Source organism: Rhinopithecus roxellana, chromosome 13 (genome assembly GCF_007565055.1).
Source record: "Rhinopithecus roxellana isolate Shanxi Qingling chromosome 13, ASM756505v1, whole genome shotgun sequence".
NCBI lineage: Eukaryota > Metazoa > Chordata > Mammalia > Primates > Cercopithecidae > Rhinopithecus > Rhinopithecus roxellana.
In genome coordinates, this window is record NC_044561.1 from 81,691,036 (window position 1) to 81,763,124 (window position 72,089).

The 72,089-nt window shown below is 45.7% G+C and overlaps 1 protein-coding gene across 1 annotated transcript; it reads left to right on the forward strand.

Moving 5' to 3' along the window:
• The first annotated feature begins 15,015 nt into the window (after positions 1-15,015).
• NKX2-2 (NK2 homeobox 2) lies at positions 15,016-26,174 on the forward strand. The gene is made up of 3 exons (XM_010369100.2): positions 15,016-15,084; positions 23,520-24,219; positions 25,145-26,174. The coding sequence occupies exons 2-3, from the start codon at positions 23,961-23,963 to the stop codon at positions 25,705-25,707; spliced, it is 822 nt and encodes a 273-aa protein (XP_010367402.1). The 5' UTR covers positions 15,016-15,084; positions 23,520-23,960; the 3' UTR covers positions 25,708-26,174.
• Positions 26,175-72,089: the final 45,915 nt, after the last annotated feature.

Consider the following 72,089-nt stretch of genomic DNA (forward strand, 5'->3'; position numbering starts at 1 on the left):
GGTCATAATCCTTGTAATAAAATAAGAATCAATAGACCATACCAGTATTAATTAGTTATTTATCTCTTGAGAAAAGGTGAAGTCAATTAAATAATTTAAAACTGCTAGAGTAACAAAAGTCACTAAGAAAGGCCTTTTAGTTAGCTCACTTAAGTTCTAAGAACTGAGAAGGCAAATTTGGATTATTCTTAGACGGAGAAATCCTCCTGAGGGCAGGACTATGGTGTCCAGAAAGAAAGCTATGGGCGCAGAGCCTTGCGCTCACCCCTCAAGCTGGCTACCCCATTCTCTGTAGGATAAGTGCTAGGGAAGTGTTCACTTCCCCAGGTATGATAGCTGGAGAAAATCCAGAACATGCTGGAAGTACCCTGCCTCTATTTGCTGTCACATTTATTTTCTATTGCTGTGTGATAAATTACCACTAAGTTAGGAATTTCACCAAGGCAAACTCAGCCTCGGTACAGGTTAAAGGGGGTCCTCTGCTCAGGGACTTAAAGATGTCCGTTGGGGCTGTTATCTCGTATGAGGCTCAGTGTTCTCACCCAAGCTCACTAGTTCTTGATGGAATCCATTTCCCTGTGGTTGTAGGACACAGGTCTCTGGACAGGGACTCCTCTCGTCTTCAAGGGGGTGCTCTGGTTCCCGGCCATTAGGCCCTTAGGTAATTCCCTAAGTGGCTGTTTGCTTCCTTCCTGGCAAGCACCAGGTCACCCTGGATGTTTTACTCTCTTCAAAATGGCTCCCATGACTAGGTCAGACCCACCCAGATAATATCCCCTGTGATTAATTCAAAGTTAACTGGTGAGTAACCCAATCACAAAAGTGATATCCTGTCATATTTGCAGAAGGGAGGGGCTCATATCGGTTTGTACACGAGAGGGCTGGAACCTCGGGGACCCCCTTAGAATTCCATCTCCCATGACTGCTTTTTACAGGAGAAATTCAGCCAAGAATTCAGTCTCGCTGCGGATAATAAATCACTTTGTAGATAAGAGGGGCTTTTACCCTAAAACCTAGGTATTTTGCTTAAAAAATTAAGAGAAAAAAAGCTGCAATAGCACTTGTGGTAATTCATCCTAAGAATATAATTGAAAAATATACTCCAAGATATGTACAGAATAATGCCTGCAACATTCATTATAAAAGTGAAAAATTTGAAATCAACTAAATATCTGTCAGTAGGAGACTAGTGAAATAAACTATGGAGCATCTTTTTAAATGTTAGATCTATATTTACTGACATGGAAAGGTGTCCTAGAGATCCAGTCAAATGAAAAAGAAGCTTATGGAGCAATGGATTCCAAATAACCTCAATTATTTTATTTACACATATTTACTTAAACCTACGCATTTAGAAATCAAGAAATACATGTATCAAACTGTTAACAGTTATAATCTCTGTGGGGTGGGATTACAGAGGGACCTTCACCTTTCACTTTATACTTCTGCACTACTCAAATTACTTTAAACGAGAATTTAATTTTCTTATAATTAGCAGCAAAAAGTTAAAGTTACTTCCGCTTTGAGAAAAAAAAGTAAGGAATCTTAGAGGAGGATATTATTTTCTCTTTTGGTCACTAAAGTTACAGTCCAGCCTTTTTTTCTCTCCACCTTCAACTTTTCATACCATCTTGTCAAACAATACTGAATTGAGTGTTTTTTAAGACAAAATTCGAGTTCCTTACTGATGAGCGACAAATATATAAAACGCATTCAACTATAGGGCATGTGGAGTAATTGGAACACAAAGTAAAAGGCCATAATATATATTTCTAGAACAATATAGTGATAATCGCAAACTCAAACAAAATCACTTCTGTACTACAAATGTATTACTTGCTTATCAGCTTCTGATTCATTTACTTTTGAAATTTGCTTATTCTTTCTGTTAAAACATTGCTGAAATCATCAGCCAGTTCATCTTTAAGAAAATGCGCACTGGCTCTCATGTCATATTGATTTCTCAATGTGTCATTATGGTTAAGTTATTCTACAGCAAACAATGCTAATACTCTGAAATAATAATAGATTTCAGCCTTGCTACAGTATTAGCTTCCAACATGTGGCTGTTTTGCATGTTAAGAATTAATACAGCCTGCCAGGATCCTCTCGTCAGTTTGCCTCCCAAGTTCTCACACACAGGCTGTGTGCTTTCCCGTCAGACATATTTTATCCAAATAATTTTGCAAAGCAGTCATAATTTGGAAATGTCAAAATTAAAAATATATGTTCTGTATGTGCACAGATGGCAGCTCTGACTTCTGTAAGCAACAGAAACTCAAGACCCAGACAAGCAGAAGTTCTTTTCCAGGAAGCTGCTAACAGAAAGCTCAAGCAATACGACACTGCAGACAATGCCTGTAAATAATTCATTAAGGGTCATTATATAATCTAAATCACTTCTCCTGGAAAATCTCAGCTGTCCTCACTTCCCCTGTGAAGAGGAGCTATACTTGACTCCACCGAGATGGTGGAATCCCTTCTTGGGAGACACAATCCCCTGTTTAACTGCAATAGTCTACATATTGTCCTTGACAGTTCAGTTTGCCATTCAGCCAGACTGTAAAATAACAATAGCACCAGGGCGCCATCTGTTCCACCCAGGTGTGTGTGTTCTGTGACTCTGCTCAGCTTGCTGAGTATGATGGGGGTGGGGAGGTTGGTCTCTCGGCTTCTGTTTGGTTTTCATCATCTAAAGTGCCTTCTGAGTGGCTTGAGAGCATGGTTTTGTGCCTGGTACTCTTGTGTCATTATGTTCCATCTTAGAACTTGACGAGTCACCTGTATGTATTTGTGCCTGGAACAAACACAGTGTTTTCCCCTGAAATAACATAATCCCAGTGAGTTTCAGTTTGGCAAGGACTGTCTCTGCTCTTGGTGAAAGGACTTCCGTGCCCAAGAAGTAAGAGGTTCATCCAAAGCACAACTTTCCTGCAGGTTTTGGCCTTCTTTGCAGGAGTCATGCCATAGTAACAAGCAGGAATGAGCGTGTATTAGTCCCTTTTGTGCTACTAGAACAGAATACCACAGACTGGGTAATTTATAAACAAGAGAAAATCATTTTCTCAGAGTTCTGGAGGCTGGAAAGTCTAAGATCTAGGTGCTGGTATCCAGCGAGAACCTTCTTGCTGTGTCATAATATGCAGGAAGGCGAGAGGGTGAGAAGAGAGACAGCCTACTATCCAAAGCCTCTTTGTAAGGCAGTAAGCCCACCCAAGAGAGTGGAGCCCTCATGACCTAATCACATTTTAAAACCCCACTTCCTAATACCATTACATTGGCAATTAAATTTCAACATGAATTTTAGAGGGGTGAGCATTCAAACCATGGCAGAGAGTAAACATCTGGTTAACTTCAGAAACCATTTGAAAGCCAACAGTTCTCCAGGGTTCTCAGGCTGGCTGTTCTTCACCTGGTTTTCTTTAAAGTAACCTATCTGGGGCAGCAGATGAACTGCAGTGGGATAGGATGAATTTCATAAAACATGCATAGATCCTCATTTTAAAATGGCAAAGATAGGTCCTTCAATGATTACGTAGACTATTAAAGAAAGATAGTCTGGCTGTCCCCACCTAACAGACCAGATGGAAAAGATGATGAAATCAGAATTCAAAGTACATGAAAATAAATGTTTTGGTTTATTTGACTAGTACAGCCTGAAGCAACCAGCAGCAGGTTTGAAATTTCCTTGGCCACTCATGTTTTATCATACAAATTCAGATAAATTCTGTTTTCTCCTCCACAGCATATCTGTATTGTTCATGTCAAAAAATAGCGTCACCAACATTTCAACACAAGGGGAAAGAGGGGCCATCTCTTAACTGTTTTGCTGCATAACTTGCAAGATGCTATATTTATACCCTTCTTTGGATTCTGGAAAACTGGTCCCTGTTGAAAAGAACTGCCATTGCACCTGAGTTGGCAATGAGCAACTTCTTGTGTCTGTTTTGGCACTGCCATGTTTTGAGAATCCAAACTTATGAATCATGCATTAAAATAGCCCTCAAGGAAAATGCATACATACACACACACACACACACACACACACACACACACTGCACTGCACATGTCAGATAAAGTATTGAAAAGCCTGGCAAGAAATAACACCAGAGAGCAGCATCTGAATGAAGGACAAGTGAACACAAAGCAAACAGACCATATTGATCTCAGATCATACCTAATTACGGAATTGCCATTGTCTTGTCCCCTGGTGTTGTCGCTCACTTTGTCTCTCGGTATTCTTCTTCTGATGCCTTCTATTCAGTCTGCTTATTTCCTCAATATCATTTTCCAAACTCACTGCTTTCAAATGAACACCCTCTCCCTCAGGTTCTTCTCTGTTTCCTGTAGCACACATAAAGCCCGGTACCACCATCTCAGGTCCACTTTATATGCTCCAGCCCTGCTCTTGTCCATTCTCAGTGCTGCTTGCATGCCTTCCCCATGGTCCAGAGGATCCCCACCACTGGAAAATTCTGTTGTCACCTCAGTTTAAGCCTGGTGGGGTCCTTGCCCACCACCACCCACGTTGAGATCCTGTTCTTTTCAGGACAACTCAAAGAAATGACTTTGCAATGGCAGTGAAAGTTACTAGCATAAAAATATGATAAGACTGACTGTTGTAGGACAAATGCCAGGAAGTATGGAAAGTAGACAGCAACTACCTTCCTCGTCTGCAAATAAAAAGACTGACTGGCATGGTTATGGGAAGTAGAGCAGGGAATTATATTTTGGAATGCTATGAAGAGATATTTGAAACACTTGCAGATTTAATTATTCATCTAAGATCCACTTTCTCCAGGAACTACTTTATTGACCAGCAGGTAGACACATAGACTAATGCCTTAGGTTGGCAGTATGTAGAAAAGTGTTAAATTCAGCCTTTTAATCCAGAAATTTTCTAGGAAACAATTCTAAATAAATACTCTCCTATGGGTTCAAAGATTAGTACATTCAAGGATCGTTTTGGTGCAGTATTAATTGGAGTTAAACTTGGAAACAACTTAATGTCCATCATTAGAAGATAAGTTAAAGAAATTGTAATGCACTGATACTGTGGAATATTATTATTCAGCCGTTAAGAAGAATTAGAGACCTGCAGAGATCAAAATACATTGATAAGTGAAAAAAGGCAGACAGAGCGGTACATACTGTAGGATAATATTATATGTATATGTTTGTGTGTGTACATGAATACATGTACATTGCATGTGTGTACACGTAGACCCAGTGCTAGCCACATAAGGTTCTATGCAAATTAGAATTCTCCTGCAAAGCACTTTATTTCTATTTGTTGGGGAAAAAAGTTATAATAAATAATCAAATCTTTAAAAACCTAGGGCCGGGCGCGGTGGCTCAAGCCTGTAATCCCAGCACTTTGGGAGGCCGAGACGGGCGGATCACGAGGTCAGGAGATCGAGACCATCCTGGCTAACACAGTGAAACCCGGTCTCTACTAAAAAAATATAAAAAACGAGCCGGGCGAGGTGGCGGGCGCCTGTAGTCCCAGCTACTTGGGAGGCTGAGGCAGGAGAATGGCGTAAACCCGGGAGGCGGAGCTTGCAGTGAGCTGAGATCCGGCCACTGCAATCCAGCCTGGGCGACAGAGCGAGACTCCAGCTCAAAAAAAAAAAACCTAAACAGAAAAAAATGAACTTCCTTCTAAGACCCTCTGGGAAGTTATATTCTAAATACCAGAGCTTTGGTTGACTAGGAATGAGCTAATCAGAACCCCAACCAATTTTTGGCATGCTACCTCTTAGAGAAAGGTGAAAGTCCATCATTAGAATAAACTTGCTCATGTCAGGGATAAAGCATCTACTTCTCCCACCCCAAAAGGAAAAATGCAGGTCATTCCCTAGCATTAGGACACAGTCTAATCACCCACACTCTTCTTGTCTTAAGAAACTGTGCAATAACTCCAAAAATCACAAGATCCTCTTAAAATGCTCAATTATCTTTAGAATACTATAACCACAGTGGATGAATGTGGACAGATACATTCTAGAAATACTTCCAACAATAGATTAAAACAAAACGATTGTATCAGCTCTAAATTAAATTTTAAGTGTTTTGCACATAAAAATCCCACTCCTCAAGCACTTGTAGTTTAAATTTTTACTCTTAAAATGATGTCAGCTAGAAGGGAATAAAATAGACATTTGACCCAAAATCTCACTAATGATTTGTAGTTTTTGTTAAAAAAAAGAAAACTTCTTTTTTTTTAGCTCAAAGCATTTTAGGAAGTAGTTGATACTAAGGAACTTCATACCATCTTCTCCTCAGGGAAAATAGCAAGTGGGTGTTTGTTTGTTTGTTTGTTTGTTTGTTTGTTTGTTTGTTTTTGAGACAGAGTCTCATTCAGTCAACCAAGCTGGAAGGCTGGAGTACAATGGCGAAATCCTGGCTCACTGCAACCTCCCTCTGCCTCCGTATTCAAGTGATTCTCCCGCCTCGGCCTCCCAAGTAGTTGGAATTGCAGGTACCTGCGATTATGCCTGGCTAATTTTTGTAGAGATAGGGTTTCGCCATGTTGGCCAGGCTGGTCTTGAACTCCTGACTTCAGGCGATCCACCCACCTTGGCCTCCCAAAGTGCTGAGATTATAGGTGTGAGTCACCACGCCCAGCTGCAGGTAGGTTTTAAAGACTCATAATTCAGAAACCATCACACAGGGTCCCCCACCCCACCTCTTCGTCCCACATTTACATCATCTGACATTCTTCAGATACCATTTTCCAATTCAGTATTAACCACCAGAGAGGAAAAGGCCTTGGGCACACTTTTGAAAACTTATCTACCTTGGTGGTTGGAACAGTTTGTTACCTCCACCTCCATATGGCCCCCTCATTTCCTTTCCTTCTGACCTCACCAGAGGCAGAGAGCAGGAGTCCCACTCTCTCCCTGCAGATGGTCTTTCCTATCGTATTCAAAAACCATGGGTAAGTTTCCCTTCAGCCTGAGGAAAGAAACGCCCACCATGTGAAAGGGAACATGGATAATTTTTTTAAGTTTTTGGAGCATCCTCAAAAGCACAAGATGCGAAGAGTAATCCAACACCACCCTCCATAAAACAAGAAAGAAGCATCTGCCGTGTCCTGCTCGAATGAACAGTACGGGAGGTTCACCTGGACAGTCGGTCCCTGCAAATCTCGAGAGATGTCCTGCATATGCATCTTTTGGAGTCTATCAATATTGATGCTGTGTTATGAACTCAGTCGCCATCAACCAAGGTCTCTCTTGTCCCCTCCAGCCTGCCCTATGTAAACACTTCTGTGATTCGATGTGTGCGGTTTCTGGAAAAACAATACATCTAATTTTCTCCTCGTTCACAGAAATCATCTGTTTCTGCCACAAGGGCCTGTGAGAGGGAGAAGATTGTCATCCTACCTTTTAAAGTAAAAACCTTGGCCCTGCATACAGATGACCTTCCAGTTCTGCAGACGTGGACCAAAAGAAAAGGTGTGCTCAACATCTGGCCACAGACAACTCCACTGTTTTTACAATGAAGTGGTATTTCCCCCAGGATGGAAACACGTGCTCAGGAGAATAAACAAACCTCTGAATGCTATCTGTAACAGCTCCATCTGCTGGTTCCCAGATAATGTTACAGATCTGACAGGTGGTCATCGATCATATTGATCCAATAATAAACAGTGCATTATAATAGAAGTTGTGTCGTTTTTCTTCTCAATTCATCCAGAACTGCTCCTGCCCCAGACACCAGCTAGCATATGCAAACAGCAACTAGGGAGGCTAAAATGGAGAACAAGGATGGCTTTGGAAGACAATCCAGCTAAATGGAGAACTCTCCAGAATAAAGGATATAATAAAGGAACAGTAGGGCCCTGTCTGTCCATCTTTGCAGCATCAGACAATAGACCTTGCTATCCTGTTCCTTGGGTTTTCGTCCCCTAAGGTGGAGGGAGCGATACTTGTAACTTGGGTCCAAGTGATGTTAAGAGGATTACAGTAATGAGGCCATGTTTGGTATGCTGTGAGCTCCTAAAAGTCGTGAGTCATATAAAGACAGAGGCATTATAATTACATCTTTATATTCACTGGAAGTTATTATTAAGCCTAAAATCTCCCATTAATTCAGCGAGAATTAGATGTCTATCAGAGACATACAGTTAGGTATTGTAATATCCAAAAAAGGTAGGTTTGGTGAAAAAGATGTGAAAGGGTCGTAGTAGGCAGAGCTCAAATAGGCCAAGTTCATCATTGTTTCACGAGCAGGAAAAACAGGTCCAGGAAACTTTCTTGTCTTTTTTATTTAATATGTATATGCCCACTTTCCTAATGGGATTGCTATCCCAAGTTATTTTCATCTGCTTAAAAGTCATATACCATTAAATCTCAGAGGCCTACCACAGCACTGAATACCCAAACCTAAGACGTTTGTACTCAGAGGCAGGCACTAGGATTGGACTAAATTTTGGCATCATCAGGGTACGATGGCTTGGGGGTTTTGGGCCTTCCATGATCTTCGTCATCCTCATCCTAAACCCATCCAAAGTGTCATGGCTTAAATTGTGCCCCCTCCTGTCCAGAAAGAGGTATGTTGGAGTCCTAATCTGTAGTACCTCAGAATATGACTTAATTTGAAGATAGGGTCTTTACAAACATAATCAAGTTAAATTTAAGTCACTAGGGTGTTGTCTAATTCCAATATGACTGGCATCCTTGTAAAAAGAGGAACTTTAGAAACATGGAATAGATGGGTAGAGACACAGAGAGAAGATGGTCATCTATAAGCTAAGGAGAGAGGACTGGAACCGACCCTTCCTTCACTACCCTCAGAGGGAACTACTGCTACCAACCCCTTGACTTTGGACTTCTGGCCTCCAGAAATGGGAGACTATAAGGTTCTGCTGTTTAAGCCACTCAGTTTGTGGTACTTATTACTGCAGCCCCAGCAAACAAATACATCTAGTAAACACACCGTTTAAGTAAAAACAGTTAGCTTGTTAATGTATCAGTTGAATTATTGTACAGCAAGTCTTGAGTCATTTCATTCCCTCTGTGACAGGCAGAATGGCCATGCCGTTTTCTCTGGAGTGAAATCCTTACAATATAAAAAGTTGATCTGCAAACAATTTTAAATGTTAAACCCAAGAAGATTTATAAATTCTCAGATGATCTCTAAATTGACAAGAGGAAAAAAAAAAAAAGGAAACCTTTTCCTCATTGCCAAGTCCTTTATCAAGTTCACTTCCATGATGCTTCCCATTGAAATTGAAAACTGTCAAAGAATCACTGAGATTGATGACGAGTTGTTTCTATCCACAACAGAACGTCAACACCGGTTACAATTTGACAACCATAATCTCGATGACAATTTTGTGATTGGGTCCAAATGTAATTTTTTCTTCCCCTGCTGCTGTAATTGACCAGGCCTTATCATTTACTTTATTGTGATATCAGCCATGATACCTTTTTTCCCAAAAGATCACCCAAAGCGCGTAAACTCACCAGGGTCAGATAAACATTAACTTCTCAAAGAAAACCCTAGAGGGCTCAAAAGCAAACCTTGTAATTCAGCCAATGGATTGTGCATCACCTATGGAAAGCTGTTCAGGATGGGAAAAGTATAACTAAGTATAATTTCCTGCCTTCGTTCTCCCACTCTTAACACGTTAGACATGTCAGGGAGTCGGCGACCATGAATCCAGAATAATTCCATGAAATGCCAATCCACTCTCTCTGCATATCTTTTTCTAAGTGTTTTACTTCCACTTGCATGATGCCTTCTAGGAAAAACCTAGGCTCTTTATTTATTCTCCATGTTGTACCTGCCAGAGCACTATGCCCCTGCCTTGACATTCCCTTTCTTAATGGGGCACTCAAAACCCCCAAAGGGATGAAGGACAAAGGAAAAGGAGGGGGCATGCATTGTGATGTGATCCTGACTGTGATCCATGCATTGCGAGAGAGAAGGAGCTAACCTATGGTGAACCCACTGTGATAAGACAACTGCCCCACCCTCTAGACTGCCTTGAACCTGGAGCCCTCCTAACCACAGGACTCAGTGCAATCCAGTCCTGTTCCAGTCTAGGGGCTTCGAATCTGTAAGATAAACACATCATGAATACAAACCCTCCAACCAAAAACCAAAGGATCAGATTTACATGTCAAATTTAATACTTCTCTAAACCAATGTTACTGGAAAGTGACATGATTTTCCACTGCAAACCTCTGGTCTTCTGCTGCATCTTTTTACTGGAAAGCAATAACATGATGCCTGAGTCAATCATTTATTTAGTCTTGAATGCCAGCAGCTGAGATAAATAGTGTCCCTCATTGCCACCAATAGAATGGACCAAAGAGAAGGAAAGCACTGCAAGGGAAAACAAAATTAAAAGAAATGGAAATGGAGGAGAAAAACCAAGTACATGTAGAAAAAATAAGCAGGAGAATTCAGACAACAAATGCTACACGACTCTACGTGAAAAGTTGTTGGAGAATAAGGGGATATTTACACGGTGACAAAGAATATTGAAACAATGCCAAAGGTCACTCATCCCTCAGTGACTTCTTAATCACTTACTCATTCACATGAGGTGATTTGGTGGTCACCACCTTAACCAAATGATCAAACTTAGCCTCTCTAATAGAAGAACATGATTTGCCTCCTAATGAGATGCAATGTGACGCACTACAATGTGGCCTTCTTCCCACAAATATGTAGCATATGCCTCATCATGACTCCAGATCTGGCATCCTGTTTCCAGTTATGCAGGGGTGGGGAAACAAGGCAGGTAACATCAGGAGAAAGCAATCTGGCAAATCCAGAATGTAGGGTGTTCTAAAAATGCCTTGGGTTCTCAAAAGTCAGTGTCAGGGAGGGAGGGAGGGAGGGAGGGAGAGAGGGAAGGAGGGAGGGAGTAAGATAAGGAAGACTGTTGTAAATCAAAAGAGAATAAGGACATTAAAATATTTTGTAAACCAAATACAGTATATGAGCCTTGAATAAGTCCTGGATCTGGAAAAAAATAGACTGTCTATAAAAATACATTTTGGTTTTGGTAAAATGTGAGAAATGTAAATAAGGAATTAATATCACACAGTATTATGTAACTATTGTTAATTTTTAAGGTGTGGTAACAGGGTTATGATTATATTGAAGAATTGTATTCTTAGGAGATGCCTGCTGAAATATTCCATGAGGAATTTTCTGCAATCTTCATTCCAAATAGTTGAGCAAAATGAAAGTGCACTTATATAGAATGATAAAGTATATGTGGCAAAGTACTAACAAATGTTGAATCCAGGTGGAAGGTACCCAAATGTTCACTATTCTTTCAACTTTTCTGTGTACTTGAAAATACTCAGAATAAAAATTGGGAAGATAGAAAACAACTTTCAGGATCACCTGTCTTCCCCCCAGTGCCTCCCTCCCCTCCCAGTTTCTATCCCAGCACTTTCTAGCCCAGATAAACAAGAGATGCATTGGCTTTTTAAATAGCTTTATTTTATTGAGATGTAATTCGAACACCATACAATTTACCCATTTAATGTGTACATTAATTTACCCATTTAATGTGTACTGAATGCGGCTTTTACTGTGTTCGCAGATTTGTGAACATCACCAAAAACAATCTCAGAGCATTTCCCTCAGCCCAAAAAGAAACACCACACCCCTCAGCCCTCACTCCCCAGCCCTCCAGCCCCTAAATCCCAAGTCTAGGCCACTGCTAGTCTAGTTTCTGCCTCTAGATGAATTTGATTGTTGCTTCTTGAAGATTTTATACATATTGCCAAATTCTTTGGCTGTGGCCAACTCTTTAACAAAACAATCTGTGTCCTGCAGTGTCTGTTATTCCAGTTCTCTGGTTCTCTGCAGGAGATAAGAAGGAACTGGTATTACTCTTGGCTTCTGAAAGCCCAGGAGCCTCCTAAGACCATGCCTCTTGCCTTCTGGCTCTGCTACTGAAGGAACTGAGGGAAAAGCATCAAGTTTCTGGAGAGCACAGTCAACGTTTCACTTGCTGAGGGCACGGGGAGAGGCATTGCCCATCTTCAGCTCCCCATTGTGCACTGGCATCTTTGCAGATGCACATTGCTTCCTGACAGCCCCTTGTGGTCTGGAGTTGGGGTACTTCCTTCCTTCAGACTTCATCTCAGCTCTCACCTCCATTGTGCCTCTCTGGAGGCCACATGTGAGGCTTAGGTAAGGTATGAGCAAGACACTTAGCTTCCTTAATTGAATCAACTGCGTAGCAGTGCCAACAGCTATAACAAGCAAGAACTCCTCCATGAGAGGACCTTGGAATAACTAGTTTCAAGACAATTCCATTATATCCTAGTTCAAGTCAAAACATGCTAGAGTATGTATTTCAGCTGATTGTGCATTGATTTGTAAGTGAGAACTGATCACTCCCGGAGAGGAACAACTGTAGCTGATGGTGCCTCTGGGGGAGCTTCGTGGAGGAAGGTTTCTCCAGTATGAAAAGTCTGTGAATTTTGAGTCCATGAGTAGGACTGGAATGTTTGTGAAGTAACAATAGCATAAAAGATGGTGGCACTAAGAACAGCATGCAATCTGTTAGAGTTGGAGGGTATAATGTATGAAGTTTAGCCCTGGATTGCTGAATAAGCCCACAGAGAAGACACCGGGTTTGTATCGAAGTAGTTGTAGTTCATTTACGCTTGCTCCCCACTGCATCTTCTTTGTCATGGATTTTTATTATCAGTTACCTTGTAGACGCCCTGCTACATTTGCTGGTTTTAAATGGGTTTTCCTAACTAGGGAATGATGTGAAGCCTGACTTGATGTACTCTTTGCTTCGTGACTCTCAGTTTTCCATCCTGGGAGCACCAGACACTGACTTTCTAAGCTCCTTGTCTGCATCTCAGTCCTCTGCCTAGCACATATCTGTGGAACATGCAGGAAGAAAGCATGAGCCTCTTCACAGGACACTTGTTAGACAAAGACACCCATTCCCACGAAGGCTACAAATGTGAAGGCCTGCCTTCAAATCCCCTTGTCTAATTTTGGTCATGAAGCAATTATTTTTACCCAAAGAAGCAACTGATCTGTGATCTCAGCGCTTCCACTTGGAGGCAATGTAAACCCAAAAGTAAACCCTATAGTTTGGTTTTTAACCATAAATAAAGATGCAAAAATCTGAGAAAAAAAGAGTGAAAAACAGTATAATTTCCCAAGATCAACCACTACTGCAGGCCTGAGGGTAGCCCCAGGTTTTTCCACAGTTAACTAAAGCTTTCTAGGAGCTCATCTAAGGCCCAAGAAAGCAAACCCAGAGAGTCACTGTTCCTGCTCAGCACTTCAGGTTAAGAGGTTCATTTTATAGCTCTTTTTGCCCCTATCAAATGGGTCTTCCTCCCCACTCCCAGTCTATGTTGGTTCTCCCTCCTCTCCCACCCTCTTTCAACAGCATCATTTTTCCACCCTTAACAGCCACCTAAGGACAGTTATCCAGTGAACACAGACCCGGGGTAACTGGTAATAGTAAAGTCAAATGCTTATGTTTTTCCCTGCAGTAGGGCAACATTTTTCATCTCTTATTTTCCTTGGCCAGAAGGAAGATGTCATTCAGGGAACCCCAGGTGTTTTGAAGATGAAAAGGAAGGTAGGGGGCCTGGCTCAGTGCTTATTAACCACAGAGAGAATTTGGTTCACTTCAAGAAATAGTAAAATAATGGCAATGGAGAGACAATGACTCTTAATGAATTCATGTGAGTAAAGTGCGAGGTGACCAGTTTGGGGACATGCAGTCCTGAGGCCGCCTTCTGAAGAAGGAAAGCAAAAAGATTGTTTTCTATTAGGACAGAGTATTTACTTCCCTTTCCTGCAGCACTCAGGGCCACCGGATTCCATATTCCAGGCCAGGGCTGCCTCTCCCAGTGCTCTGGCTACCCTTCAATTTAAATAAGGCAGGTGACATGCGACACTGGAGTCGACCACTGGCCCGAGGCAAGAATAATTTCAGGTGCTCCCTCAGCCAGGTGAACTGCTCCACTTCTCGAAATCCTTCCCTCAGGGCTCAGGAGACCCCACCCTCAAATCCCACCCACCCACAGAGTTGGGCGTCTCTAGCTTTCAAACACTACCCTTGCTGTGTCAGACCTAGGTCCCGTGAAACGTATCAACCTCCTGGAAAATGAAACAGCCTCCCAGGGGCCTGTAATAAAAGGAAGGCAAGAGCAGGGGAAACAGGAAAGCTAAGGAAATAAACCCCAGAGACTGCCTCTAATCCTGGACAGGTGGCATTTTGGCACGAGCGCACTGAAATCACTTTCCTCCTGGGCTGCCGGGGTGAATCCCTTTCCCGGGAAGACCGACACCCGTCAACCTGGAGAGGAGATCGTGCTGTGGGAGGAGCCTGGAGCCTGGACCAGAGGTCTGTGACCTCCCGCAAAGTCGTGCTATCTGCCTTGGATCCGCGTATCTAGTGTAAACGCGGTTTCACACATAAATAACGTGCCACATCTGGCCCTTTGGTTTTATGGCGTCTTAGCGACGGAGCAATTTATAGATGGCGACCTTGTTAACCAGCAGTCCGGGCTTGCCAGGAGCTGCGGAGTCCAAGACACTGTTGGGGACGGAGGAGGGGCGAGGGTCAGGAGAGACCTGGGGTCCCAGATCTCCAGCTCAGAGGGGCGCTGGAGGGAGGGAACCAACCGGCGCGTTTGGGGGCAGGGGGCCAAGGCAGGGGTGGAAGCCCCCTCCCCGCAAAGCCGACCATGTGGCAGCTGAAAGAGCCATCGAAGCCCAAGTGTGTTTGCGCTCATACCCAATTTATTACCGCTGAACATATGGCCAATATTTTGACTCACGTCAGTCGGGCAAGGAAAACAAACAGAGCGCGCGCGACGCGGGGGAGCTGCCCCCTCCGCTGGGGCTGCGCTGTGGCCGCGGGGCCGGAGCTGGGAGGGTGGGGCCGCTGGGCCGGGAGCCTGGAGCCAGGAGCCAGGAGCCGGGAGGGGGAGCGCTCGCCGGCCGCGTCGAGCCGCCGCCCGAGCGACCGCGACTCCGCAGCCGCCCGCGACTCGGAATAAAGAGCGGCCGCGACCTGCGCGCTCGCCTAGCCGAGGCTCCAGCGGCGCAGACGCGCTCCAGGTGAGCCTCCAGCTCGCGCGCGTTTCCGGTGGACGCGGGATGGGGGTGGCGCAGGGCGCCCGGCGGAGCCCGAGACCCGCAGCGGAGCGCGGCGGTGGCGATGGAGGAAGCCCGGCGTCGCCCTGGCTGCCAGGCGCGGACTGTCTGGTCCTCCTGCCGCAGCCGCCCAGCGCGGGAACGCGCTCCGGGCACGGTCCCCGTGGCTTGCCAGCAGAAAGGGGTCTCGGTGCACCGCCGTCGCCGCCGAGCGGCGCCGGGGCTCGGGTTCACGGCGGATCCCGGTTACGCGCCCCTCGCTCTCCCGTGTCCTGACTCGGATCGGTCCCCAAGCTGCGTAGTACGGACGCAGCAGGTAGGCAAGTGCCGGGCCTCCGAAGTTCTCCCCGACTTCGCGGATCACGGCGGGAGTGGGGAGCACTGAAGGACGGGCAGGGCCCCTCTGTAGCGCCTGCAGTCAGGAAAAGTTTTACCTGCCCCCGAGGCCAGGTGCTCCCGCCGCTGCGCACTTTTCGGTGCGGTCAGGGAAAGCAGTACTGTCCCAGGGGCTGGGAAAGTGCGGGGCTGGGGGGCGGAGGAGGAGGGAGGGGCGCGGTACCCGCGGCGGTCCCCGCCTGCGGCGGTCCCCTGAGCCCCGCCTGGTAGGGCGCGCGGTGGGGGAAGGGCGCAGAGAGAGGGAGGTCCGGGTAGGTGGAGGACTAGATAAAGACGTGCCTTGAAATGCGGCGGGGCTGTTGGCGCAGCTCCGGGAGTAGGAGGTGGAGCGGGCGCGGAGCGCCTGGCTAGCTCCCTCCCCATTGCCCGGGGCCGGTTGCGCCTCAGCTGGCGGGGCTGCGGTGAGGAAGGGGCGGCCGCTGCACACAAGTCCACCGGGTAAGTCGACCCTGTGCGTCGCGGCGGGCTCGGGATCGGGGATTGAGACAGAGGCAGAAGTCCTGAAGGTAATTGGAGATGGCGCCCAGTGGAGACACGGGCTTCTCCTCAGCCGAAACTGGGACGTGAGGGGACAGTGGTGATGAGCAGGAGGGCAAGTGGCGGGAATCGCAAACAGGAGGAGCCGGGGCTGAGGGCCCGCGCAGTGACTGAGGTCTATGGAGAGAGCGACTGAAGCCTGGAGTTTGGGAGGCGAGTGTCGCCCGGGCCACGCCCGGCGCCGGACAGTTCTCATTTGTGTCAGTAGAGATCGCCAGAGGATCAGAAATGAACCTCGGTGGGGTCCTTGTCTCCGAGGGGCGCCCCCTTCGCCCCAACCTCCTCCCACAACACACACGCACACATTACCAGGAGGCCCTTTGGAGCTCCTCTGGCGCCTCCTTGACTTTGGTGGCTCTTGGGGGTGGAAAGGGGACGTTGCGTCTAGGGGAAGGTTGTGGACCTCTGGTGCTCACATTGGAGAGAGAGAGTCCGAGGAACCCCCTTTCTGTGCCCGAGGGCCCGAGGGTGCATTCCGTCCTTCCCAGACCCAGCCCTTAGCTCGAGCTAAGAAGCGTGCCTTCCCCGCGCCACCGACAACTTACTTTTCACATCAGTCTGCCCGACCTAGCTTAAAGTGCTGAATGCTAACCCTTTAGGAGAGCCGCTTGTTTTCCAAAGTCTTGTGGTAATGATTTTGTCACGTGTTAAGAAGTAAATTCAGATAAGAGAGTGCTTTCAGCGCGTGTTTCCTGGAGAAACCCAAATCTCCCTTATTGAAATCGCCCTCATCCGGGGAAGGTCGGGCTTGGCTGAAAGAACGTTCCTGAAGGCAACACTGACGATGCGTAATCTCATTGTAACATATTTAATCATTAGAGCAGCGCGAACGAATAAAGCGAAGGGGTTCGCCCGGGGGGACGTGGTGTTTGGTTCCCCAATAAACCAGTGATAATGGATTGGCTGGGACAGGCTCGTTTGGCCCGAGGGGGGCTTAAAGCTACGTTTTTAAAGAAAATATTGGAGGGAGGCCGGTTCCATTTTGTAGCGTGCCCGGAGCCACAGTTCTTGTTCAATTTAACATCCATGAAAGTTAAACGGCTTTCTTCGTCTTTTATTTTATTGGATGCATTTTTAAAGATCTCATTAAAGTGCATTTATCAAAGTCCTAACATATGCCCGCAGGGTCTTATGCCCACACAATGAGACTGATTAATAGAAAGACAAATACTAATTTCTATTACTATTTACATCCTCGGGAGATACTTGCTCCTTTTGTGGTGGGAGGGAGGCAGATAATTGGGAAAGTGTTGTATATTTTGCCTTGAAAAAGAATAGAGAGAAGGGAGCTCACCTGGATGCCTTCTTCCTGCACCCACAATTAATCGAAGGGGTCTCCGGGCTCTAGGTCCCAGGATCAGTTCTTCTCTCAGTGGCATCAATGGGGTTCCCGCCACTCTGGAGGAAGGGGGTGCGGATTTTCCCTCAGACACAGAATCTTAACTCAGTGTCTGGGCCTAGAGAACTCATCTACCCAACTCCTTTTTAGTTGACTTGGGAGGACTGTCCATCTGGGAGGCATCCACTCATTCTTCCCTTCCTGGGGCAATTGAAAGAGTTGATATAATATGGACCAAAGGGAGGGGGGAACTCACCTTAGGCTTGAACCCAAAGCTGGCTGAGATTTCCTTTCTTTTCACACTAATGCCCCCTTTCTCTTCCACCTGTCCCAATGGCTGTGAGTCTCTCCTGCCAGAGATCTGTGGAGCACAGTCTGGCCTCTCCAAAGTTGCAGGCTCACACAGCTTAAGGCCTCCCCAACCCAGAGACTCCACTCTGCCATCCCACAGACAGAAGGGAATTCCTATGACCCTGTTTCCTTCTCCCGGGGCAGAAGGTGAGGACAACTGGAGCTGGGACTGATTTTCATTTTCTGGTTAGGAAAAGTCCCAGCACAGGGTAGTATTCCCCGATTTCTTTCATCCAGGACGTGAGAGCTGACACCTCTGCTTCCTGCAGTCTCTGCTCTCACACTGGAAGGCGAAGCCAAAGTGAGGCTGTTTTGGAGATGCTATCCTTAAGGTGAACGTCTTTATCGCCACACTCGGGGACCAGATTGGGTGACATTTTCCTTCCCCATTGATTTCAAGTGCATGCCATGCTCCGAGTCTCCAAACCAAGATAAAATAAACCTTCCCCCTCCGACAAAACCTTTGTGTCCGCGCCGTTAATCCTTGCTGGAGCAGGAAGGTGCAACGCGCTTTGTTTCCGGAGTGAATGAAGACAAACGCTTGCACCTTGGCGCTAACCAGACAATAAACTAATCCACTTGAAGGTTGTTATCTGAGATGGGATGTGCGAGGGCCTGAGAGCTCAGCCACATACTGTACCAGGAAAGCAGTTTCTTTTCAACCCTTTTTCATTCCAAAAAAAAAAAGACTTAAGAAATGAAATGAAGTCAAACAAATTAGTGTTTCCAAATAAAGGGAAAAGACCTTGTGTGTTTAATGATTGGAAGCGCTTTTGTGGGTGGGCAGTGTGAGGGGTGCTGCCTAGGGCTGCTGAAGCTTTGGGCTCCTCAAGGTCGCCCCTTCTTTAGAGCAGGCCCCAAGACCCCATCCCCCACCTCCGAAGACTTTTTCTGCCCTTAACTCCCCTGGAGAACAGGGGCCAGGTACCTGCACTGCAAGCTTTCACTACCAGCTTGAACAGGGAAGGATGCGAACAGAGCGCCGCCTCCCAAGAGGTGCCTAGAACAGAAATGGGGGGAGGGTCGAATGCCGTCCACGGAGCCCCCTTCTTCCACAGGCACAAGAAAGGCTCCCCTCCGTGGGGTGTGCAGAGGCCTGGCCTGCTCTCTCCTGTATCTTCCTTTTTTGCCTGGTTTCCTGTTGTTTAGAGCGCACCCCCCTTCCCAACAGGGGGCGTAAAGCTGAGGCATGGGAGGGCGGCAGTCGGGAACGCAGGGTGCCTCTGGGCGGCCCCCGTGCCCTGGAGCGCAGAAAAGGCGCTCTTGTTTGAGCTACCTGGGAAAGTAAACAGGTAAACACTGGGCCGACTTAGAGGGCCACTTGTCCTGGAGTGGGGCCACTTAGCCTGTGTACATTCACCTCCCCTCCCGGGCCTCCGGCGATTGTTCAGCCTCCCCGCTCCTGCTCCAGACGCCTGAGCCCGAACTCAATTTGTTGCGGAACCCAGAGCAGCAGAGCGAGAGAGGCTTTCCTCTAGGGCCCAGGGGCACAGGTTCTCTTCCTCCCCTCTCTTCCTTCCCCCGGGCCTAGGACTCCCAATGCATCCGTTCTCAATCTAGGAAGAATGAATAGAGTTAGAGATGTGTAGGGAACCTGGAGCCCCAGTGCAGATAATAAAGATGGAGTTGGAGGATCCAGTTTTTCTGGTGGCCCCCGCAGCGGTGTGCGGTGTTCGGGACGCTAAGGAGACGCCAAGCAAATCTCCTCCGGCCCGGGGCAAGCTGGGTTCAGAACTTCCAGCACCCGCCTCAACTTCCTCCCCAACCACGCAGCAGAACGAGGCATCTTGCAGAGTACCTACCAGGTCTCCAGACCACGGCAGCTGAACCCAAAGCTCAAACCCAAACTTGACGGATTGGAGGACATTGAACTCGATTGGGTGCAAGATGGTACCTGGAAAGAATTTACTAAAGAATGCCGAGTGGGGGAGACGAGAGGTCATCCAAGTGGAACTGAAACTGGTGCAGGCAGACGCTGACAGGGTGGGGGTGGTGGGCCGTTACTGAAGAACTCTCCGGAGGGTGAAGGGAGTGGGGCAGGGCCTCTCAGCCTTCGGGGTGTGCGGGATCGCAGGGAACAGAAGCTCCCGGGCTCTAAAAGGCCGAGCTGTGGTACTCGCGGGGAGGCCTCTTGGGGAGTCCTCAGGATGCAATCACCTGGTTAATTGGGGCAGAAAAGGTGCTTTTGGCGCCTGGCCCCTAGGCTCTTTGGACGCAAGCCGGGCCCAAGAAATTGAGGAGACATTGGACTGTGCTCTGGGTACCGGACTTGCCCTGGCCGCCAGCTGGGCCTGCGCAGGCCTCCCGGCGTCCACAGGCCGCTCCTGGGGGACTTGCATTTTATGATCTTCCACTAACAAGCCCAGTTTCTCCCCTCCAATTACGGGCCTCCCAGCGGTCTCCCTGCGCCTTTTCAATTGCAAATGTTAACGCTCTGGAAACGGACGCGGGAACCATACGGGCGAAGAAGTGATGGGGAAATGGAGTTTCGAGGTCCCGGGAGAGGCTGAGTGCTGTGGACCCGGCAGCACCGATCGCGGAGGAGGCAAGGCCGAAGCTCTCTCCAGTTCTCTCCCTCCCTGCCCAGCTGCCCCAGGCCAGGGGAAAGAAAACCTGGAAGACTCGCTGGGGTGAGAGTGTGGGAGGGGCCGGCGGCCTGCAAGGGCAGGGGAAGAGGGCGTCTCAGGTGCTCCGGCAAGAGGACACCTCAAGCTGAGACCCAGAAGGATTCAGCTGGTCATTGAGGCTAAGGGGCAGGCGCAAGGGCAAACCCGGCCTTTGAGAACTGGGCTGAGGGCCTCCTTCTCTAGGCACCTATGGCAGCACCCCTTCCCCATGATTCATTCCAGGAGCCAGGATTCCCCTAGGAAAGCAATCCTCTCTCAGGTGCTCTGGGGACCTTGCAGGCTCCCACGGGTGAGGGGAGGAGACTTGATCAATAGCAGCGGTGCTGATTTAGATCCTGAGAAGAAAGGCCCACTGTGCTGGGGCAGGGGGAGAGAAGTTGGGAACTACATGGAACTTCAGCGAGGTGGCTCCCAGCTGAAGAAATGAGCAGGCTTTGGGAGGCCTCTGCCGACACTCACACGCCTAAGATGGCTCTGGGGATATGCGAGAAACGACACTTGCTGCCAAAGACCCCTTTGCCACCCGATCCAAGAATTTGCCTGGCCCAACCAGGCCCTATTCTGGGCCCCCATCCTAGTGGCTGCCCTGGTCCCCAAGAGAGCCTCCACCCCCTTAGGACTGAGGAATAAGAGGAGGAACAAAAGGAGGGTCTTTGCTGCAACGCTTGGGTTGAGGAACTTTTTTTCTCGCCAGTTATTTATTTAGCAACTGAGTAACAATAGCAGTGGCAGGCCCACCCCCGCCCCTGGATCCAAACTCGGCGCTTCCAGACTCTTGGAGAACCAGCTTCCCTCCTCCGACGGGGCAGAGCGACGAGCTCCCACGTGAAAGGGGTGGGTGGGGAGGCCTGAGAAAGACAGAGACGGAAAGCGAGGAAAAAAAAAAAAAAGCACGAAAAGTAATAGGTTCCAGAAACACGCATCAGTTTCTAATTCTTCCAGGAGAAAAAAGGGGGTAAGGAGGGGGAGAAAGGAGAAAAGAAAAAGTAGGAGGAGAAAGAGGAATCGGGGAGCGTCGACATGAAGGAGTTTCCTTAATATTGTGGACGGATTCAGAAATGAATGAAGAGATAGTCCATTGAAAAGGGTTGAATGCCATGACAACTAGGAACAACCTTAGATTTATTCCAAACAGTTAGGACACATTGAAAGAGAGCGTCAATCATGTATTATTTCGCCACTGAAATAAATGCAAAAACCGAGCTGGGACAAAGGCTTCCAACGGGAGCGGGACATTTGTCTACATTTCGCTCATTGTCCGCAGCTTAGCAATCGGTTTGTATTTGTGTTTGCCCGGGTCCGACCACCCAGGACGTGCCGACGAGGGACTCGCTCTAACCTGGGCCATTGTCACCCACGTCACATACTGGGGACGAGGCAGCGAGGGCTGCAGAAAGCCACCGAGCGGCTCAGGGAGAGGTGCCCTCACCCGGCGCTGGCAACCCGGGGGCAGTCGGGGCGCGGCGGCGGCCGTGGCAGCTGCGCCCGAGGACCCGGCGCCCGCGCGCTCAGCTCGATCCTAGCCCAGGCAGCCCAGGTTGTGGGAAGACTAGATTTGGACCCCGCAGGGGCAGCCTTCTGTGCCCCTCCCCGCCCCCAGACAAAAAGCTCCTTCCTGACACTCGTCTGGGGCGAACGAGCATCAGGTAGCCATTCTACCCCCCCCCCCCGCACCCCCTCCAAAAAATTTTTAACTATGAGTGCGGCGTGGTCTTTTCCAACCCCAGAGCCGAGGAGGAGGTGCAAGTCCCGGGAAAGTTCAGTTCCCAGAGCGGAGAGTGGTTGGAAACTTCACACTAACCTGACTTAACCTGGAAACGTGGAGCGCGTACTCCGAACGCGCCCAGGGCGTCCCAAAGGAGACCACACTAAAGAACTCGCGTGGGAGAAGAAAACGGGGAGAAAACGCAGCATCGTCGGGCCACCCAGCAACCCCCCCTCCCCCGCAGCTTTCTGGGTCCTCACCCAGGCTAGAGACACAACCCCCACCCCCACCTCCGCAATCCCGCCCAGCCGCCTTCCCGCTGCTCCACCTCTAGCCGGAGGCTGGAGAGGGAGGGGACCGGAGAGGGAGGGATAATAGAGGGCAGGAAAGAGCAGGGCCGTCTGCCCTTTCCTCCACCCCGGGAAAGAGGCCCGCAGAGCCCAGAGGCAGCGGGGCCAGGGTCCGGCCCCAGCCGAAGTTAGAGCTCCTCACTCTTACCCCGCCCTCCCCGGGACCGCCCGCAAAGCAGAAAGTGAACTGCGCGTCCTCCTTGGCCGCAAAGAGGTGGAGGCGGGGGGTTAGGGGTGGGAGGTAGGGGGAGGCGGAGTGAAGGAAATAAATGAGTCTTTAGCAAATAAAGGGCGGCTGGAAGGGGGCGGGTCGCTTGGTGGTGGCTCTGGCCCGCCCGGAGCGGAGCTCTCTCCTGGGTTTCGGGCTCTCTCGCGGTTAACTGGAATCAATTACTTGCCTTGTCATTTCTAGCACTCATCCTTAAGCCTCAACCAAAATATTGACCTAGGAGGCTTACAGAAGTTGGGCTCTTGCCATTTGAACCGGATCTTGTTTAGGGAACCACCAGCGATGGAAAAGAGATTTCCGCAGCTCGGCCTTCGCCCCCTCCCCCTTTTCCAAAGGCGCCACAAATCGCCAATTTTCCGGCTTGCTGGGGGTGGGCGCGCGGGGGCGGGGAGGTAGGAACCGGTGAATGTTAAAGAGGATTTTTTCCCTCCTCCTGGTTTCTGTTTTGTTTTCTCTCCTCCTCCTCCCCACCCCCACCTTTTTAAAGATGCAATTTGTTAAAACGGCCCTTTCAAGTGTGTGGACTCGCGAGCGACGCGGTGGCCCTTTGTATGTAAATACTGGGTTTAAAAAAAAAATGGCTCGCCCCGTCTTTGCAATTAATTGACACGTTACACCTCTCATCTTGCTCTAGAGGGCCGTTGGCTGGGAGCGCGGAGCTCCCCAAAACCCACAATTTCACATCTGCAAATACTGTCTTCATCCACTTGACTCCCAAGACCCGCCCACACGTGGCCAACCTTTGCGTTTTTAATGTCTCTTCCCCCTTTTTTCCACCCTTCTCCCGCTCCCTCTCTCCCTCCCCCTCCCTCCCTCTTTCTTTCCCTCCCTCCCTCTCTTTCTCCCCCTCTCCCCCCCTCCCCAGGTTCGTGAGTGGAGCCCAGCCTTATATGGACTGATCGCTCGGGCAATGGCCCATTTTTTCCTCGCCACCAGCCGCCACCGCGCGCCGAGCGGCCGCCTGAGCCCAAGCTGACGCCGCCTTGGCACCCCTCCTGGAGTTACAAACTAAGGCCGCGGCCCGCGGCGTTCGGCGCGCAGGCCGCCCGGCTCCCTGCGTCCATTTCCGAGTGCTTTCAAAGAAGACAGAGGCACTGGGTTGGGCTTCATTTTTTTCCTCCCCATCCCCAGTTTCTTTCTCTTTTTAAAAATAATAATTATCCCAATAATTAAAGCCAATTCCCCCCTCCCCTCCCCCAGTCCCTCCCCCCAGCTCCCCCCTCCCCCGCCCGCCGGGGCTGGGGAGCGCCACGAATTAACCAAGTGAAGCTACAACTTTGCGACATAAATTTTGGGGTCTGGAACCATGTCGCTGACCAACACAAAGACGGGGTTTTCGGTCAAGGACATCTTAGACCTGCCGGACACCAACGATGAGGAGGGCTCTGTGGCCGAAGGGCCGGAGGAAGAGAACGAGGGGCCCGAACCAGCCAAGAGGGCCGGGCCGCTGGGGCAGGGCGCCCTGGACGCGGTGCAGAGCCTGCCCCTGAAGAACCCCTTCTACGACAGCAGCGACAACCCGTACACGCGCTGGCTGGCCAGCACCGAGGGCCTCCAGTACTCCCGTAAGTAGCAAAAACTTGGCTGCTGAGGCCATGGTCGCCTCCATTCCTGCGGCCGCAGCCTGGGCTGGACGCTGGGAGTGAAAAGGGAAGGGGCCACGTAAGCCTGGACCCCCTCACCCAGATCCCTAGAAAGATTTTTAACACTTGTATAGGATGTCCTCTGCCCTCCTCTTCAAACCCCCTTAGTTACGGGAAAGAACTTGGTCTCCAAAATTTTTTTTCAAAGCGAGAAATTAAGGAGAAAGGGAGAAGGGCTATGCCTCCCAGGGGCTGGTATGTGATGTCAACCGGGACTGATGGCTCCAGCCGCAGCCCCCGGACTCCGGCCGCTGGGAGGGACTGGCCTGGCGCCCTGGAGGTAGTCAGCGAGCCTCGTCCGGGTACGGGTGGAGGGGTGGGGAGGCTTTGGGTGGCCCGGGTATAAATAGCTCACCCTGCCCCCTTCGCGATCATAGAGGACGCTTTGTGCGGTGCAGGGGGTGTCTAGAAGGCCCGAAAGCAGAAACGAAAGCCCCCAAAAACCTACCTTAAATGACCAAGCCGATCAATGCTGGGATTGTGGGGTTTTTCTTTTAAAAATCTGCCCACGTCTCTCCGGAGAAGAAACCGCTTAAGGGGGCCGGAGCCCTTAACCCGCGATGATCTTCAGTGCGCCACTCCCCCCAAAATTCTCACCCACGCTATGTGAGCCCCTTGAAACGCGAGCCCCTAGGCCCCATTCCTGCGGATTTCCCTCTTTACCCTGGGAGGCCCCGACGTCCTGGTGAGGCGTAGAGCAAGGCAGGGGTCACGGCAAAAGCAGCGGGGCTGCGCTGCCAGGCGCGGAGGTCCAGGGTGGCACGGAGGATCCAGGGTGCTCCGAGTCTGGTGCAGGCTGCGCGCGGCCTCCAGACGCCTGACGCGCTTGTCTCTCCCCCTCCCCCAGTGCACGGTCTGGCGGCAGGCGCGCCCCCTCAGGACTCAAGCTCCAAGTCCCCGGAGCCCTCGGCCGACGAGTCACCGGACAATGACAAGGAGACCCCGGGCGGCGGGGGGGACGCTGGCAAGAAGCGGAAGCGGCGGGTGCTTTTCTCCAAGGCGCAGACCTACGAGCTGGAGCGGCGCTTTCGGCAGCAGCGGTACCTGTCGGCGCCCGAGCGCGAGCACCTGGCTAGCCTCATTCGCCTCACGCCCACGCAGGTCAAGATCTGGTTCCAGAACCACCGCTACAAGATGAAGCGCGCCCGGGCCGAGAAAGGTATGGAGGTGACGCCCCTGCCCTCGCCGCGCCGGGTGGCTGTGCCCGTCTTGGTCAGGGACGGCAAACCGTGCCACGCGCTCAAAGCCCAGGACCTGGCAGCCGCCACCTTCCAGGCGGGCATTCCCTTTTCGGCCTACAGCGCGCAGTCGCTGCAGCACATGCAGTACAACGCCCAGTACAGCTCGGCCAGCACCCCCCAGTACCCGACAGCACACCCCCTGGTCCAGGCCCAGCAGTGGACTTGGTGAGCGCCGCCCCAACGAGACTCGCGGCCCCAGGCCCAGGCCCCAACCGGGCGGCGGTGGCGGCGAGGAGGCCTCGGTCCTTATGGTGGTTATTACTATTATTATAATTATTATTATGGAGTCGAGTTGACTCTCGGCTCCATTAGGGAGGCATCGGGAGGTTGCCTGCGTCTCCTTGGAGTGGCAGATTTCATCCACCCAGGTCTGCCCATGCCTCTCCTGAACCTTTGGAGAGGGCTGAACTCTACGCCGTGTTTACAGAATGTTTGCGCAGCTTCGCTTCTTTGCCTCTCCCCGGGGGGACCAAACCGTCCCAGCGTTAATGTCGTCACTTGAAAAAGAAAAAGACCGACTCCCCACCCCTGCTTTCGTGAATTTTGTAAAATATGTTTGTGTGAGTAGCGATATTGTCAGCCGTCTTCTAAAGCAAGTGGAGAACACTTTAAAAATAGAGAATTTCTTCCTTTTTTAAAAAAATAAGAAAATGCTAAATATTTATGGCCATGTAAACGTTCTGACAACTGGTGGCAGATTTCCCTTTTCGTTGTAAATATCGGTGGTGATTGTTGCCAAAATGACCTTCAGGATGGGCCTGTTTCCCTTCTGGGTTCAACTCCTTTCTTTGTGGTTTGTTTGGGTTTGGTTACGTTTGCGTTTTCCCCTGCTTTCTTCCTTTCTCTTTTTATTTTATTGTGCAAACATTTCTCAAATATGGAAAAGAAAACCCTGTAGGCAGGGAGCCCCCTGCCCTGTCCTCTGGGCCTTGAGCCCTGAACTTGGAGCTCAGCTATTCGGCGCGGTTCCCCAAGAGCGCCGGGCGCAGAAAGCTTTCGATTTTTTAAATAAGAATTTTAATAAAAATCCTGTGTTTAAAAAAGAAAAAAGAAAAAAGCCCTGCCCTCCCGTTTGTCTGACTTTGTCGCCCTGCGCCGGGCCGGAGGCCTGGGGCTGGGAACCAGGCCCGGCCGCCCGCGGGGCTCTCACGGGCGGTTCCTCTCCGGCGGGGAGGCCGGGGCACCGGGGTCCTGGGGCGGGCGGGGCTCCCGGTGCAGGCCCCCCCGACCACAGGCTGCACCCCGCGCCTAGGGTTGGGGCGGGGACGGGAACCTTCGGCTTCCGGCCTGCGAGCGGTCGGCCCGAAGCCCAGGGTCGCCCACCGTCTCCCCGGCCTCTCCCCTGGTCTCGCGCGCTGTCTGAACCCTGGGCAGCAGCGTCCGACTGCGGGAGGAAAAGTGACTTCGGGAGCCGCAAAGGCGAGGAGAGCAAACCCCCCCTCGCTGGCCCAAATCTACGAGTGGCTTCTTCAGTCTGAGAAGCTGTTGAAGCCACTACACTCGATGACTTTCACTTTGTTGCGTTTGACTCATCTCACGCTAAGAAAGTGGGTGGGTGGGGGTCTGAGGTTAAGACTGGCTGCCTTCTCCCCAGTCCCCACCCCTTTTCAAAGTCTGCGGGCTGGTGCTGACCTAGGAGACCGCTAAGGCTGGGGGTGGGAGCGGTCAGGGCGAGCTAGGCTTTGGCTTAGGGGGTGTGGGGGACGTACGCGGGGTCCTGGGCTCGCGGGAGGGAGAGGATCCTGCAGCCCTCTCTAGGCTCTTTGGCCCCAGGAAGCCAGGGAGCGAGTCTTTGGCAATCCCAGTAAACCGTGCCTCCCCCTTCCCTTCCGCTCCTATCCTTTCCCGGCTTCCTGGCCTCTCTCCGGCGACTGGATCCCGGGCCTCCTCCCCTCCAGCGTTCGGCGGTGTGCGGTCCCCGCAGGTCAGCCCTGGCCGTGGGACTGGGTGGATTGCTAGGAAGTAGAGGTTTGGGGGTGCGGTGAGCGCCCCGGACGGGAAGCAGGCACACAGCCGCGGGCTCGCCCGGGAAGGGCGCATCTATCTTTCCGGTGGGGAACTGATTCCATCCCACCCTTGTCGCTGGGGGCAGATCTCCTTGGCGGATGCTCGCGCACACTTGGCCACGCGGGGGAGCGTCTTAGAAAGCCTGGCAAACTGGAGGATGAGCCGTTCTCCTCTTATCTCTTGGGTTTCTAAAAATACTTGGGGCTCTGTAGCTCAGAGCCCAGCGGGTGCTGCGAGACGCCGGGGGACTGAAAGTCGGCGCATTTGGAAATTGTATCTCTGTTCTCTCCGAAGCTGCACCATCAAGGCTGGGAGTGGTGTGGCAATGAGGAGGCCGGGCAAAGGGAGCGATCCTAGCTGACTTTCTCGCTCCCTCTAGTTGATGATCAGGTTTAATTCAATATCTAAAGCAAACATGATTATCCGTGCGACCAAATCTGCGCGTCGATAGCACTCAGGGCAGAAGCCCAGGGACGCGATGACACTTTATTCCCGCGTTCCACACCGCCCCTGGATAATTGAGGGCTCGGGAGTCTTTCTAATACCCCAGTAAAGGTCCTTTCCCATCTCCAGGCTCATCCTCGGGGAAATGGCAGGTTTTCTAAATGCTAAAAGGTCTCCCTTTGTTCTCCACACTACCCTGGCAATGTTTGGGGGCCTATGTCTTGCGGTTTTGAAAGGCCAACGAATTTCTCCCAAATAGTTTGTTGTGCAATAATTGAATGCCCAGCATGCCCTGGTACTGACCACTCAACATCCACCTGCAACTTCCCCTAATCCCAAAATCCTCTGGGAGGAAAGGTGGGGGTTTCAAGTCTCTTGGAGCGGAGTTGTCAGAAGGCCTGAAGAAATTTTGACTCTTCTAGGCCCCAGGCCTTCCAGGGTGAGAATGATCACAAGAGACCCCCAGGTTTCCAGAGAGGAAGGGGGAAGCGTGGAAGGTCCTCACCCTGGCAGGCTTCCACCGCTTGCTCATTGAGGACACATTTGGAGCGGTGGCCAGGACCGCGGGCCTGCAATCTGGGTGTGCGCTTCTGCGGCCTGCCGGGAGCCCGGGAGGTGGGCCCGGCGCCCGCCTCTCTCTGTCCTCGGGTCCCCACGGAGTCAATAAAAGCGCCTGCGGAGCCCTGTGTGGCCCTAACCCCAGCGCCCTGGGAGCGCACCCGGCGCGGGGTCCGCTTCAGCAGTCTATCTTCGCCCAATCTACAGCGGGCGGTACAAAACCGCACAATGGGAAAGCTGGGAGCCGGAGATGTTAGAGGCGTGCATATTAAAAAGAGACAGAGAAAGGATCGAGGGGACAGAGAGAGGGGAAGAAGGAGAAAGGGCCCGCCCCCCACCCCCCGCCCCACCCCGCACCATTCAGCGCGCTTATCGCGGGCAGTGAATCCCGGAGTCAGGCAGAAGTCTCCTTGGGGTTTTGTTGGGCCTGTCACTGGGTCCCTTTGTCATCCGCGGGCTCCATGCTGGATTCCATATGGCCAGCTGGGCCGAGGGAGCGCGAGGAGGGACCCGCACAAAACCTAAATTGTGTCCGGCTTTCAAACCCTGTATTGTTGTCTGTGAAAGGAAGACGCATTAAAAATTCGTGCTATATCTATTGGGGAGGAGGTTGGAGGAGGGGAGAAAAAGCCACCCCTGTCTTTGATGGCTTCGGAGGGCGCTTGCCCCGCCTAGGCCCCGTGACACTGAAAGCTGGATCTCTCTTATTCTCTCTCTCAAAATCTCTCTTTTTCTCTCCTCTCATAATCTCTCTCTCTCATAATCTCTTTCTCTACTTTCATAATCTCTTACACTCATAATCTCTCTCTCTCTCTCTTCCTCACTTCTCTCCTTCCTTTCTTCTTCTCTCTCCTTGACTCTAACGCTGGGACGGGCGTCTGCGTACCTGCGCCTTCAGGGTTTGGGCTCACTTGTGCGCACTTTGCTCACTCCTGTGTGTGTATCAGGAAACTAACTTCTGCCTGGGAGCTCTGCACCATCGGGCCGTCCTGGGGCTCGGGAGGCGACTCAGGGTACCCAGGGCCTGGGTGATGCTCGGTCCCCTACGGGCTTAGCGGCTCCTGCGTAGATGAAAATCCACCCCCTGATTTCGCAACCGACCGGCCCCGAAGGGCCCGCGCGAGGAGCTGCCCTTCCACTCACCGCGAGAAAAGTTCTGAGAGGCCAAGGGCGCCGCTCAGTCCCGGGCCCGGCTATACTTGGGCTGCAGCCTGTTTCAAGGCGACTTGCGCCCGGCCGGGCCACTTCGTTACCAACCCCAAAGAGCTAAAGACGCGCGGGTTCATTTGAATTACGCGCGGGGGTCCATCCCACTGGCCTCTTGGTGCGATGGGAAACCACTTCAGAAACTTCTTCCAACAGCCTCTCTCCCCATGTTGGAGGAGGGAGATACTTCCTCTTTAATTTTCAATGTCTCCTGTATCGTGTGCTTGCAAAATTCAGTACCAGGGAGACACAGGAGGGCTTCCAAGGAATTTGCCCATTTTTTGCCTCCTCTAAGCGGTTCAAATTGGCGCGAGGCAGTCGGAAGTAATCTGAGTCATGCCTTCTACCCTGCCATTGCCAGGTCAAAACTCCCATAAGCAGTCCCCAAATAAGCCATATGTACTAAACAAAAATAGTTGATGCTGAGCTCTGTGGAAATTAAAAATGGAACCCAGATATGTTCCCCACAAAGTCACTCAGCCCTTAATGAGCAGAACTGAGCTGGTGGAAATTCCGACTAATGGGAAACTTGGATGCGCCCCCTTTCCTATTTAGTACAAGGGTCATATTTAGTAGAATCAGATAATTTGGTAAGAGTGGAAGCCCCCCTTCTCAACGTTCCCACCTCAGATTGGGAAATAACTTATTTCCTTACCTATTGACTGTTGGGCTTAGTTGAGACCTGGTGTGGATTTCTCGAGCCTTTTCAAGAGCCTGGTCATTGAAAAGCTAATCCAATATTTACCGAGCATAAGGACAGTTCTCAGACGTATTTATTAAGGCCCATCGCTAAGTGATTACTTGGACTGAAGACAAAGGCCAGGGGAGGGGGCGTCTAGGCGCACCAGATCCTTCCCAGTTGGGCTCTCCCCACCCAGAACCAGGAAAGCGGGAGAGCGCTTCTGCGGTGCTGACGTTCCACTCCCGGTGTTAAGTGGCGGGAGGATTAGATACTGTGCCGCGCGGTATTTCAGGAAATATGTACTTGTGGCTTCCTGAGAGGCCAGGCGCAGTGACACTCTAAACCGTGTCGATATATCATCTTTTATCCAGGATCTGCAAATAAACCCCTGATCCCCCGGCGCATTATAGCCGCCGCTATCTCGCCAAGGAAGCGATCTGAGTTTTATTGCTTTCACCAACGCCCCAAGACACACACACACACACACACACACTCTCTCTCTCTCTCTCTCTCTCTCTCTCTAGCCTCTCTCGCACTCTGATTTTTAAAGGTTCTATTTTTTCCCTCCCGCGGCATCGTTATTAATAAAAAGGCGAATAGGCCTCAGCGCCGCCATCCGAGCAAGCGGAGAAATGCGGGCCCGCAGTCCAAGCCCGCGCGCGGATCCCGCGTCCGCTCCACGCTCCCCCTCGGGCGGGAGAACAGAGCGTGTGCCGTTTGCTGCCGCCGCCAGGAGGCGCCCGAGCCCCGCGTTCCCGAGCGTCTCTGCGAGCCGGTCTGGGCAGAGCTCGGGAGCCGCCGGGAGGCAACTGCGCATCAGCGGACTCGCGGCCCGGGTCGGAGCCGGGTGACTGGTGCCAGGGGGCGGCGACTCGGAATCTTGGGGAGAGCCGCGAGTCAGATGGCAGCGGGTGCGCGGCTGCGTGGGAGGTGCGAGTGGACCTATCTTCTGCTGTGGTTTTCCTGACGTGCCTCTTCTCCACGTGCGTACCACCGCCCGTCCCAGCCCCGGTTTCCATCGTGTTTGGGCGCAGACCACAGCCGACTGGTCCAGGAGCGCTCTAGCCACTGGGAAAACCCCACCAGGCGCCAGGGCGCGCGGTCTCCGCAATCTCAGGGCTCCCTGGCGGCGTCGGCCCCGAGGGTGGACACGGGGAGGGCGGCGCTACGAGGGCCAGGAGAGTGGGTGCCCGCGTGGGGAGGCGGCCCGGGAAGCGCGGGTGCGATGCGGAGGAGGGACCCGGTTTGGGTGCAGGTTTGCGGGGCAGGGGTTCTGGGAAGGAGAGACCCTCGCCTTCCGCCCGCCCTGGATCAGGTCCCTCCGGACCCCCGGCTCCTGCCGTTCTCCTCCTGGAAGCGGGGCAGGGGCACCGTCCAGTCGCCAGGGAGAGACGCCGCTCCGACCCGGACCGTTGGGTCCGGGCCCGGGAGGCAAGAACACCCCCACCCAGTAGAGCACCCCGGGCAACCCTCACTCCGTGCTAAGGCCTCGGCTAGCGTGCAGAGGTGTCCGGGAATGGAAAGGACACGAGAGTGTGGACGCCTCGCACTCCACTGATGTCTGGTGCCTTTCTGAGAGGCTAGGCGTGGGGCAGCGGGTAGGGGACAAGGGTGTGACATTCCTCAAGGTCCTCCCCCCAACAAGAGTAGGGCCTGCAGTTACAGCTTGATTCGTTGATTGTTGGGTGGAACCGCCTCACATCAAAGGCATCGTGGCTCCAAACACTGACCCCTTTATTTTCCTAAGCCCCCGCTTCAAAACCAGCTGTCGGTGGGCCGATGAGGGCGTCTGCAGTACCCAGACTTTCCGTGGGGCGGCGCGGTTGGATAAGGAAAGGCTTCCCGGCTGGGGCGCAGATCGCAGCTCAGGCACCTGCGGGATTCGAGATATCCCCACGAGGTGTCTTCTACACCAGGGCTGCATTCCCTAAATAATGAAAACTCCCTGCCCTTGCACTTGGTGCCTGGAGTTCGATGAAGAGGATGAAGGTATCCAGCCCTTCTCCTCTCCCTCCTCAGGCTGCTGTGACGTGCGTGTAACTGTCACCCCACGCAGGACGTGGAACACTTCCACCACCCGAAAATGTTCCCTTCTAATGGAATAATGTGTTCTGTCCTAACAAAAGAATAGCTCAATACTTTAAAGTTAATCAGTTGAAAGCTGCAGATGAAAAATCCCGTCCGCCCTTTGTTGCTTGTTTTCGCCTGTGGTATTTTTACCTTTTTTCATAAAATGATACAAAGAAAGCCCCAGGTCGCTGACCCCAACCTCTCTCGCACCTGAAGACGATGACCATCACTGATGCCACGTATTGAGCACCTTCTAGGCCAGGCGCCTTCTCCGTGCTTCTCCTCATCATCAAATCAGATCATCATAGCCAATCTGTCCTTCTGCAGAGGAGCCTGTTTCAGAGAAGTTAAGCACCCAATCTTATAATCAAGACAGTGTTCTGACAAAGAAAAGCATTCTGGGAGTGGAGGTGGGATCTACCAGGGCGTCCTCTCCTATTCCAGAAGAGTGGGCAGGGGTGGGGGAGGACATAGATGCCCTCCCACTCTGCAGAAGGCAGTTAGTTGGGTGGCTTCTCCACTGGGCAGGGTTCCGCCAGTTCTCCTCTGGCAGCCAGTGCCCAGGTCCCATCCTGGTAGGTGGGGGCTGGGCCAACCCCTTGGGATCCTCGGGGAAGCCTGTATATACACCAGCACCTCCACTGGGTGCCAAGTGGCCATCCTGGCCAGCGAGTGTCCCCTGAGAACTGAGGGGGAGTAGGCTGAGGGTCTACCTGAGGGGCACACTGTGGTGCCTGTTCTTACTGCTGGGCCTGGGCCTTCCATGGTTTCAATGACATGAGCAACTCCCCTCTCCCCCCAGGATGATAAAGGGCACACACAAAAAATAGATTTTTAAGTAGCCAATTGATCTTACTGCTTTAATTAAATGATTACCTTTTTGTCTAACGTGGGGAAAAGGTAAAATAAGTTAACATGTTCTTCTGGGTATAGTGTTGAGCTCCCTAATCTGAGAGATTTGCAAGTTTTTGTTTTGTTGAGACAGGATCTCACTCTGACACCCAGGCTGTAGTTCAGTGATGCTATCATAGGTCATTGCATCCTTGAACTCCTGGGCTCAAAAGAGCCTCCTGTCTCAGCCTTCCCAAGAGCTGGGGCCACAGGTGTGCACCACCATGCCCAGCTATTTTTTATTTTTATGTAGAGATGTGGTCTCACTGTGTTTCCCAGGTTGGTCTCCAACTCCTGGCCTCAAGCTATCCTCCCACCTTGGCCTCCCAAAGCACTGGGATTACAAATGTGAGCCACTGTGTCCAACCACAAGAATTATTAAAAGGAATTTTACTTAAGTATCTACTTCCAGATCTCTCCATGTTTTTTTTAACTCTGCTAGTTACAAAATAAAAGAATTACCTCATCAACCTCTGTAGGGGAAGATGAATTGTGTGGAATGGGTTTGAAATGAAGGATAGTTAGATGTAGAAGGTAAAGCAAAAGGAATCAGCTTTTTGTGTCTGTGACAGAGGATCTGATATTGATGGTCTGACCACAAGGTATCTCTCAGAAATTGCCAGTCCTTTTCACCCAGTGAACAGCCAGCTGCTTTGAGCAGAGAGAGCCATGGTTGGAACTCCTGCTCTGTGACTTGGGGAAGGAGGCAGAGCTTGCCGCGGAATGCAGCCACTGCCCACAACCCCTGCACACTCCTCTTCCCTTGCGCTGGCTTCTTGCTGCCAGCATCTGCAAGTCTTTGCCTGGAGGTGGAGCAAGAGGGTGCTGGGCCCATTAGACAGGTGGCTAGTGCTGGAAGTTCATAGTCTTCACCCAGTTTCAGGTGGAGGTTGCAGGATATATGGCCCAGCTTCCTGGCCCCAGGTGGAACAACCCTGAGCCATTTCCCACAGGCCCCCCAGTGGGACTGAGCCCTAGTTGTCTTCAGTGGCAATCTGCTCATTACCACTTCTTGTGTTGATTTTTTTTCCCTGCATTTTCTCTTTTTTCCATTTCCTTGTTGGTCCCAATTAACTGTTTGCACATGAATCTTTGCCTCAGGGTCTGCACCTGGGGGACCCCAAAGACACAGACACTTGAGCTCTTACTCTGCCTTTATCTTAGACCTAGCATTGGTCTCCAGAGGTCACTCATGACTTAATGGCCCATCTTAATGGCCTCTTTCCCCGTGTGTTCCTTGGGAATGTCCACTGTTGATGCGTCTTTCTGTACCAAGTAGAGTTTTTGGGTGGCAAGGAGGCAGTTAGCACAGGGAACTATGTAGCAAGGGACATGGAGACTAAATAGCAGCTGGCCCATTTCTCTGGCTTCTCATGGCCAAGCCTGACACACACAGCTGCCCTCGTGCAGATCCAGAACTATGGCTCTTGTTCCCTCAGGACAACCCATCCTCAAAGCTAGTGACTTGGTCTTTTCCTATGACAAAGGAGCTCTCAGAATGTGGCAGTCCCCCTTCTTAGGGGGAGAATCTGACTGGGTCAGTGAGGCACCTCCAGTTTGCAGAGCCCCCCTTGGTCAGGTTCAGTGTCCAAAACACCTGAGGGGCAAGTGGCTTCTTGAAGTCCAACCTATATGGCTACTTTTGAGTTAGACATTCAAGGCACAGGAACACATGACACAGGCACAGGGTGTGACAACTGCATGCAGAAAGAGCCACTCTCATTCCTCAGAAGAGGCTGTGGAGATGAGTAGCTGAGCCATGTGCCCCAAAATTCATGTCAAAGTCCTAACCCCCGGTGTCTTAAAATGTGGCCATATTTAGAGGTAGAACCTTTAAAGAGTGAGCTAGGTGAGAGTAATTCATAAGGAGAGGCCCCACTTCAGTGTGACTGGCATCCTTAGGAGAAGAAGAAATTAGGGTGCAGACACACAGAGGGGACAGCACGTGAGGACATGGGGAGGAAATGCCAGTTGCAAGCCAAGGAGAGAGGACTCAGAAGAAACCAGCCCTCCCGATACCTTGATCCTAGACTTCCAGCCTTCGGAACTGTAAGAGAATACATTTCTGTTGTTTAAGCCACCTGGTCTTAGAGTTCTATCTTGAATTTCTCTCTGCTTTAGACTTTTCTGTTTTGTTTTTTAGCCTAAGTGTTATTGAAAAGAGCAGAGAAGATAGAGTGCAGGCCCCTAGAGACAGGATGGAACGAAACATGCAGTGTGAGTCTGCCTCCTGCTCAGCATATGCTCTTGGTCCCCACTGGTCCATCTCACTGCTGACTGGCATCCTGCAGAACAGACAGATTGCACAGGGGCAGCTCTTTCCTCCAAAGCTGCAATGTGGTTCATTAAGTCCTCAGATTTGGGAAGTCATCCAGGCACTTGAGCTCAAACATACAGTTCTGATCTAAGACATCACAGGTAAGAATATCCAAAAAGGTGAGCTTTCTCCCTGGAAACCATGATTTCCTCAGACACAAGGAGAAATGTTTCAGCTGCCCAGGTTGCAGTTCCAAGTATGGAGGCTTCCATGTTTCATGGTCAGGGTCATGGTGGAGCTGTTTCAGCTGCAGGTGGGATGCCACCATTTGCTCCTCCCTGATGTCTCCTGGCACCTTTCATTCTTCAGTCTCACCACTCTGAAGAAGCGTGCTTGCGAGCGCCGCGGGACGATCCAGGACGTTCCAGGATTGTGGACGATCCTGTTCTTCCCATCTGTGAGGTAAGGCAGATTAGGAACATCCAGGTCCAGCGTGAATTTCACATCCAGCCATTGGCTGCCACCAGGGCCTCCTGCAGATGAATCACCGTTTCCCCTCCCAGGAGCAGGCAGGTGGTCAGCGCCAGCCCCAGAACATCTTAGCCACCCATCTCCATAGGGCTTGGATGACATGATGATGCTCTCTGTGCCTTTGAGGACAGCGCCTTGGGTCTTTGTACACTAAATCCCACCTTGTCCTCTCCTCTAGTTGAAACAGCCATTTCCCAAATCCCAATCTGATGAAATCCTGTTCTTCCTTCCCTCATGTTTCTCTAGGTCTCCTATGGACTCCCAGAATGTAAAGTCAGCATTCCCTTGAGCCTTTTGGGGACTTATAAGCACATTGCCCAAAGTCCACCTAACTCCAGGTGTATCCTGTAGAACCAGTATTCTAATTCCTACATTTAAAGGTCTTACAGGACCACAGGGTGTGCATAAAAAGCCTGCTGCGAATCAGAGTGCTTCAATTGAGTATTAATGAGATGGAGGAAAGAGGCTGTGAGTGCAGACGATGAGTCCCTGAGTAAATGGACTCCAGAGCCAAAGGTGTTCTCCACACAGAGAGAATGACTGTACCCAGGGAAGGAGCTCAGACTCACCTGGACAAGCCCTGAGAGGACAGCCATGTCCCAGTGTGGCTAGGAGGGTTTGGAGCTCTGGGCACGTACCACATGTCTGCTTGATTCCCCTCCCGCCACGTTCTACTTAGGTGAGTTGTGCTCATTCTTGCTTTCCCAGGGCCTGGATCACAGTTCCTCAAGCTTTGCAATACAAACGAATCACCTGGGATTTGGATAAAATGCAGATTCACGTTCAGCATCCCTGGCGTTCTGCATTTCTCATGAGCTCCAGGAAGACACTGGTGCTGCTGGGGCAGGACCACGCTTTGGGTGGTGAGGGATTGGCAGGCAATTCCAGGTGTTGCCTTAGAGATGGCCTGCTATTGCACTGCCAGTAGGTAGCTGCCACAGTGATGGCTGCTCCAGAGCAAGGGGAGAACCTTTTGAAAAGGGTCCTTGAATCATTTGGGAAATAAATCAAGCCATATGAGTAAAAAGTAATCAAAAAATACGTTGAATATTGGAACCAGAGGAAATCTTAGCATCATTTTGTAATGACTCCCTGTACACATTTTCCAGATGAGGAAACTGACAAAGCCAGGTGGCCTGTGGCTGAGCAGCAAGATGCTCAGTGAGGTCTCCCTGCTGCACTCCCGTGCACTTCCACAGTGCTACCCTGCTGACAGACACAGGAAATGTTGAACACAGCTATCTTTAAAATTAAGACCATGACTGCCTTAAACATTTACAAAGGACCAACCATGAGAAAAAAGCCTGTACCAGAAATCAGAAGATGGCTTTTGTCCATGTACAACCTTGGACAACTTAATTACTAATCACTGCTCTCTGAGCCTTTTTCCCCACTGGTTACAAAAAAAAAAAAAAAAAAAAGAAAAAGAAAAAGAAAAGAAAAGGATATGCCTGCCCTTCCTAATTCACAGGGCATCGCAGGGAGGTAAGGTAGTTAATATGCTGAATCACTTCAAAAGGGTGGAGCTGAACTCACAGTGGGAACCCTGTGCCACACACATTTCCATGACAAGGATATTGGTGAGGTGAGGGAGGTGGGGAGAGGCATGAGGATGGGAGACAAAGGGGTGGGATAGGGAGTGGGGGAAGGAGGAAGTCAGAGGGACAGGCCCAGGCTAGGCTCTGAAGTCAGAAGGTGAACGAGGTAGAGAATTAGCAGCACACTGTCCATGGATATTTGCGGTGATGGAAATGTACTGTATCCATGCTCTCCAATATGGCAGCCACTAGCCACATGTGGCTATCAAGCACTAGAAATGTGGCTAGTGTGATTGAGGAACTGATCTTTAATTTTTCTTTGTTATTTCAGTTTAAATAGCCACATGTGGCCAGTGGCTTCTGTAGCAAAGATCTAGATCATTTGTTTGAAGCAGTAAAAAGAGAAATGTGAATCCCCTCTTCTTACCTCCTATAACATGCTAATTAACATCACTGCAATTAACCACCATTCACAGCTCTTCAGCTGCTCTGTGGAACCTCAGCCGGCTCTGGAACGAACAGCCACAGTGGCAGGGGTTACAGAATGGGCTGGGAGTGGCAATGCAGATTCATTTCTTCACACACTCTTTATGCCCTCAATCAAAACTGCCCAGGCTGTGTAAAATTCCATAAATAATAAAGAGATTTTAAAAATATATTATGAGTCTTGATTGACTCCTTACTATATATCTGGCTGGAACTGGGGTGGGGGAGGCAAAGAGAGTGGCTGAGCACTCAGAAATGGCCATTACTGCTCAGCTGGAGGGAAGAATGGTGCCACCTTCCAGAGGTTCTTAACACTTTGTGTCCCACAGGCCCCTTTGCCAGGCTGAAGACTCCTATAGAACCCTTCTCAGAAGAGTGAGTTTAGGTTATAAAGTAAATTAGATTAAGAGGTAATTCTACCCCTTGGGGATGAGGGATTGCAGATTAAGGACTCTTACCCTGCAAAGAGTGACGGCGTCTCTTTGCTCAGGCACCCCCGCCCCTCCCCCACCAGCTGCCCTTTGTGCCAACCCTGGGTGAGTCGAGGAAAGGAGAGGACCAGCCAGGACTTCCCCCTCCCCTGGGAGGGGTGCCATGGAAGGCAGAGGACTGCTCTCTGTGTCAGAGCACCTGCGGTCACCATGGGCTACAACATGGAGCAGAAGGAACAGTATTGAAAGGCCGCTGTGCCCTGAGGTAGAATTTTGGTCTTAATGGACATGTAGGCTGGGTGAGGGGCTGAGATGGACTGCAGCATTGGCTCTTACGTTAACCCTTCCCCTCTCCCATCTCCTTTCTGTGAACATAATGGCATTTCATAAAATTAGGCATGCTGTCAGCAAAAGGAGAAAATAATTTAACAAGGCAAATTGAAATACCACTCTTGATGCAAACACCCTTTTAAAGTTTGTCACCCTGATCCTATGCAATTAGACAAAGGAACTGCTGTCCAGCACCTTCCCCAGGCTCTCTAGGTGAAATGAAAGAGGCTCTAGTGGAGACTTGGCGGGTCAGGCCGGAGAGCCTGCCTGTGCAGGGGCTGCTGAAACAATGACCGAAGCTGGGTTAATTAATCAAATGAGGAAGCGGATGAAAATCCGTGTTGCAGCAGTAACCCAGAGGGTTCACATGCAGAGGCCGCAACATAAACAAGGCAATCCACACTTGTCTGAATCCTTACTGTTAATGAATATAAAGTTGGAGGATCATGTTCTGGTCTGAGTTCAACTATGTGGCTGAAAAGTACGAGAAGACAATACTAGAGAGTGCTTTAATAAAAATCCCAAAACAAAAAATTGGTAATGTTATAGTCAACAGGAAGTTATCCATTCTTACATGATTTTTTCTTTTTCTTTCCCCAACATTTATAATATATACATTTATGCCACAATATAGCCTTCATGAATTCTGATAAGGCTGGTCTTAAAAGCAAATTTCTTTCTTTAAACATTCTAATACCCCATCAATTTAAAAAGTTCTTCAGATTTTACAAGGCATGAAAGTTACTCAACTAGAATTTGGATGAATATTTTAATGACTGTTTAGTAATGGAATGAAGCTGTTCATGGTTGTGGCATGTACTAAAAACATACTTTTACATTTAATATCAACATTTTAGAGCTCTTTGCTGAAAATTTCCATAAAGTCTGTTTCTAAAATGTATTATGGGCCATTGCCTTTTCATAAAAGTGACACAGTATGCTATACCATTTTGTACACAATGAAACTCTTAATAAGCATTAAAAATATGTGTCCTTTCTGAGTTAAACAATTTAAATGCAGTGTGAACAACCACCAGAATTAAAAGCAGTCTCTGAGGTACTAGGGCGAGGCAATTTATTTATTTATTTATTTATTTATTTATTTATTTATTTTTTTTTTTTTTTTTTTTTTTTGAGACGGAGTCTCGCTCTGTCACCCAGGCTGGAGTGCAGTGGCCGGATCTCAGTTCACTGCAAGCTCCACCTCCCGGGTTCACGCCATTCTCCTACCTCAGCCTCCCGAGTAACTGGGACTACAGGCGCCCGCCACCTCACCCGGCTAGTTTTTTTGTATTTTTTAGTAGAGACGGGGTTTCACCGTGTTAGCCAGGATGGTCTCGATCTCCTGACCTCATGATCCGCCCGTCTCGGCCTCCCAAAGTGCTGGGATTACAGGCTTGAGCCACCGCGCCCGGCCCGGCGAGGCAATTTAAACTGCTCATTTTGTGCCTCCTACATTGTTTCAGTGTATATTTCTATATGCGTAACTCCAACAATAATAACAAGAATAGCTAAAACTGTATCTTTTCAAACACAGTTAACCAGAAAAATAAAAGGCAGTAATTTGAGACATAAAATTCTGAAACTATCCCAGATGACTTTTTAATATGAACAAAAATTCCTGCCTTTTATATTGGACTTCAGAAAGTAAAGGACATTACTAACTAAAACCTACCCATCTTTTAAAAATTGGATTACTTGGCTAGCACAGTGACTCACACCTGTAATCCCGGCACTTAGGGAGGTCCAGGCAGGCGGATCACCTGAGGTCAGGAGTTCGAGACCAGCCTGGCCAACATGGTGAAACACCGTCTCTACTAAAAATACAAAAATTAGCCAGATGTGCTGACTCACACCTGTAATCCCAGCTACTCGGGAGGTTGAGGCAGGAGAATCGCTTGAACCCAGGAGGCGGAGGTTGCAGTAGGCCGAGATCGCGCCACTGCATTCCAGCCTGGGTGACAGAGCAAGATTCCCTCTCAAAAAAAAAAAAAAAAAAAGTTATTTATCCTTAATAATTCCAAACTCACTAAGGATCACCCAATAATTGATTATACGCTTGAAAAATTGTAGTTCGCACTATTTAGGTGACATTTGAGGAAACTGACCCTTTTTTCTTCTTTTACTATGTATCATTATTTTCCCCCCAACACGAGGAAGTGGTCCCCAGCTTACTTAAAGCAAAACAGTGCCCCTTCTCCCTCTCCACCAGCTGCCATCTTGGTCTTTCCTGATCCATTAGCAGCACAGCCTTATCTTCAGGCTCACAAGCTGACAAAAAATTTCAAGCATGTCTGCATTCAGAGTGCTGATGTGTTTCTTCCCCTGCCCATTCCCCCAACAAGTCCAGGCAAAGCACTGAGCATAGCACTGAGCTGCAAAGCACTGAGTACAGCACCTGTCTGTTGTGGGTGCTTAGTACAAAGTCATCTCCCTCATTATCTTCCTATTACTACCATTATAATTATTTGAATGTGAAGTACTGGTTTAAAGTCCCGGCCAGCTAGGCGCGGTGGCTCACGTCTATAAATCCCAGCACTTTGGGAGGCCAAGGCGGGCAGATCACCTAGATTAGAAGTTCAAGACCAGCCTGGCCAACATGATGAAACCCCGTCTCTACTAAAAAATACAAAAAATTAGCCGGGCATGGTGGTATGCACCTGTAATCCCAGCTACTCCATGAGAATCACTTGAACCTGGGTGGCAGAGGTTGCAGTGAGCCAAGATCACACCACTGCACACCAGCCTGGGTGACAGACGGAGACTATAAAATAAAGTCCCAGTTCTGTGATCAACTAACCCAAGTTTATGTTCTGAGGAATACTGGACTATATTAAATGTGATTATTCACATAAAGACTTTAGCATGGGCTCTGGCTAAGTGACCTCTTAATGAGTATCAGCTAATTTTATTAATAACAGATACCAGTCAGTCGTCTTCAGTTTTTTCCACCAGTCTTGATTGGTTCTACATATTGTTTCAAATAAATCTTTGTAAATGTGATTTTGTACATTCTTGCTTTAAAACATGGCATGGTGCTTCACTACCACTCACTTCCCTGGCTGGGTACCTGCCTCTGCCACCTACTTCCCCACTGCAGGGCTAGAACAGCCTTCTGACTTACACCAGAAAGTTTTTCCATCTACCCTAAACGGCTGCACCTCTTTCCTACCTTGGTGCCCAATTTCTAGGTTTTCTTTGAACTGACGGAGGGGTTTAGTCCTGTGCATCCATCGCACTCCTCAGCTTGGCTGGCAGTGACTCAAGGGCAGAATCCGAGTCCCACTCCTGGTGGGTACTCAATGTTCGCTGTTGTTGACAAAGTAAAATGAGGAAATGCTATACAGCCCACAAAGCATGGTAGAAATGAAGGGTGTTCATTAAAATGTCACTGTTACATAGATGATTAATCATCATGATCAGAGAACTCTGAAGTGCGTTAACAATGAATCCAGGATCCTTCCAGGTGATCTGTCTTTCTTTCTGGCATTTGTCACTTAATGAATCTTGAATGTGGAGCCTGTGAGAGCTCTAGTTTAATAAAGATCCAAGTAACAGGCTGTGCTCAGCTCTCCTGAAAAAGTTAATAGAGCGGGAACTCCAAAAAGCCCTGGGCCATTGGCAATGCTGTGAAAAGCAAAGAAGTTTCTCAAATAAAAATACACACCCGTACCAGTCTCCCCAATGTCAGTAACTTAGTGAATCTTAAAGCTTCTTTATCAGGTTGTATGAGCCTTTGTTTTATTTTTCTCTCTGGAGTTAAGACAGCCTTATTTTTAATTTAAAAAAAAAATACATATTGCTTTTCTTTTTCTTTTCTCACCTTTAATGCCAAATTTGATAACAAAGACAGCTTTAACCAAAGAAAAACACTACTAGGTTTACTACGATGCTTTTAGAAGTCAGGATTTGGGATGTGCTATGAAAAGATGTCGGTTGGACAAATATAAAGTTCTTTTCCACGTACATGTCATAAGTACGTTTTATAATATACTAGTGAATGTTTACTTTCACAGTATCAATGGTACATTTTGTCAACAGGGCAAGCTTTGTTTTTTTATTTTTATTTTTGGTATTTCAATTATTCCCTTAAGGTAGGGAGAATCTACTTTGAATAGTTCTGTATTATAATTCTTTTTTTTTTTTAAGCCAGTTTATGGTTTCACATCTGCCAGGCCAATTAAACCTACCAAAACAATTCTCTATAATTGGAGACTTCCTGCTGAAAAGGACATTTTAAATTCTTTTTTCTTTAACTTTGTATTTTGAAGTTATTTTAGACTTATACAAAATTACAAAAACAGTTCAGAGAGTTTCCATCTACCCTTCACCCAGACTCCTCAAATATTAACATATTGACATAACCATTGTGTGACTATCAAAACCAGGAGATTAACTCTGGTGTGACCTTCCTAGCTACAGACTTTACTTGGATTTCCCCAGTTTCCCCACTGCTGTCCTTCTGGCCAAGGACGAACTCCAGGACCCCACTTTCCATTCAGTTGTATCTTATTTCCTCTCCAGTCTGGGACAGTCCCTCAGTCTTCCCTTATCTTTCATGACCCTGAAACTTGTAAAAAGTACTGGTCAGTTACCTTGTAAATGTCTTTCAATTTGGGTTTATCTGATGTTTTCTCATGATTGAGAGTAAACTGCTTTTTTTTTTTTTTTTTTTGCAAGAATACCACAGAAGTGATGTTGGGCTTCTCTCAGTACATGATATCAAGGGTGTATGATGATAATGTTGTATTACTGGCGATATTAACCTTGATTTGTTGGATAAACTGCTATCTGTCTGGTTTCTCCACCATAAGTTTACTATTTTTCCTCTTTGTAATTAGCAAATATATTGGGATGGGTACTTAGACCATGAAAATAGCCTGTTTCTCTTCAAACTTTTGCCCTCTGGTTTTAGCATCTATCGATGGATTTTGGCTGCAGCAATTATTAGTGTGGCATTGGCTTACTGGTAGTTTTGTATTTCCCTCCTTTGCAAGGATACTTTTGAATAGACCAGATGCTTTTCAAAATAGGGTTCATGTTCTTGGAGATTTCTTCTTAATGGTAACTTCCAAAGATGTTAAAAGCTATCTCCAAGGTCATCTCGGGGCATCTACTTTCTTTCCCATACCCCAACAATTGTTCACAGTTGAAGTTTTGTCTTCATACTTAAAGTGTGCTATCTGTGTCTCTATGGGTATTTTAGTGTTCATTAACTGGAATCTTTTTCCAAAGGATACAGCAACTTGTCCTCAAAACAAGTAAGACAATGCCACAGGTGGCCACAGACCTCTGCTTTGTCCTGTTTCCAGGACGGCACTGACCATCGATGTTCAATAAGAGTACCGTATTATCTGATTGGTATCCAAAAGAAACATGGCCTAGGCGTGATGAGAGTTGTTTACCCAAGAGATGAAGGACTGACCAATCTTCCACCCTAAAATATAAGAGGCTTTATAAGAAAAAACTTCCTGTGAAAGGATCAAGGCTGCACAGGAACTATAAGTTATTCAAAAGCCACAAGGAAAATAACGATGGCTCTGATTTTTGTAAGAAGACATTTGGAAACAAGATTGAGAAAAGTGTTGCTCAAAACAGGAGCTGCCCAACCCAGGTGAAATCCGAAGTCTTAATTCTGAAGTAATCCCCTTGCTGTCCAAGTTATCCATACCCGGCCAGGTAAGCTCTCAATACCGAAGACTGGGAGTGCTGTGGATGCCGATTTAACTCCCAGTACTGCAAAATGAGGCTGTGTTTTTATAGCCTTTGTAATGAAGAGTGCTAAGATCACAAGTCAATTTTAGATGATAACTGCTCATCGCTCATTAAAAGAAAATGATTTTTAATAATTGTAGTTCACATTTGTTGAGTATTTACTATGTTCAGGTACTGTTGCAAGTGCTTTCTATGTATTAACTCATTCAATCCTGACAATATCTCGATGTGATAGGTACTACTTACTGCAACCATTTTATAGATGGGAAAACAGCATCGTGGAAAGGTTTAAGTTACTTGCCTGAAATTACACAGTAAATAGCAGGCCTGGGATTCAAATCCATGCTGTCGAAAGCCAGAGCTAGTATCTTAACATTTTTGCTCTACTGGCTACAAAATAAATGGCTCATTTAGTAGTATCAAATAAAAGGCAAATGCTATCTTTTGTAATGTGAAATGTCAGAGAGGATGCTTAGAAAAATCACCACCAGACACCATCAGTCAATCCATAGTCCAACTTTAGCTGTTATAATTACATCTCACAGATATCATACGTATCTATCAGGGAGTAGGCAGCTCATCTGGGCCATAGTGAAGGCAGGAAGCAAAGGTACCTCTCATACCTGAGTGCATACTTACCTGAAACCCAACTCCCTTCCCCTCCTTCCCTACCTGCCTTCCATCGGGAAAGGGAATGGGGATCAGAATGGATCCACTTATCATCAGCACTCTTATGTGCTGGGCAGCTCCAGAGAAAGCTAATCTCAGCTAACATGAGAACTCTTTTCTTCATTTCTTTTTCTTTTTCTTTTTCTTTTTTCAAAGATGGGGTCTTGCTCTGTCTCCCAGGCTAGAGTTCAGCGGCTATTCACAGGTGCAATCATAGTTCACTGCAGCCTGCAGCTCCTGGGCTCAAGCAATCTTTCTGCCCCTCTGCCTCTGGTATAGTTGGGACTACAGGTGTGACCCACTGTGCCTACTCATGGGGATTCTTTTGGTGAAAGTAAGCCTCAAAGCAAAGAAGAGGTCTTTTAGTATCATCTCTGGGTAATTCTAGAAAAAAAAGTAGGTCAAAGTAATGCTACTAGAAGAAATAGGTTTTCTTTATGTCACACTGGAGTCTTTGGGAGAAAGTGAATAGCCCCTGGCTGTGGCTGGTGTGTTTTTGAGAATGCATGCGAGCAGCTGCAACATCGCTGTCAGGGAGTGAAAATGGAAAGGGCAGTGCCCACAGCACATCCCAGCCCACAGAACCACAGCTGGTGCAGCCCTCATTCTCAGAGCAACAGAACCCCGGGCAGGGAGAGCTCCTCTAACACCCAAATGAAGAAAGAACCACTAGAGCTCATAAGAAAGAACGAGAAAAGGAAATCTGGGACTCCTTTCCTTCTAAGAAGGAGGCAAGTATCCTAAGGGAGGTGGTGGAGAAAAGGAGAGACTTAAAAGTGTCAGAGGAGAACACGGGGGATGGGGAGACAAAGGCACTCTGCCCTATTCTTTACAGGGTTCTGTAGAACTGTCAATAGATTTCCACTCCTGTTTCTTTCAAATTTTTTAATTCCTCCCAGAATAGCAGCTCTCTGAGGTGTCAGGAAGAAAGCAGTATTGAATTACTTGACATTGAAATGTAAATACCTGCAGGACTCAGTATCCTACAGATCTTGGCTTTTCAGAAGCAGGATAAAGAGTCTCTATTTGGTTGGATTCCAGGCATGGTCATAAGTGAAGACCATGTACATGATTTATGGGTGGTTATGGGCAGAATACGCCACAGAGAGACACCAGTTCTGTGCAAGTACCTTTCCTCAGGCTCCAGCTTCATACCCCTAGTTGTTACTGCTTTTCTTGGCCTTCTTTTCATCTCCACTGCATTGACTCAGATCCCTTCACTTTCTCTCATACGCACAGGGGCACCAGTAGCTTTTGGGTTTGGGTTTGGAGGCATGGAGGTACAGCAGCACAGTGACATTCTTTGTATGGTTGACTGATTTTTAATTCAGGTGTTCTGGCTATATATTGATGCTTAACAAATCACCAACTTTTTGTGGCATAAAACACCATTTGATTCTGTGCACAGATTGTGCAGGCCAGGAATTCAGGCAGGGCAGAGTAGAGACAGTTTATCTTTGATTATCAGTGTCTGGGTCCTCAGATAATCTAAGCTGGAGGCTAGAGCCAGAGTGCTAGAGGAATCCCCTCCAAGAAGGCTTCTTCATTCCCATGTGTGGTCCCCGGGCTGGGAAAGCTAAAAGTGGGCTCAGCTCAGACTGTCATGGACTATCAACCAGACGACTACATGTGCCCTTGCCAGCATGGTGGTCTTAGAGTAACTGAACTTCTTACCTGGGCATCTTAGAGTTCCAAAAGCCAAGATTCCCTAAGGAAAAGACAAAAGCTTTATGACTTTTTATGACTTGGTCTTGGTCACAATGTAATTCTTCTGCCACACGCTGTTGGTCAAAGCAGTCCACTCAGATTTAAAGGGAGAAGATAGGTCCCACTTGTTAATTCTTAATATGTCCCCCAAAACGTATACGTTGGAGCCTAAAATCCAATGTGATAGTATTAAGAAGCGGAGCCTTTAGAAGGTTTAGTCATGTGGGCAGAGCTCTTGTGGATGAGATTCTGACCCTTATAAAAGGGCTTGAGGAATGGCTATGCATTCTTCCACTCTTCCACCTCACAAGGACACAGCATTCATCCACTCGAGAGGATACAGCAACACAGCACCATCTTGGAAACAGAAACAGGGCTCTCACCAGACACCAAATCTGCTGGTGCCTTGGTCTTGGGCTTCCCAGCCTCCCAAACTGTGAGAAATAAATTTCTGTTCTTTATAAATTACCCAGTCTCAGATATTTTTTAATAGCAACACAAGCAGACTAAGTCACAACTCTTGATGAAGAGGTTTAAAGAATTTGCAGCTGCATTTTAAAGCTGCCACAATGAGGTACTTTTTGAAACCAAAGACTGCTTCTGCCACATGTTTATTTCCCATGAAAATTTTCCAGGAAGTCATTGAGAATGTTGCTCTGGCTATATTCAAGTGGTTCCTAAACTAAAGGATGTATAAGAATCACTGAGGAGCTTGTGAAAAGTGTGTATGCCTAGGCTCCACCTCCCCAGTTTATCTCTTATTGCTCTACTTATCACCTGTAACCTGCACCCAGGTCAATCTGATACTTCTCTTTATTATTTGTTTTTCTTTTTGTACCTTTTCCTCTGCCCCTCTTAACTGATTTAGAAGTTATACAATCTATTTCTATTTTTTAGTGGAAACTTGGAAATTTTACCTTGCACATCTACTTTAATAAAGTCTTATACTAATATCTTAACATTTCTCCTTTACTTTATTTATTTATTTATTTATTTATTTTATTTTTTTGAGACAGAGTCTCACTCTGTCCACCAGGCTGGAGTGCAGTGGCGCGATCTCGGCTCACTGCAAGCTCTGCCTCCTGGGTTCACGCCATTCTCCTGCCTCAGCCTCCCTAGTAGCTGGGACTACAGGCGCCCGCCACCGCGCCCGGCTAATTTTTTGTGTTTTTTAGTAGAGATGGGGTTTCACCGTGGTCTCGATCTCCTGACCTTGTGATCCGCCCGCCTCAGCCTCCCAAAGTGCTGGGATTACAGGCGTGAGCCACCGCGCCCGGCCCAACATTTCTCCTTTAATACTGTAGAACATTTAACTCTCCATTTCTCAAATGAAGACCTGCTGATGTTTAATATTTTAGTGCTATTAATTTTGGATTCCAGTCCTGCCACAGACACTTTTGAGTGCCCTGCCATATCTCCCCAGTCGAGCCTGGAAGTCACTAGCCGCTTCAGTGGACAGTTCTTACACACATTGATGGCTGCCTGTCTCAAGCACCTGCATATCTCTTCTGAGGGTTTTCACTGATTGCAGGAGCGTATTCTGCAGGCCAGAAAAGCTGACACCAAAAGGCAATTCTCAGCCAATATGAAACAGCAGTTAGTACATAAGCCCCAACTTCATCACTCTTTGGTAAGAAAATTCTAAAATGTGCTACACACAGATTTTCAGAGGATTCCCAGTGGGGTTGAGCCCTGTTGTCAACAGTAAGCAGTTACTTGCTCATTTATGCACCTTCTCTTGGCTTCCTTTCTGTTATGGACCAAATGTTTTTTTTTTTTTTTTTTTGAGACGGAGTCTTGCTCTGTCGCCCAGGCTGGAGTGCAGTGGCTGGATCTCAGCTCACTGCAAGCTCCGCCTCCTGGGTTCATGCCATTCTCCTGCCTCAGCCTCCTGAGTAGCTGGGATTACAGGCGCCCGCCACCACGCCCGGCTAGTTTTTTGTATTTTTTAGTAGAGACGGGGTTTCACCGTGTTAGCCAGGATGGTCTCAATCTCCTGACCTCATGATCCGCCCGTCTCGGCCTCCCAAAGTGCTGGGATTACAGGCTTGAGCCACCACGCCCGGCCACTGGACCAAATGTTTGTGTGTCTCTCTGAAACTTATATGTTGAGATCTAACTCCCAGAGTGATGCTGTTAGGAAGTGGGGACTTTGAGAGGTGATTAGGTGAATAGGATTAGTCCCCTTATAAAAAGACACAAGAAGGCTCTCTCTCCTTCTCTCTGCTCTCTACCATGTTAGGTACAACCAAAAGTAAGCTGTCTGCAATCCAGAAGTGAGTCCCCACCAAAACCTGGCCATGCTGGCCCTGTACTCTTAACCTTCCAGCCTTTAGAAAAGTGAGAAATAAATTTCTGTTGTTTATAAACTATCCAGTCTATGGTACTTTGTTATAACAGCCTAAATCTTAATATTTTTCTTGAATAATACTTTAAAACATTTAACTCTGATCACTCACTTCTCAACTGAAACCCTACTTTGTTTAATATTTCAGTGTTACACATTTTGAATTCCAGTCCTACCACAGATACTATTGAGTGACCTGCTGTATCTCCCCAGTTGAGCCTGGAAGTCACCAGCAGCTTCAGTGGACAGTTCTTACACACATTGTTGGCTTCCTATCTCAAGACTAAGACGCTTCACTCCCCTATTGATGCTTCCTGGCATCATTTCCAAAATGAAGGGTTTGTACCTAAATATTTGTCTTAGGGTCTGCTCGGAGAAGAACCTGAACTAAGACAGGCCCCACAGATTAGAACTTTTGTATTTTATGTAGAGCAAACTTTAGATATACCATGCTTACTAAATTCTTTGCTCATCTTTCCTTCTTCTAGCTCTGACATTTCTTCTAGTTTCATTTTCCTTCTTATATGCTTTGGTGGAAAGATCTAAAGGAGCCATTCTGAACCTCTCATCTGGCAATGGCATGTTCCCTGTCCCACTGTTGACCATGCATTCCACAACCAAGACTTTTGTAGATTACTTCTCTCGGTGCCTCCCTGAGGAGTAGAGCAGCAAGGGCATCTTTGTGCAGTGTCCTGCCATACTTCGTGGCTACAAAACTGGCTAAAATCAGAAAGCCAACTTTGGATAAGCCCTCTTTGGAGACGGTTGTGAAATCTGCAATTATAACAGGAGGCCTGCAAATCCCAAACCAATGGATACCTGATTCATGCTCTTCTGGGCTCCATAATCTCAATCCTGCCTTCTTGGATTTATTTTAAAATACCATGGATATGAACAAATCTACATGGGCTCGCTATCTGAAGAAAACCAAGAATAATTAAGCATTGATAACTACATTGTAATTTGGCCAGATGCTCCAGCCTATGCATGTTCACTGCAAGGCACCCTACTGGTCTTGAAAATCTGAAGCTGTCGTTTGACCAAATGTTATCTTAATTAAGAGGAAAACAGAAATTGCTTTTAGGGGTCTCTGACATATATTCTGGATACTACCAGAGGTAATTTTGAAGTTTAATATAAATGCTCATATCGAATGAATATAGAACTAATATTGTCAAGAACAGCTAATAGGAAGGAATACTATTATAGCAAATCACAGAATGATAGACTCAAACATAAAACCAGCAGTTTTATCTGCTCCAAAATGCATTGATCATTATTCCTGTATTTTCTCTGAAGCTGATTATAAAAAGTAATGTCTAGTTATTCTTTTGTTTTTGACACTTTGAAGAAATGGCGATTAATTGATTTGATTTGTTTACAAGTGGATATACTGCAATTTACAAATATCTCTTTAAGGTCTTACAAAATTATGTTCCAGTTTGTACATTTATATGGAATTGTTCTTTATCAAGGGTAGCTAATGACATAAAAATAATGATGAAATAGGGAGTTATTTCTGACACATGAAGCCCACTAAACTATGCTTTCTTGTAATGCATATTTCTTCTCAGTTTAAATGTATATAAATATTGAAGCTATATGGTATGATTTATAAAGATAAATGGGCCAAAGTGTACATTGAGACTGGCACCCATCTATGGTACCACTGAAACCCTGACCCAGAAAAGTGGTCTGCTTGGACAACCAGCCTTCTTTGTTTCTGCATTGAACCAATAATGCTCACATATGTGACACAGGCTAGTCCTATAAAAGTAATGACATCATAGAAATGGCATTACAATTTTTAAATTGATACTCTATAGGTAGGTACTAATATAATTAGTTTTAATAAAATATGCTGCAACCATGGTGTACAACACAAATACATTTCTTTGGTGATTGAAATTAAGGCCATATTTACACTGACTTAATACAAGACTGAGTTTTATCCTGCTTCATAACTTGTATGGAGAACTCACCAAGAAAGAATTCAATACTGTGAAATATGCAAGATTGGCCTTTACATAGGCTGTGGTTCCTAAGCTCTGAGATTTAAGCACCAGTAGATTTGTATTAAAAAAAAAGTTGGGGCCTTAGTTGCTGGCTTTAATTTTGCCAGCTAAGGACACAAAATAAAAAAATAAAAATAAATAAAAAAAAACCCATCTGCTATCAGCATCATTACATAAAAGAAAACATATTTTAGCCCCTAAAATTAGGAAGAATATAATTTCAGAATAAAGGCTGTCATTTAAATTGAATAAATACAGCTTTTTGAAAGACAAAGAATATGTTTTAGAAATTTATTGGCCGGGCACGGTGGCTCACACCTGTAATCCCAGCACTTTGGGAGGCTGAGGCGGGTGGGTGAGATCACCAGGTTAGGAGATTGAGACCATCTTGGCTAACATGGTGAAACCCTGTCTCTACTAAAAATACAAAAAATTAGCCTGGCGTGGTGGCGGGCACCTGTAGTCCCAGCTACTCAGGAGGCTGAGGCAGGAGAATGGCATGAACCTGGGAGGCGGAGCTTGCAGTGAGCCGAGATCACACCACTGCACTCCACCCTAGGCGACAGAGTGAGACTCCATCTCAAAAAATTAAAAAAAGAAAGAAATTTATTGATGACTGTCTGGTTTTGTTTTTGTGTGAATGTGTCTTTATTTCATGTCCATTCTTAAAGAATATTTTTGCTGGGTGTAGAATTCTAGGTTGGTACTTTCTTTCTTCTAGCTTCCATTGCTGATGTGAAATCTGCTGTAACTCCGCCATTACTTTGTTGGTGATCTAACTTTTGGTCTTCTCTTGGTCTTCAGGATTCTGCGGCTCCACTATAATTTAAGTATGTTTTTCCTTTTATTTATCTTAGTATGCAAAAGTTTTTTTTTCTTTGTGTGTGTGTGTGTGTGTGTGTTTTAGATGGAGTCTCATTCTGTCATCCAGGTTGGAGTGCAGTGGTGCAATTTGGGCTCACTGCAACTTCTGCCTCCTGGGTTCAAGAGATTCTCCTGCCTCAGCCTCCCAAGTAGCTGGGATTACAGGTGCACACCACCATGCCTGGCTAATTTTCGTATTTTTAGTAGAGACAGGGTTTCACCATGTTGGCCAAGCTGCTCTTGAACTCCTGACCTCGTGATCTGCCCACCTCGGTGGATAATCCGACAGTGCTGGGATTATAGGCATGAGCTACTGCACCCAGCCAAAAGTTTCATTTTCTATGCTTGTAGATTAATATCCTTCATCAGTTTCAGAAAATTCTTAGGCACAATTTCTTCAAATATTATCTCTCATTCTTTGTATTATCTCTTCTGGAATTCTGACTAGATACCTGTTACACCTTCTCATTTTATCTTTCATGGCTCCATACTCTGGTTCATATTTTCTTTATATATACTTATGGCCATCCATGCAAGGGTAACTCAGTCCTATACCTCTGAAGCCTAAATCCTGCTCTAGAAATTCAGATTTCCTATTTCTGACGCTATAGAATGTATGTCCCTGAAGGACCCATTGACTCCTCAAGTCAACATTTCCCTCACAGTCCAGCCTCTTGCTGCATCACCTTTTATATTTTTTATCGAAATAAAATTCATATAACAAAATTAACCATTTTAAAGTTTTACAATTCAGTGGTAGTTAGCACATTTGCAATGTTTATACAACCACCACCTCCTTCTAGTTCCAAGATATTTTCACCACTCCAAAAGGAAAGCCCATATCCATTAAATATTCAATCCCTACTTCTCACTCTCCCTCCTAGCCCACTAGTCTGCTTTCTATCTCTATGGATTCACTAATTCTAGATATTTCATATAAATGGAATCACACAATATGTGACCTTTTATGTATAACTTCTTTCACTTAGTTTAATGTTTTTGAGGTTCATCCATAGTGTAGCATGAATCAGTTCATCATCCCTTTTTATGGTTGAATAATATTCTGTTGGCTATATATACTACATTTTGTTGATTTAGTCATTAGTTGAACATTTGGGTTGTTTCATTTGGCTATCGTTGACAGTGCTGCTATGAACATTCATGTACAAGTATTTGTTTGAGTACTTCTTTGCAATTCTTTTGGGTCTATATCTAGAGGTAGGATGCTGGATCACATGGTAACTTTTAATTTTTTGAGGAACTACCATGCTTTTTTCCACAGTAGCTGCACCATTTTACATTTCCACCAGCAATGCACAAGGGTTCCAGTTTCTCCACATCTTTGCTAACACTCACTTCATTTTTTAAAGGCCCACTTAGTGGATGTAGAATGGCACCTGGTTTTGGTTTTAATTTGCACTTCCCTAATGGCCAGTGATGTTAGCATCTTTTCATGTGCTTATTGGTCATTTGTGTATCTTCTTTGGAGTAATGTCTATTCAAATCCTTTGCCCATTTTAAAATTCTGTTGTCCCTTTGTTCTATCACTTTATTTCTCTGTGCTGCATTTTGGGAAATTTCTTCAACTCTGTCATAATTGTGTAGTCTTCCATTTAACTCACCCAATAACTTTTTTAACAACTATATTTTGTCTACAGCCATACCACCCTGAATGCACCCAAATTCATCTGATCTAGGAAGCTAAGCAGGGTCAGGCCGGGTTAGTACTTGGATGGGAGACAACTATATTTTTTATTTCTTAAAGTTCTAATTGGTTCTTTTTAAATCCACTTTATCACTTTTTAGTCTCTTACTGATTCTTCATTTTTGTGATTCCGTCTTCCATACATTGTTATTCTATATTCTATAGGTGAAGTTCCAATGTCTGAAGTCCTGGGGGTCTTAATCTGTTTTTTTGTTGTTTCTGCTCTCATTCCACACACATAAACTTTGTGTGTGTGTGTGTTCTGTAATCTTTGATTTTGAGCTCATGTTTGGACCTTTGGTGTATAGAAAACTTCAAAGTCTAAATCGAAGAGTCTTTTCTCCAGAGTGGATTTGTAAGCGATTCTACAAAGATTCAGGGGTACTAATGACCTGGGATCACTTCTATCACCATTCAAAGGTTGCCAGCTTAATCCTGGAGCTTTGAATTTGCTTTCTATATCCCCAGCTCTCCTCTTAGACTTTATCTCTCAGACTCACACACACACACACACACACACACACACACACACAGCCTTTAACCCTGGAAATGCTGATAATGACCTTTGTGTGTGTGCATGCCTGGCTTATTGTTCTCCACTCCGGTTTCGGCTTACTTTTATTTTTGCTACTCCTCCCCACCCCCATTGGAGATTTTCCTTACATACTTAAGTCCAGCAAAGGTCTAATTCTTCCACAGTAGAAGGATCCCTCAGGAAGTTCTCAGTTTACTATACTTCCCAAAGTGGAATGATTCTTATGTTTCTGTATCTTTGGCTCACACATTAGGTAACACTGTACAGTACCATATAGGGTGTATGTGTTAGATTTTATTACTGTTCAACAAATATTCACTCTCCCCTCTTTCCCCATAGGACAAGTCTCTTCCCTTTTTCATTGATGTTAGTCTTGGCTATATGACTTGCTTTTGCCAATGGGATATAGGCAGAAGTGACAGACATTTTAAATGTCCAAGCAGACATTTTTAAAAATATTGGAATTTTTGCCAGTACTTTTGAACTCCTACCCATTGCCATAAGAGAGTGTGTCCATTAACACCCCACTGTCAACATTAGACTGTTCAACGAGACAGAAAGTTAACAAGGATATCCAGGAGTTGAACTCAGCTCTGCACCAAGCAGACCAAATAGACATCTACAGAACTCTCCACCCAAAACCAACAGAATACACATTCTTCTCAGCACCACATCACTCTTATTCCAAAATTGACCAAACAGTTGCAAATAAAGCACTCCTCAGCAAATGCAAAAGAACAGAAATTGTAACGAACTGTCTCTTAGACCACAGTGCAATCAAACTAGAACTCAGGATTAAGAAACTAACTCAAAACTGCTCAACTACATGGAAACTGAACAACTTGCTCCTGAATGACTACTGGGTACATAACAAAATGAAAGCAGAAATAAAGACGTTCTTTGAAACCAATGAGAAGAAAGACACAACATCTCAGAATCTCTGGGACACATTTAAAGCAGTGTGTAGAGGGAAATTTATAGCACTAAATGCCCATAAGAGAAAGCAGGAAAGATCTAAAATTGACACTCTAACATCACAATTAAAAGAACTAGAGAAGGAAGAGCAAACACATTCAAAAGCTAGCAGAAGGCAAGAAATAACTAAGATCAGAGCAGAACTGAAGGAGATAGAGACACAAAAAAATCCTTCAAAACATCAATGAAACCAGGAGCTGGTTTTTTGAAAAGATCAACAAAATTGATAGACCACTAGCAAGACTAATAAAGAAGAAAAGAGAGAAGAATCAAATAGATGCAATAAAAAATGATAAAGGGATATAACCACTGATCCCACAGAAATGCAAACTACCATCAGAGAATACTATAAACACCTCTACGCAAATAAACTAGAAAATCTAGAAGAAATAGATAAATTCCTGGACACATACACCCTCCCAAGACTAAACCAGGAAGAAGTTGAATCCCTGAATAGACCAATAATAGGTTCTGAAATTGAGGCAATAATTAATAGCCTACCAACCAAAAAAAGTCCAGGACCAGATGGATTCACAGCCGAATTCTACCAGAGGTACAAGGAGGAGCTGGTACCATTCCTTCTGAAACTATTCCAATCAATAGAAAAAGAGGGAATCCTCCCTAATTCATTTTATGATGCCAACATCATCCTGATACCAAAGCCTGGTAGAGACAAAACAAAAAAGGAGAATTTCAGACCAATATCCTTGATGCACATCGATGCAAAAATCCTCAATAAGGTACCAGCAAACCAAATCCAGCAGCACATCAAAAAGCTTATCCACCATGATCAAGTTGGCTTCATCCCTGGGATGCAATGCTGGTTCAACACACACAAATCAATAAACGTAATCCATCACCTAATCAGAACCAAAGACAAAAACCACATGATTATCTCAATAGATGCAGAAAAGGCCTTCAACAAAATTCAACAGCGCTTCATGCTAAAAACTCTCAATAAACTGGGTATTGATGGGACGTATCTCATAATAATATGAGGTCTTTATGATAAACCCACAGCCAATATCATACTGAATGGGCAAAAACTGGAAGCATTCCCTTTGAAAACTGGCACAAGACAAGGATGCCCTCTCTCACCACTCCTATTCAACATACTGTTGGAAGTTCTGGCCAGGGAATCAGGCAAGAGAAAGAAATAAAGGGTATTCAATTAGGAAAAGAGGAAGTCAAATTGTCCCTGTTTGCAGATGACATGATTGTATATTTAGAAAATCCCATCGTCTCAGCCCAAAATCTCCTTAAGCTGATAAGCAACTTCAGCAAAGTCTCAGGATACAAAATCAATGTGCAAAAATCACAATCATTCCTATACACCAACAACAGACAAGCAGAGAGCCAAGTCATGAGTTAACTACCATTCACAATTGCTTCAAAGAGGATAAAATACCTAGAAATCCAACTTACAAGGGATGTGAAGGACCTCTTCAAGGAGAACTACAAACCACTGCTCAAAGAAATAAGAGGACACAAACATATGGAAGAACATTCCATGCTCATGGATAGAAAGAAACAATATTGTGAAAATGGCCATACTGTAATTTATAGATTCAATGCCATCCCCATCAAGCTACCAATGACTTTCTTCACAGAATTGGAAAAAAACTACTTTAAAGTTCATACGGAACAAAAAAAGAGCCCGCATTGACAAGACAACCCTAAGCCAAAAGAATAAAGTTGGAGGTATCATGCTACCTGACTTCAAACTATACTACAAGGCTACAGTAACCAAAACAGCATGGCACTGGTGCCAAAACAGAGATATAGACCAATGGAACAGAAAAGAGCTCTTGGAAATAATACCACACATCTACAACCATCTGATCTTTGACAAACCCAAAAAACAAGAAATGGGGAAAGGATTCCCTGTTTAATAAATGGTGCTGGGAAAACTGGCTAGCCATATGTAGAAAGCTGAAACTGGATCCCTTCCTTACACCTTACACAAAAATTAATTCAAGATGGATTAAAGACTTAAATGTTAGACCTAAAACCATAAAAACCCTAGAAGAAAACCTAGGCAATACCATTCAGGCCATAGGCATGGGCAAGGACTTCATGACTAAAACACCAAAAGCAATGGCAACAAAAGCCAAAATTGACAAATGGGATCTAATTAAACTAAAGAGCTTCTGCACAGCAAAGGGAACTACCATCAGAGTGAACAGTCAACCTACAGAATGGGAGAAAATTTTTACAATCTACACATCTGACAAAGGGCTAATATCCAGAATCTACAAAGAACTTAAACAAATTTACAAGAAAAAAAATCAAACAACCCCATCAAAAAGTGGGCAAAGGATATGAACAGACACTTCTCAAAAGAAGGCATTTATGCAGCCAACAGACACATGAAAAAATGCTCATCATCACTGGCCATCAGAGAAATGCAAATCAAAACCACAATGAGATACCATCTCACACCAGTTAGAATGGCAATCATTAAAAAGTCAGGAAACAACAGGTGCTGGAGAGGATGTGGAGAAATAGGAATGCGTTTACATTGTTGGTGGGACTGTAAACTAGTTCTACCATTGTGGAAGACAGTGTGGCAATTCCTCAAGGAACTAGAACAAAAAATACCATTTGACCCAGCCTTCCCATTACTGGGCATACACCCAAAGGATTATAAATCATGCTGCTATTAAGACACATGCACACATATGTTTACTGCAGCACTATTCACAATAGCAAAGACTTGGAACCAACCCAAATGTCCATCAATGATAGACTGGATTAAGAAAATGTGGCACATATACACCATGGAATACTATACAGTCATAAAAAAGGATGAGTTCATGTCCTTTGTAGGGACATGGATGAAGCTAGAAACCATCATTCTGAGCAAACTATCACAAGGACAGAAAATCAAACATCACGTGTTCTCACTCATGGGTGGGAACTGAACAATGAGAACACTTGGACACAGCGTGGGGAACATCACACACCGGGGTCTGTCATGGGGTGGGGGAAGAGGGGAGGAATAGCATTAGGAGATATACCTAATGTAAATGACGAGTTAACTGGTGCAGCACACCAACATGGCACATGTATACATATGTAAGAAACCTGCACGTTGTGCACATGTACCCTAGAACTTAAAGTATAAAAATAATTTTTAAAAAAGAGTGCATCCAGGGTAACAATTGATCCTCCACTGCAGGTCCCAGAATGAAAGACAAAGACCTATAACCTAGAGCAAGGCCATTGCAGCTGACTCACAGATATGGGGCAAGAAAAACAAATATTTGCTTTTGTGAACCACTGAAATTGGGGGTAATTTGTTAAGCTACATAATAACAGAGAAGATGAATAATACTGTGATATAAAATTTGTGGGAAATCACTGATTTGGACTCCTGCACTAAGTCTAACAGACCAAATCAATATGATCTCCTTCTGTTTCCTGAGACTTGGTACCCTAGACACAAAGAGGAAAGATAAAGTGAAAGGGATCCCCATTTCAGAGGATGAAATGTGTGAGTCATCAGCGTTAGCCGCAGGAGAAAATCCTGTATGAGGAACATATAGCCCAATAGACCAGAGGAATAGTAGTATCAAATATTCCATTTAAATCTTCCTTTTATCTCCTTCGGAAATATTTGCAAGAATTTTGAGTTAATTGTGTTTCTTTGGGAAAGAAATGCATTGCTTTGGGTTCATCCTTTGAGACAAAGCATCCCTAGCAGAATTGCTGCAAATGGTGAAACAGTGATGAGATAGTCAGAGGGAAGGATGTTGAAGTCCCATGCAAGCAGCATCAAGTCCACCAAGATGCATTTGTAGAACTTGACAGCATTTTTGGGAATTCCTAGGAATTTGATATTAAAGAAACTGATGAAAGATAAGGACTTTCTGCTGAAGATGGGATTTCGGACATTATTACCAGTATTAAAGGGGAGGATGATCCTTGAAGGATGAAGACAAAGAACAAAGAGGTGCTTATTTATTTCTCTCTTAACTTTTTAAAAGTTTAATATTCACACACAGAAAGGACATATATAATAAGTATATGGCGGGCAGGGCGCGGTGGTTCACGCCTGTAATCCCAGCACTTTGGGAGGCTGAGGCGGGTGGATCACAAGGTCAGGAGATGGAGACCATCCTGGCTAAACACGGTGAAACCCCGTCTTTACTAAAAATGCAAAAAATTAGCCGGGCATGGTGGTGGGTGCCTGTAATCCCAGCTACTCAGGAGGCTGAGGCAGGAGAATGGCATGAACCCGGGAGGCGGAGCTTGCAGTGAGCCGAGACCGCACCACTGTACTTCAGCCTGGGCGACAACAGTGAGATTCCATCTCAAATAATAATAATAATAATAATAATAATAAGAAGAAGAAGAAGAAGAAGAAGAAGAAGAAGAAGAAGAAGAAGAAGAAGAAGAAGAAGAAGAAGAAGAAGAAGAAGAAGAAGAAGAAATATATGGCTTGATGCATTTTTCACAAAGTGAGCACACCTACGAAACCAGCTTCTAGATCAAGCTTGTCCAACCCGTAGCCCAAGGGCTGCATGCGGCCCAGGATGGCTTTGAATGCAGCCCAATACAAATTCATAAACTTTCTTAAAATATTCTGAGATTTTTTTGCTGGTTTTTTAAAATTTTTATTTTTTGGTTCATCAGCTATTGTTAGTGTATTTTATGTGTAGTCCAAGATAATTCTTCTTCTTTCAATGTGGCCCAGGGAAGCCAAAAAGACTGGACACCCTTGCCTGAAACAGAACATTCCCAGCACCTCCAGAAGCCCCTATACTGTGCCTCCTCTCAGTCACTACCCACCCGAGAGTAACCACTATCGGACCTCTAACAGCATAGATTCATCTTGCTGGGGTTTATACTTTATATAAATGGAATTATACAGTATATATTTTCTTGTGTCTAGCTGAAATTCAAGATTGTAATTATGAGATTCTCCTGTATAATTCCATGTAGTTGTCATTTATGGCATTCTCATTGCTAAATTCCTTATGTGAATATAGTACAATTTATTTACCCAGTTTACTGTAGATGGGCATTTAGGTAGATTCCAGTTTGGGGCTTCTGAACTACTTTTACTCACAACACTACTGACACCAAATGTGTTGGCTCTTGTCATACCACCAATCAGTTCTCCAATTCTCTGGCACCAACTGGGTGTCCTACAATTCAATTCTGACACTACTTAGAGTATTAGTGTCGGATTCTGCAGGTTTAAGCACTCAGTCCCAGAAGACTGTCCTTACTTCAGATGCCAGTCACAAGTATTATGTGCCCAGGCTACCCGTGCTTCTGTCTGACTTGGCTACAAAGTTGAGGGTTCCCAGAACACCCAACCCTTTTCAGGTTCAATAATTTGCCAGAACTCACAGTACTCAGGAAATCACCTTACTTACTACTATCAGCTTATTATAAAGGATACAACTCAAGAACAGCCAAATGGAAGAGATGCATAGGGCAAGGTATGAAAGAAGCAGGTACATGGAGATTCCATGCCCTCTCCAGACACACCAACCTACCAGCACTTCAGTGTGTTCACCAACCTGGAAGCTCTCCAAATCCTGTTGTTTAGGGGGTTCTATAGAGGCTTCATTACATAGATAAGATTAAGTCATTGGCCTTTGGTGATGGACCTTAATCTCCAGCTCCTATTCCCTCCCCAGAAGTCTGGGGGTGCAGCTGAAAGTTCCAATTCGGTAATCATATGGCTGGTTGCTCTGGCAACCAGCCGTCATCATGAAGCTGTCTAGGGCTCCTACCAAAAATCACTTTATGTCAATCATAAACTTAGTTATGGTTGAAAGGGGCGTGTTATGAATAACAGAAGATAATCCTACCACCTGTATCACACAGAAAAGTTCAAAGTTTGTAGAAGCTCTGTGTCAGGAACTAAGGACAAAGACCAAATACATATTTCTTTTTTTTTTTTTTATTAAGTTCTTGTTTTTTTTTTTTCTTTTTTTTTTTATTGTATATGCCTGCTGTTTATTGTTTTTTTTTATTATTATTATTATACTTTAAGTTCTAGGGTACATGAGCATAACGTGCAGGTTTGTTACATATGTATACTTGTGCCATTTTGGTGTGCTGCACACATCAACTCGTCAGCACCCATCAGGTCATCATTTATATCATGTATAACTCCCCAATGCAATTCCTCCCCCCTCCCCCCTCCCCATGATAGGCCCCAATGTGTGATGTTCCCCTTCCCGAGTCCAAGTTTCCTCATTGTTCAGTTCCCACCTATGAGTGAGAACATGCGGTGTTTGGTTTTCTGTTCTTGTGATAGTTTGCTAAGAATGATGGTTTCCAGCTGCATCCATGTCCCTACAAAGGACACAAACTCATCCTTTTTTATGGCTGCATAGTATTCCATGGTGTATATGTGCCACATTTTCTTAATCCAGTCTGTCACAGATGGACATTTGGGTTGATTCCAAGTCTTTGCTATTGTGAATAGTGCCGCAATAAACATACGTGTGCATGTGTCTTTGTAGTAGAATAACCAAATACATATTTCTTGCTGTAGCATAAGACTACTATGAATATTGTCTTTTGGGTGTTTTTTTGTTTGTTTGTTTTTGAGACAGAGTCTCGCTTGTCGCTCAGGCTGGAGTGCAGTGGTGCTGTCTCGGCTCACTGCAAGCTCCGCCTCCCGGGTTCACGCCATTCTCCTGCCTCAGTCTCCTGAGTAGCTGGGACTACAGGTGCCCACCACCACACCCAGTTAATTTTTTCTATTTTCAGTAGAGACGGGTTTTCACCGCGTTAGCCAGGGTAGTCTCGATCTCCTGACCTCGTGACCCATCCGCCTCAGCCTCCCAAAGTGCTGGGATTAGAGGGGTGAGCCACCGCACCCAGCCACAGAGTCTTGCTCTGTCACCCAGGCTGGAGTGCAGTGGCAGTAGCGTGGTCTTGGTTCACTGCAGCCTCAACCTCCAGGCCTCAAGCGATCCTCCCACCTCAGCCTCCTGAGTTGCTGGAACTACAGGCACGTGCCTCACACCTGGCTAACTTTTTGTTGCTTGTAGAAATGGGGTTTCGCCATATTGCCCAGGCTGGCCTCGAACTCCTGGGCTCAAGCAATCCACATGCTTTGGCCTCCCAAAGTGCTGGGATTCGACCATGCTTGGTCGAATATTGTTTTTATAAACATTCTAGTTTGTGTATATTGTTAAACAGATGTATACTTTTCAGTTGTATATATACCTAGGAGTGGAATTGCTGGATTTGCTTAGGTTTTAAAATATCACCTACTTCCAAAATAAATTTGTGACTGATTAAAACAAAAATAAGTCATACATATAATAAAATTCAAAAGTATTTGAAAAATTAAAGGTCCTAAAGAAGGAAGTGTATTTTTTATGTGCCAACAAGAAACTATTGTCCCCAAATACAGTTCATCTTGCTTATCTTCTTTTTGTCAAAGAACTAAAACAAACTCTATCTCTAAATTATGGATTAAAATATATTTCCGAATTGCCACCTTACTCTATGTGCAACTTTTACTTCTAATTACTAAAGAGCTGGGGAGCAATCTACTATATGGTGTGTTTTATGGCTTAGTATACGATCTATCTTTAATGTTCCATGTGAGTTTGAGAAGAATGTATATCCTGCTGTTGTTGAATGAAGTAGTCTATAGATGTCCATTATATTCAGTTGATTAACAATGTTGTTAAGTTCAACTGTGTCCTTGTTGATTTTCTGTCTGCTGGATCTGTCCATTCCTATATATGGGTATTGGAGTCTCCATCTACGTTAATGGGTTCCTCTATTTCTCCTTGAAATTCTATAAGTTTTTGCCTTGTATATTTTGATGCTCAGTTGGTAGGTGCATGTAAGTTAAGGATTGTTATGTATTCTTGTAGAATTGACGCCTTTATCATTTTGTAATGCTCCTCTTTATCCCTGATAACATGCCTTGCTCTGAGGTCTCTGTCTAAAATTAGTATAGCTACTCTCACTTTATTTTTTATTTTTTTATTTTTATTTTTTAATTTTTCCTCTTCCATAGCACCTCCATAGCCCTACTTTTCTTTTGATTAATATTAGCATAATATATCTTTCTCCATCCACTTATTTTTAATCCATCTGCCTTCATATTTAAGGTGCATTTCCTGAAGACAATACATAGTTGATTCTTGTTTTATGATACACTCTTTTAATTGGTGCATTTAGACCACTGATGTTCAGAGATTGCTGATACAGTTGGATTCATATCTACTAAATTTGTTGCTGTTTCAATTGTTGTCTGTGATGGCTAATTTTAGGTGTCAAGTTGACTGATCTAAGGGATACCCAGATAATTGGCAAATCATTATTTCTGTGTATGTCTCTGAGGATGTTTCCAGAAGAGAAGGGCATTTAAATCAGTGAATTAAGGAAGATCTGCCCTCACCAATGCTGGCTGGTGCCATCCAATTCGTTGAGGGCCCAGATAGAATACAAAGGCACAGGAAAAGAGAATTTGCTTTCTCTTCTGGAACCAGGACACCCATCTTCTCCTGTACTTGAACATTAGAACTCTAGGTTCTCTGGCCTTTGGACTCCAGGGCTTCCACCAGTGGAACACCAGCTTCTCAGACCTTTGGACTCAGATTGAATTACTTTACCAGTTTATCTGATCTTCCAGTTTGCAAATGATGTATCATGGGACTTCTCAGCCTCTATAATCACATGAGCTAATTTTCATAATCAATCTTAGCTAGCTAGCTAGCTATTTGTCTATCTATGTATCTATACATCCTATTTGTTCTGTTTCTCTGGAGAATCCTGACTAGTGTCCTTGTTCTTTGCTTCCATTTTTGTCTTCCACTTTTTTTCTGCCTTTTCTTTTAATTGAGCATTTTATGTAATTCCATTTTTTCCTCCTTTCTTGACATATCACTTGTACTTGTTTTACTTTGTTCTTGGTTGCCCTAGAGTTTGCAATATGCATTTACAACTAATCCAATTCCACTTTCAAATAATACTACACCACTTCAAGGATAGTGTGAATGCCTCATAATAACCAAATAATCCTAGCCAGGCACGGTGACACACACCTGTAAGCCTAGCATTTAGGGAGACCAAGGTGGGAGAATCACTTGAGGCCAGCAGTTCAAGACCAGCTTGAGCAACATGACAAGACCCTGTCTCTGCAAGAAAAAATTAAAAAATTAGCTGGGCAAGGTGGCATACACCTGTAGTCCCAGCTACTTGGGAGGCTGGGGCAGAAGGATCACTTGAGCCCAGGAAATTGAGGCTGTAGTGAGCTATGACTGAGCCACTGCACTCCAGCCCAGGTGACAGAGTGATAACCTGTCTGAAAAATAAAAAAACCTGATTCTATCCTTCCATCCCTTTCATCATTGCTGTAGTTCATTTCACTTACACATAAGCATATACGTGTGTGTGTATACATATAGACATATATAGGCATACACAGTTGAATACATTATTGCTATTATTATTTTGAACTGTTACCTGTTGCTAAGAATGAGAAAAACAAGTTTCTTTACCTTCACTTATTCCTTCTTCAATGTACTTCTTTTCTCAATGTAGATCTGAATTTCTGACCTATATCATTTTCTTTCTCTCTGAAGAATTCCTTTTAATATTTCTTGTAAAGCAGGTCTACTGGCAACAAATTCCCTCAATTTCTGTTTATCTGAGAAAGTCCTTCTCTTTCACTTTGGAAGGATAATTTCTCAAGGCACAGAATTCTAGGTTGGTGTCCTTTTTTTCTCTCAGTGTTTTAATTAATTCACTACATACTCTTCTTGCTTGCATGGTTTCCGAGGAGAAATCAAATGTAATTTTATCTATGCTACTCTGGAGGAAAGGTATTTTTTTCCTTCTGGGTTCTTTTGGGATTTTTTTCTTTATCTTTGATTTTCGGTAGTTTGAAAACAATACACTTTGGTGTAGTTTTGTGGCATTTATCCTCTTTGGTGTTCTCTGAACTTTCTGGATCTGTTTTATGTGGATGTTTTATGTAAATGTAATCACATATCATATACACCTTATATGGTAGCATACTAGAGTACTTCAACTTGCATAGAGTAATCAGGGAGAAGAAAAATCATGAATTGTTACTCCATAGTCAAATCATGTTAGAAGATAAAGGTATACACACAGCACGTGCATACTCACACATACATCTTTAACTATCTCAACCCCTTGAAAAAATTACAATGTTATTAGTTGCCAGGACCCTGAATCACGGACTTATGGGTATGGAGGCATCCTAGTTACAACAAATTCTCCAGTACTTTCATAAAGTCATTGACAAACCAAAAACAAAAAAGAAAGAAACCTTGAACCAAATATAAGTAAATTTACCATTAAACACTTGTAAAATATGGGGGGAAAGGATTAACTATGAAAATATCTATATTGAAAACTTTGATCCATACAGCAGATCTGGGCGGTGGTTGATTGGAAAGGTCATAGTGCTGGAATAAATTGCCTTAGTCCATTTTGTGCTGCTATAACAGAATACCTGAAACTTGGTAATTTAAAAAAAATAGAAATTTATTTTCTCACAGTTCTGGAGACTGGGAATTCCAAAATCAAGACATCAGAATTTTGTATCTGATGAGGGCCTTCTTGCTGCATCTTCATATGGCAGAAGGTAGATGGGTAAGAGAGCAAGTTAGCTGAATGCTGCATGAAGCCTATTTTATAAGGGCCTTAATCCCATTGAGGAAGAAAAAGCCCTCATGGCCTAATGATCCCTTAAAGCCCCAAATACTTAATACTATCACATTAGCAACATCTGAATTTTGGAAGGGACACATTCAAACCATAGCAGTATAACTCCTTGGAGGGTGTTCTGACAGGAAGCAAAGGAAAGGAAGCTGTTCTTGTCCAAGGTGACAAGAGAGTCAGATGACTCATCTACACTGCTCAATACCATGCAGATGCAAACTGGAGGCCAAATGGTAAAGAACTGACACCAGTAGCCAAGAACAACCACATCACAACTGCAGGTCCAGGGTGAGAATGAAGCACTTTCCTTCCTCAAGAGAATCTAAATAATCCATGATGACTGTGCAACTAAAGTAAAGGTGTTCAAAGGAAGCATGAACATAACTCTTGATAACTGGGCAGAGGGGAGGGTCTTTTTAGGCATGACATGAACATCAGAAGTCCCCCACTAAAATTTCTGGTTGTAAATTTCTCTTTGTAACTTTGTCAGTTTTTGCTTTATTTCAAGGCCATGTTGTTAGGAACATATAGTTCCTGAATTTTATTTCCTTGTTGTAGAATATAACTTTTATCATCATCCCTATTTATGTTTTTCACTTTAATGTTTTTGACATTATTGCCACATGAGCTTTCTTTTGATCAATATTTGCATGGTAAGCCTTTTTCCTTGTTCATCTTGATTTATGTATTAGGATTACTAAAATATTTGAACTGATATCTACCGCCTTCTATTTTATATTTACCATCCTCTTATGTTTACCTTTGCTTTTCTTCTTTTCTGCCTTTTGTTGTATTTGTAACACTTTACCTATTCCCTCCTTTGATCCTCTGCTCACTTGAAAGCTTTATTTATTTATTTATTTATTTATTTATTTATTTTGAGACAGAGTCTCGCTGTGTTGCCCAGGCTGGAGTGCAGCGGCATGATCTTGGCTCACTGCAGCCTCCACCTCCCGGGTTCAAAGGATTTTTGTGCCTCAGCCTCCCGAGTAGCTGGGAATACAGGTGTGCACCACCATGACCGGCTAATTTCTGTATTTTTAAAGTAGAGACAGGGTTTCACTGTGTTGGCCAGGCTGGTCTTGAACTCCTGACCTCAAGTGATCCACCTGCCTTGGCCTCCCAAAGTGCTGGGATTACAGATGTGAGCCACCACACCTGGCCAAAAGCTTTATTCTTTTAATGGTAGCCTTTCAAATATTACCATGCACAATTTCTGTCCAGTTTTCTTCAACAGTTATTCAATATGTCTCATTCCCTACAGACCACAATGACTTTAGCATATTTTACCCATTGAATACTACTCAACACTCCCTTCCTCATATTGTTATTATTTAGAATTTGAGTTTTACCTTTCTTATACCCCAAAAGAGGTTTCTCTTTTTTTAGTTTTACAGTCAATAAATAATTTTACCAATATACTTTTCCAATTGACAGAGTCACTTTTGTTTCTGATAGCCGATAATCTCCTGTGATACTGTGATATCTTTTTTTTTTTTTTTTTTTTTTTGGAGACAGAGTATCACTCTGTCACCCAGGCTGGAGTGTAGTGGCACAGTCTCAGCACACTGCAACCTCCGCCTCCTGGATTCAAGTGATTATTCTGCCACAGCCTCCCGAGTAGCTGGGACTACAGGCGTGTGCCACCACATCTGGCTAATTTTTGTATTATTAGTAGAGACAGGGTTTCACCATATTGGCCAGGCTGGTCTAGAACTCCTGACCTCGTGATTTGCCCGCCTCAGCCTCCCAAAGTGCTGGGATTGCAGACATGAGCCACTGCGCCCAGCTGGTATCTTTTTTTAAAATTTACTCAAGTGTATCTTTAAAAAAATGTTATTTAAGAGACAATCTGAAAATAATATTTGTATGGCTAAAAATATTTTTATTTCGCCTTCATTCTTGAAAAATAGGTAAACAGTTATTTTTCCCTCAACATCTTGAAGATATTGCTCTGTTGTCCTTGACATTTATTGTAGCAATAAGAACTCTGCTCAGTTGAGCCACAGTTCTGAGTGGGAAGCAGGGGATTCCCTCAACCCTGCCCTCAACACCCTTTAAAAAGTAAGATAAAATTGTATCCAATGAAATGCATAGATCTTAAATACATAATTGGATATGTTTTGATAAATATCTACATCTATGTAACTCCCTCCTAATGAAGATCTAAAATATCTCTATCACTCTGGAGTTAGAACCTCAGTGCACTTTAGGATTGTTGGTTCATCCTTGCTCTTCCATGACCTCATTGTGATGGGTCTAGATGATTTATTTTTCTTTATCTTTTCTGGAGTTGAAAGTGCCATTCTGACTTGAGGACATGTGGCTTTACTCAAATTCTGGAAAACTGTAAGCTATCACCCCTCTAAACGTTCCTCTTCCATGACCTCCATTCACTTCTGTATTCCCTATTAGATGACTGCTGGAGTCATTTAGTCTATCATCTGTATCTCAACTAATCTTTCCATATAGATGTGTTTCACATATGAAATGATTTTAAAGTCGCTTTCTATCTCTGTTCGACATCTGAGTGAAATCCTTTTAGCTTCCAATTCACTGATTTTTCTTCTCTTTAATTTTTTGATATAAGAAACAACATGGATTAATCTCAAAATCATTACGTTGAATGAAAAAAGACAGACATAAAAGAACATACATTGTATGATTCCATTTATATAAAGCTTAGAAACAGGCAAAGAGTAATCTATGAGGATAAAAGTCAGAATAGTCATTTACTCTGGTGGAAGTATTTATGAACTCGGGAGGAACCTAAGAGAACCTTCTAGGGTAAGTTTCCATTCCATGCCAGACAGAAAATGTACCCTGTCTGGAATGGAATGGTGGTTATACATGGGTGTTTACATATGTGAATGTTCGTAAATATATATAGTTTGCGGAGCTATACACTTAAAATTATGCACTGTATGTTAGACGAAGGAAGAAGGAAGGAAGGGAGGGAGGGAGGGAAGGAGGGAAGAAGGGAGGGAGGGGAGAGGAAAGAAAGATAAAAGAAAAAAGGAAAGGATGGAAGGAGGAAAGGAGGAGAAAGGGAGGATGAGAGAGTGAGAAAGAAAGAACCAAACCCAGGAATTTGTCATCTCTTAGCTCCTGGGGTTGCTAGGAATGGCAGATCCAGTAGGACATTTCCTAAATAAGCACTGAGGTGAAAAATTGGACTAATTTGAAAACAGGAGACTGATAGGCTATTATAAAGGCACTGGGCCTCATAAATACCTCCAAAGGTAATGGCAGGGCCAAAACAGGGACATCATTTATCAAGTGGCCAGAAAGAAAACAGAATGGGTTAATTCGTTTCCTATACCACCATTTGAAATTCATACTCAGTGTCACTGAATGTAAGAACACTGACTCTGTACTAATAGTGCTCTCTTATGCTGCACCAAGCCCACATTTGCCAGGGACTGAAATAGGTGCCATGAGATGATTTGCTGCTGCTGCTGCTGCTGCTGCTGCTGCGGAAGCTCAGAAGCAATATGAAAGCATAGTAATAAGGATTAGGTTTGTCTGGGACTGAGAGAAAACCCTAAATGACAGTAGCATTTTGTGATGCTTAATTGTATGCGTCAACTTGACTGGGATAAGGGATGCCCAGATAGCTGGTAAAACATTATTTCTGGCCTGGGCATGTTTGTGAGGGTGTTCCTGGAAAATATTAGCATTTCAATCGGTAGGCTGAGTAAGGAAAATTCCTCTCACCAGTATGGGTGAGCATCATGGTATTTGTTGCAGGACTGGATAGAACAAAAGGGTGGAGAAGGGTGAATCTGCTTCTATTTGAGCTGGAACATCCATTTTCTCCTGCTCTCCAACATTGGCACTCCCAGTTCTCCGGTCATCAGATGTGGACCAGGACTTACACCTCTGGACTCGGACTGAATTATCTACCAGCTTTCCTGATTCTCCAGCTTGAAGATGACAAATCATGAGGCTAAATCACTTCTTAGCCTCCATAATCATGAACCAATTTCTATAATCTCTCTTTCTCTCTCTCTCTCCCTCTCTTTATATATAGATGTATGTGTATTTGTATATAGTCAGCCCTCAGCACCTGTAGCTTCAACTTCAGATTAAAAACTTTGCAAAAAAAAACTGCATCTCTACCGAACATGTACAGACATTTTTTCCTTGTCATTATGCCCTAAACAATACAGTTAGCAATTATTTACATAGCATTTACATTGTATTAGGTACTATAAGTAATCTAAAGATGATTTAAAGTATATGGGGAAGGGGCCAGACACAGTGGCTCATGTCTGTAATCCCAGCACTCTGGGAGGCCAAGGGGGGCGGATCACCTGAGGTCAGGAGCTCAAGACAAGCCTGGCCAACATAGTGAAAACCCTTCTGTACTAAAAATACAAAAATTAGCTAGGTGTGGTGGTGCATGCCTGTAGTCCCAGCTACTTGGGAAGCTAAGGCAAGAAGATCGCTTGAACTCGGGAGACGGAGGTTGCAGTGAGCCGAGATTATGCCACTGCACTCCAGTCTGGACAACAGCATCTAAAAAAAAAAAAAAAGTTAGGTAGGAAGAGGTAAATAGGATATACATAGGTTACATGCAAATGCTATGCCATTTCATATCAGGGACTTGAGCATCTACATATTTTGTTACCCATGGGAGGTCCAGGAACCAATCTCCTGTGGATACTAAGGGACAAATGTACATATCCTATAACCAACAGGAAATGTGTGGTGTGTGTGTGTGTTTCCTATTGGTCTGTTTCTCTGGAGAACCCTGAATAATATACTTATATAAGATAGAAATTATTTTTCTCTCTTGCAAAATAAATGTGGAGGCATACAGTTCAGGACTGGCAAGGCACCTCTGCAAAGTCATCAGAAACCTGGCTCTCTGAAGTTGTCTGTTCTACCATCTCTAGAATGACCCTTTTTCTCATGACCCAAGATAGCAGTTGGAGACCTAGCTGCCCACATCCACATTCCAAAGTAGCTGGAGAAGTAAGGAATAAAGATGTGCCTCCACTCTTCAAGAAATACCATATAACACTTCTGCTTTAAACTCATTGGCCAAAACCTAGTCACATGGCCTAGTCACCTAGCTGTGACACTGGAAAATGTGGCCTTTTAGTGGATAATATGTTTGTCCTAAATAAAACTAAGCTTCTATTAATATTATAGAAAGAAGGAAAGAAGAGATTGTGCTAGGCAAACAGCAGTCTTCCACAGAAGTCAATATACATGAAGAATTTACAATCATTTCCTCCACAATACACATTTTTGTACATGAATAATGAGTTAGATATATTTTTAAACACTGTGGCTGTCCATATTGATAAAAGATGGTCATTAATATTAAAGATGTTCATTATTGTCTTGCACTTAAAGTCAGTCTGTATAGTTGAAGTTGGGCAAATAATTGAGACAATCAACTTATTGACAGTATTGAGAAAATAATCTCTAGGTCTTTATGTTAGTACTCACAAAATCTTAAAAACTAAACAATGCAAAGAATTATTCGATATTTCAATACATTTTCAATAATTTGTATCACAGAGAGCAAGACACCCCACTTACCTCTAATGAATTAAGGGATTAAAGATAAACAGTGTATGAGGAAGGCTTAATTTTCATTATTTTCCTATCATTTGAAAGAAAGTTTATCATCTACTTATATTACCTCTTCAAAACTTTTTGTGGGCGGGGTTGCTCTGACACCCAGGCTGGAGGGCAGTGGCACACTCATAGCTCACTGCAGCCTCAACCTCTTGGGTTCAAGTGATCCTCACATCTTGGCCTCCCAAAGTGCTGGGACTACAGATGTGAACCACTGTGCCCAGCCAGTAAAAACACTTTTTTAAAGAAAAAAGTGTGATTAAGATCCAAGGCTATCTTGTTTCTATGCATTTGGGGAAGAAGTGGG

Bases quoted from the DNA above. Each gene is read 5' to 3' on its own strand.
- NKX2-2 (XM_010369100.2), top strand. From the start codon at position 23,961: ATGTCGCTGACCAACACAAAGACGGGGTTTTCGGTCAAGGACATCTTA. The intron at 24,220-25,144 runs GTAAGTAGCAAA...CCCCTCCCCCAG, and splicing joins CGAGGGCCTCCAGTACTCCC to TGCACGGTCTGGCGGCAGGC.